Source organism: Plecotus auritus, assembly GCF_963455305.1.
Source record: "Plecotus auritus genome assembly, chromosome: 13".
NCBI lineage: Eukaryota > Metazoa > Chordata > Mammalia > Chiroptera > Vespertilionidae > Plecotus > Plecotus auritus.
Window position 1 is genome coordinate 1,842,400 of NC_137779.1, and position 72,089 is coordinate 1,914,488.

A 72,089-nucleotide genomic window follows, 5' to 3' on the forward strand; every position below is an offset into this window, starting at 1 on the left:
TCTGAAGATGAATTCATGTTTCATCAACTTTCTTCTTAAATCGCCAACCCATTTACACTGAAATACAAAAGTAAGCAGTATCGCACTCACTGTTCTGGTCTTTGAACAGTTTCCCTGGGAAAAACAGTCTCCTGATATTAAGGCTCAATGAACTTGTATTCCTACTCTTTCAGGCACCTTCCTATGTATTTTCCTAGTCATTCATTGTGAATTCAGTGTTTGACTCACTTTTGACCAGTCCTTGAAGCTCATTTACTAGATTTCCAAGGGTTTATACAGCGTTTTGCCAAATATACCAGACTTTAATCCTAAATTCTTACTACTTTGAACACTGGCTTCATTATCAGTGTGATTTCTACGAGTTTGCAATACTTTCAAAATCTTAGATCAGCTCTGTGAAGTTCAATTGATCTTTAATAAACACTCTTCCTAAATCGCCAACCCATTTACACTGAATTACTAAAGTAACCAGTATCCCACTCACTTCTCTGCTCTTAAAACACAGTTTTTCACTGACTAAATAGTGTCCTTCTGATATTAAGGCTCCCTGAACTTGTATTCCTACTCTTTCAGGCACTTTCCTATATATTTCACTAGTGTTTCTTTATGAATACAAAATGGTTGACTTACTTTTGACCAGTGATTGAAGCTCATTCACTAGATTTGCAAGGTTTTATACTGCCTTTTCCCAAACATACCAGACTTTACATCTAAATTCTTGCTACCTTGAACACTAGCTTAACTATCAATGTATTTTCTAAGAGTTTTCAATACATTTATACTGTTATATAAGCTCTATGAAATTGAACTGATCTTTAATCAACTTTCTTCCTAAATCGCCAACCCATTTCCACTTAATTACAAAAGTAACCAGTATTGCACACACTTCTCTGCTCTTTGAACACACTTTCCCTGGAAAAAACAGTGTCCTTCAGATATTAATGCTCAATGAACTTGTATTCCTATTGTTTCAGGCACCTTCCTATATATTTCCTTAGTCCTTCATTGTGAATTCACAGTGTTTGATTTTGACCTGTTTTTGAAGCTCTTTCACTGAATTTCCAAGTATTTATACAGTTTTTCGCCAAATACACTAGACTTTAAATCTAAATTATTACTGCTTTGAACCCTGGCTTGATTATCATTGAATTTTCTAAGAGTTTTCAATTCTTTTATACTGCTATATCACCTCTATTAAGATGACTTCATGTTTCATCAACTTTCTTCCTAAATCGCCAGCCCATTTACACTGAATTACTAAAGTTACCAGTATCGCACTCAATTCTCTGCTCTTTGAACACAGTTTCCCACTGACTAAACAGTGTCCTTCTGATATTAAGGCTCCCTGAACTTGTATTCCTACTCTTTCAGGCACCTCCCTATATATTTGCTTAGTCTTTCATTGTAAATTCACCTTGTTTGACTCACTTTTGATCAGTGATTGAAGCTCATTCACTACATTAGCAAGGTTTTATACTGCGTATTGCTAAACATACCAGACTTTAAATTTAAATTCTTACTACCTTGAACACTGGCTTAACTGTCAATGTATTTTCTAAGAGGTTTCAATACATTTATACTGTTATATAAGCTCTATGAAGATGAATTCATGTTTCATCAGCTTTCTTCTAAGTCGCCAACCCATTTACAATGAATGACAAAAGTAACCAGTATTGCACTCACTTCTCTGCCCTTTGAACACAGTTTCCTGGTGACTAAACAGTGTCCTTCAGATATTAAGGCTCAATGAACTTGTATTGCTATTGTTTCAGGCATTTTCCTATATATTTCCTAGTTTTTCATTGTTTATTCACAGTGTTTGACTCACTTTTGAGCAATGATTGAAGCTCTTTCACTGGATTTCCAAGTATTTATACAGGCTTTTGCCAAATATAACAGACTTTAAATATAATTATTACTACTTTGAACACTGGCTTAACTGTAAATGTATTTTCTAAGGGTTTTCAATACATTTACACTGTTATATCAGTTCTATGAAGATGAATTCATGTTTCATCAACTTTCTTCCTAAATCGCCAACCCATTTACATTGAATTAAAGAAGTATCCAGTGTCGCAGTCAGTTCTCTGCTGTTTGAACACAGTTTCCCTGGAAAAAACAGTGTCCTTCAGATATTAAGGCTCAATGAACATTTACTCCTATTGTTTCAGGCATCTTCCTATATATTTTCCAGTTTTTCATTGTTTATTCACAGTGTTTGACTCACTTTTGACCAGTGATTTAAGCTCTTTCACTGGATTTCCAAGTATTTATACTGGCTTTTGCCAAATATACCAGACTTTTTACCTAAATTAATACTACTTTGAACCCTTGCTTGACTTATCATTGTATTTTCTAAAAGTTTTCAATTCTTTTATACTGCTATATCACCTCTATGAAGATGAATTCATGTTTCATCAACTTTCTTATTAAATCGCCAACCCATTTACACTGAATTACAAAATTAACCAGTATTGCACTCATTTCTCTGCTCTTTGAACACAGTTTCCCTGGAAAAAACAGTGTCCTTCAGATATTAAGGCTCTATGAACTTGTATTGCTATTGTTTCAGGCATTTTCCTATATATTTCCTATTTTTCATTGTTTATTCACAGTGTTTGACTCACTTTTGAGCAATGATTGAAGCTCTTTCACTGGATTTCCAAGTATTTAAAAAGGCTTTTGCCAAATATAACAGACTTTAAATATAATTATTAATCCTTTGAACACTGGCTTAACTGTAAATATATTTTGTAAGGGTTTTCAATACATTTACACTATTATATCAGCTCTACGAAGTTGAATTGATGTTTCATCAACTTTCTTACTAAATCGCCAACCCATTTACACTGAAATACAAAACGAACCAGAATCGCACTAACTTTTCTGGTCTTTCAACAGGGTTTCACTGGGTAAAAACTGTCCCTCTGATATTAAGGCTCCCTGAACTTGTATTCCTACTCTTTCAGGCACCCTCCTATGTATTTTCCTAGTCTTTCATTTTGAATTCACTGTTTTTGACTCAATTTTGAAAAGTGATTGAAGCTCATTCACTAGATTTGCAAGGTTTTATACTGCGTATTGCCAAACATACCAGACTTTAAATTTAAATTCTTACTACCTTGAACACTGGCTTAACTGTCAATGTATTTTCTAAGAGGTTTCAATACATTTATACTGTTATATAAGCTCTATGAAGATGAATTCATGTTTCATCAGCTTTCTTCTAAGTCGCCAACCCATTTACACTGAATGACAAAAGTAACCAGTATCGCACTCACTTCTCTGCCCTTTGAACAAAGTTTCCTAGTGACTAAACAGTGTCCTTCCGATATTAAGGCTCCCTGAACTTGTATTCCTACTCTAGGCACCTTTCTAGGTATTTCCCAAGTCTTTCATTGTGAATTCAGTGTTTGACTCACATTTGATCAGTGATTGAAGCCCATTCAGTAGATATCCAAGGTTTTATACTGTGTTTTGCCAAATATACCAGACTTCAAATCTAAATTGTTACTACATTGAACACTGGCTTGACTATCAGTGTGATTTCTAAGACTTTGCAATACTTTCACACTGTTAGATCAGCTCTATGAAGTTGAATTTATGTTTCATCAACTTTCTTCCTAAATCGCCAACCCATTTACACTGAAATACAAATAAACCAGTATTGCACTCATTTCTCTGCTCTTTGAACACAGTTTCCCTGGAAAAAACAGTGTCCTTCAGATATTAAGGCTCAATGAACTTGTATTGCTATTGTTTCAGGCATCTTCCTATATATTTCCTAGTTTTTCATTGTTTATTCACAGTGTTGGACTCACTTTTGAGCAATGATTGAAGCTCTTTCACTGGATTTCCAAGTATTTATACAGGCTTTTGCCAAATATAACGGACTTTATATATAATTATTACTACTTTGAACACTGGCTTAACTGTAAATGTATTTTGTAAGGGTTTTCAATACATTTACACTATTATATCAGTTCTATGAAGATGAATTCATGTTTCATCAACTTTCTTCCTAAGTCGCCAGCCCATTTACATTGAATTACAAAAGTAACCAGTGTCGCAGTCAGTTCTCAGCTCTTTGAACACAGTTTCCCCGGGCAAAAACAGTGTCCTTCAGATATTAAGGCTCAATGAACTTGTATTGCTATTGTTTCAGGCATCTTCCTATGTATTTTCCAGTTTTTCATTGTTTATTCACAGTGTTTGACTCACTTTTGACCAGTGATTTAAGCTCTTTCACTGGATTTCCAAGTATTTATACTGGCTTTTGCCAAATATACCAGACTTTTTACCTAAATTAATACTACTTTGAACCCTTGCTTGACTTATCATTGTATTTTCTAAAAGTTTTCAATTCTTTTATACTGCTATATCACCTCTATGAAGATGAATTCATGTTTCATCAACTTTCTTATTAAATCGCCAACCCATTTACACTGAATTACAAAATTAACCAGTATTGCACTCATTTCTCTGCTCTTTGAACACAGTTTCCCTGGAAAAAACAGTGTCCTTCAGATATTAAGGCTCTATGAACTTGTATTGCTATTGTTTCAGGCATTTTCCTATATATTTCCTATTTTTCATTGTTTATTCACAGTGTTTGACTCACTTTTGAGCAATGATTGAAGCTCTTTCACTGGATTTCCAAGTATTTAAAAAGGCTTTTGCCAAATATAACAGACTTTAAATATAATTATTAATCCTTTGAACACTGGCTTAACTGTAAATATATTTTGTAAGGGTTTTCAATACATTTACACTATTATATCAGCTCTACGAAGTTGAATTGATGTTTCATCAACTTTCTTACTAAATCGCCAACCCATTTACACTGAAATACAAAACGAACCAGAATCGCACTAACTTTTCTGGTCTTTCAACAGGGTTTCACTGGGTAAAAACTGTCCCTCTGATATTAAGGCTCCCTGAACTTGTATTCCTACTCTTTCAGGCACCCTCCTATGTATTTTCCTAGTCTTTCATTTTGAATTCACTGTTTTTGACTCAATTTTGAAAAGTGATTGAAGCTCATTCACTAGATTTGCAAGGTTTTATACTGCGTATTGCCAAACATACCAGACTTTAAATTTAAATTCTTACTACCTTGAACACTGGCTTAACTGTCAATGTATTTTCTAAGAGGTTTCAATACATTTATACTGTTATATAAGCTCTATGAAGATGAATTCATGTTTCATCAGCTTTCTTCTAAGTCGCCAACCCATTTACACTGAATGACAAAAGTAACCAGTATCGCACTCACTTCTCTGCCCTTTGAACAAAGTTTCCTAGTGACTAAACAGTGTCCTTCCGATATTAAGGCTCCCTGAACTTGTATTCCTACTCTAGGCACCTTTCTAGGTATTTCCCAAGTCTTTCATTGTGAATTCAGTGTTTGACTCACATTTGATCAGTGATTGAAGCCCATTCAGTAGATATCCAAGGTTTTATACTGTGTTTTGCCAAATATACCAGACTTCAAATCTAAATTGTTACTACATTGAACACTGGCTTGACTATCAGTGTGATTTCTAAGACTTTGCAATACTTTCACACTGTTAGATCAGCTCTATGAAGTTGAATTTATGTTTCATCAACTTTCTTCCTAAATCGCCAACCCATTTACACTGAAATACAAATAAACCAGTATTGCACTCATTTCTCTGCTCTTTGAACACAGTTTCCCTGGAAAAAACAGTGTCCTTCAGATATTAAGGCTCAATGAACTTGTATTGCTATTGTTTCAGGCATCTTCCTATATATTTCCTAGTTTTTCATTGTTTATTCACAGTGTTGGACTCACTTTTGAGCAATGATTGAAGCTCTTTCACTGGATTTCCAAGTATTTATACAGGCTTTTGCCAAATATAACGGACTTTATATATAATTATTACTACTTTGAACACTGGCTTAACTGTAAATGTATTTTGTAAGGGTTTTCAATACATTTACACTATTATATCAGTTCTATGAAGATGAATTCATGTTTCATCAACTTTCTTCCTAAGTCGCCAGCCCATTTACATTGAATTACAAAAGTAACCAGTGTCGCAGTCAGTTCTCAGCTCTTTGAACACAGTTTCCCCGGGCAAAAACAGTGTCCTTCAGATATTAAGGCTCAATGAACTTGTATTGCTATTGTTTCAGGCATCTTCCTATGTATTTTCCAGTTTTTCATTGTTTATTCACAGTGTTTGACTCACTTTTGAGCAATGATTGAAGCTCTTTCACTGGATTTCCAAGTATTTAAAAAGGCTTTTGCCAAATATAACAGACTTTAAATATAATTATTAATCCTTTGAACACTGGCTTAACTGTAAATGTATTTTGTAAGGGTTTTCAATACATTTACACTATTATATCAGCTCTCTGAAGATGAATTCATGTTTCATCAACTTTCTTCTTAAATCGCCAACCCATTTACACTGAAATACAAAAGTAAGCAGTATCGCACTCACTGTTCTGGTCTTTGAACAGTTTCCCTGGGAAAAACAGTCTCCTGATATTAAGGCTCAATGAACTTGTATTCCTACTCTTTCAGGCACCTTCCTATGTATTTTCCTAGTCATTCATTGTGAATTCACAGTGTTTGACTCACTTTTGACCAGTCCTTGAAGCTCATTTACTAGATTTCCAAGGGTTTATACAGCGTTTTGCCAAATATACCAGACTTTAATCCTAAATTCTTACTACTTTGAACACTGGCTTCATTATCAGTGTGATTTCTACGAGTTTGCAATACTTTCAAAATCTTAGATCAGCTCTGTGAAGTTCAATTGATCTTTAATAAACACTCTTCCTAAATCGCCAACCCATTTACACTGAATTACTAAAGTAACCAGTATCCCACTCACTTCTCTGCTCTTAAAACACAGTTTTTCACTGACTAAATAGTGTCCTTCTGATATTAAGGCTCCCTGAACTTGTATTCCTACTCTTTCAGGCACTTTCCTATATATTTCACTAGTGTTTCTTTATGAATACAAAATGGTTGACTTACTTTTGACCAGTGATTGAAGCTCATTCACTAGATTTGCAAGGTTTTATACTGCCTTTTCCCAAACATACCAGACTTTACATCTAAATTCTTGCTACCTTGAACACTAGCTTAACTATCAATGTATTTTCTAAGAGTTTTCAATACATTTATACTGTTATATAAGCTCTATGAAATTGAACTGATCTTTAATCAACTTTCTTCCTAAATCGCCAACCCATTTCCACTTAATTACAAAAGTAACCAGTATTGCACACACTTCTCTGCTCTTTGAACACACTTTCCCTGGAAAAAACAGTGTCCTTCAGATATTAATGCTCAATGAACTTGTATTCCTATTGTTTCAGGCACCTTCCTATATATTTCCTTAGTCCTTCATTGTGAATTCACAGTGTTTGATTTTGACCTGTTTTTGAAGCTCTTTCACTGAATTTCCAAGTATTTATACAGTTTTTCGCCAAATACACTAGACTTTAAATCTAAATTATTACTGCTTTGAACCCTGGCTTGATTATCATTGAATTTTCTAAGAGTTTTCAATTCTTTTATACTGCTATATCACCTCTATTAAGATGACTTCATGTTTCATCAACTTTCTTCCTAAATCGCCAGCCCATTTACACTGAATTACTAAAGTTACCAGTATCGCACTCAATTCTCTGCTCTTTGAACACAGTTTCCCACTGACTAAACAGTGTCCTTCTGATATTAAGGCTCCCTGAACTTGTATTCCTACTCTTTCAGGCACCTCCCTATATATTTGCTTAGTCTTTCATTGTAAATTCACCTTGTTTGACTCACTTTTGATCAGTGATTGAAGCTCATTCACTACATTAGCAAGGTTTTATACTGCGTATTGCTAAACATACCAGACTTTAAATTTAAATTCTTACTACCTTGAACACTGGCTTAACTGTCAATGTATTTTCTAAGAGGTTTCAATACATTTATACTGTTATATAAGCTCTATGAAGATGAATTCATGTTTCATCAGCTTTCTTCTAAGTCGCCAACCCATTTACAATGAATGACAAAAGTAACCAGTATTGCACTCACTTCTCTGCCCTTTGAACACAGTTTCCTGGTGACTAAACAGTGTCCTTCAGATATTAAGGCTCAATGAACTTGTATTGCTATTGTTTCAGGCATTTTCCTATATATTTCCTAGTTTTTCATTGTTTATTCACAGTGTTTGACTCACTTTTGAGCAATGATTGAAGCTCTTTCACTGGATTTCCAAGTATTTATACAGGCTTTTGCCAAATATAACAGACTTTAAATATAATTATTACTACTTTGAACACTGGCTTAACTGTAAATGTATTTTCTAAGGGTTTTCAATACATTTACACTGTTATATCAGTTCTATGAAGATGAATTCATGTTTCATCAACTTTCTTCCTAAATCGCCAACCCATTTACATTGAATTAAAGAAGTATCCAGTGTCGCAGTCAGTTCTCTGCTGTTTGAACACAGTTTCCCTGGAAAAAACAGTGTCCTTCAGATATTAAGGCTCAATGAACATTTACTCCTATTGTTTCAGGCATCTTCCTATATATTTTCCAGTTTTTCATTGTTTATTCACAGTGTTTGACTCACTTTTGACCAGTGATTTAAGCTCTTTCACTGGATTTCCAAGTATTTATACTGGCTTTTGCCAAATATACCAGACTTTTTACCTAAATTAATACTACTTTGAACCCTTGCTTGACTTATCATTGTATTTTCTAAAAGTTTTCAATTCTTTTATACTGCTATATCACCTCTATGAAGATGAATTCATGTTTCATCAACTTTCTTATTAAATCGCCAACCCATTTACACTGAATTACAAAATTAACCAGTATTGCACTCATTTCTCTGCTCTTTGAACACAGTTTCCCTGGAAAAAACAGTGTCCTTCAGATATTAAGGCTCTATGAACTTGTATTGCTATTGTTTCAGGCATTTTCCTATATATTTCCTATTTTTCATTGTTTATTCACAGTGTTTGACTCACTTTTGAGCAATGATTGAAGCTCTTTCACTGGATTTCCAAGTATTTAAAAAGGCTTTTGCCAAATATAACAGACTTTAAATATAATTATTAATCCTTTGAACACTGGCTTAACTGTAAATATATTTTGTAAGGGTTTTCAATACATTTACACTATTATATCAGCTCTACGAAGTTGAATTGATGTTTCATCAACTTTCTTACTAAATCGCCAACCCATTTACACTGAAATACAAAACGAACCAGAATCGCACTAACTTTTCTGGTCTTTCAACAGGGTTTCACTGGGTAAAAACTGTCCCTCTGATATTAAGGCTCCCTGAACTTGTATTCCTACTCTTTCAGGCACCCTCCTATGTATTTTCCTAGTCTTTCATTTTGAATTCACTGTTTTTGACTCAATTTTGAAAAGTGATTGAAGCTCATTCACTAGATTTGCAAGGTTTTATACTGCGTATTGCCAAACATACCAGACTTTAAATTTAAATTCTTACTACCTTGAACACTGGCTTAACTGTCAATGTATTTTCTAAGAGGTTTCAATACATTTATACTGTTATATAAGCTCTATGAAGATGAATTCATGTTTCATCAGCTTTCTTCTAAGTCGCCAACCCATTTACACTGAATGACAAAAGTAACCAGTATCGCACTCACTTCTCTGCCCTTTGAACAAAGTTTCCTAGTGACTAAACAGTGTCCTTCCGATATTAAGGCTCCCTGAACTTGTATTCCTACTCTAGGCACCTTTCTAGGTATTTCCCAAGTCTTTCATTGTGAATTCAGTGTTTGACTCACATTTGATCAGTGATTGAAGCCCATTCAGTAGATATCCAAGGTTTTATACTGTGTTTTGCCAAATATACCAGACTTCAAATCTAAATTGTTACTACATTGAACACTGGCTTGACTATCAGTGTGATTTCTAAGACTTTGCAATACTTTCACACTGTTAGATCAGCTCTATGAAGTTGAATTTATGTTTCATCAACTTTCTTCCTAAATCGCCAACCCATTTACACTGAATTACAAAATTAACCAGTATTGCACTCATTTCTCTGCTCTTTGAACACAGTTTCCCTGGAAAAAACAGTGTCCTTCAGATATTAAGGCTCTATGAACTTGTATTGCTATTGTTTCAGGCATTTTCCTATATATTTCCTATTTTTCATTGTTTATTCACAGTGTTTGACTCACTTTTGAGCAATGATTGAAGCTCTTTCACTGGATTTCCAAGTATTTAAAAAGGCTTTTGCCAAATATAACAGACTTTAAATATAATTATTAATCCTTTGAACACTGGCTTAACTGTAAATATATTTTGTAAGGGTTTTCAATACATTTACACTATTATATCAGCTCTACGAAGTTGAATTGATGTTTCATCAACTTTCTTACTAAATCGCCAACCCATTTACACTGAAATACAAAACGAACCAGAATCGCACTAACTTTTCTGGTCTTTCAACAGGGTTTCACTGGGTAAAAACTGTCCCTCTGATATTAAGGCTCCCTGAACTTGTATTCCTACTCTTTCAGGCACCCTCCTATGTATTTTCCTAGTCTTTCATTTTGAATTCACTGTTTTTGACTCAATTTTGAAAAGTGATTGAAGCTCATTCACTAGATTTGCAAGGTTTTATACTGCGTATTGCCAAACATACCAGACTTTAAATTTAAATTCTTACTACCTTGAACACTGGCTTAACTGTCAATGTATTTTCTAAGAGGTTTCAATACATTTATACTGTTATATAAGCTCTATGAAGATGAATTCATGTTTCATCAGCTTTCTTCTAAGTCGCCAACCCATTTACACTGAATGACAAAAGTAACCAGTATCGCACTCACTTCTCTGCCCTTTGAACAAAGTTTCCTAGTGACTAAACAGTGTCCTTCCGATATTAAGGCTCCCTGAACTTGTATTCCTACTCTAGGCACCTTTCTAGGTATTTCCCAAGTCTTTCATTGTGAATTCAGTGTTTGACTCACATTTGATCAGTGATTGAAGCCCATTCAGTAGATATCCAAGGTTTTATACTGTGTTTTGCCAAATATACCAGACTTCAAATCTAAATTGTTACTACATTGAACACTGGCTTGACTATCAGTGTGATTTCTAAGACTTTGCAATACTTTCACACTGTTAGATCAGCTCTATGAAGTTGAATTTATGTTTCATCAACTTTCTTCCTAAATCGCCAACCCATTTACACTGAATTACAAAATTAACCAGTATTGCACTCATTTCTCTGCTCTTTGAACACAGTTTCCCTGGAAAAAACAGTGTCCTTCAGATATTAAGGCTCTATGAACTTGTATTGCTATTGTTTCAGGCATTTTCCTATATATTTCCTATTTTTCATTGTTTATTCACAGTGTTTGACTCACTTTTGAGCAATGATTGAAGCTCTTTCACTGGATTTCCAAGTATTTAAAAAGGCTTTTGCCAAATATAACAGACTTTAAATATAATTATTAATCCTTTGAACACTGGCTTAACTGTAAATATATTTTGTAAGGGTTTTCAATACATTTACACTATTATATCAGCTCTACGAAGTTGAATTGATGTTTCATCAACTTTCTTACTAAATCGCCAACCCATTTACACTGAAATACAAAACGAACCAGAATCGCACTAACTTTTCTGGTCTTTCAACAGGGTTTCACTGGGTAAAAACTGTCCCTCTGATATTAAGGCTCCCTGAACTTGTATTCCTACTCTTTCAGGCACCCTCCTATGTATTTTCCTAGTCTTTCATTTTGAATTCACTGTTTTTGACTCAATTTTGAAAAGTGATTGAAGCTCATTCACTAGATTTGCAAGGTTTTATACTGCGTATTGCCAAACATACCAGACTTTAAATTTAAATTCTTACTACCTTGAACACTGGCTTAACTGTCAATGTATTTTCTAAGAGGTTTCAATACATTTATACTGTTATATAAGCTCTATGAAGATGAATTCATGTTTCATCAGCTTTCTTCTAAGTCGCCAACCCATTTACACTGAATGACAAAAGTAACCAGTATCGCACTCACTTCTCTGCCCTTTGAACAAAGTTTCCTAGTGACTAAACAGTGTCCTTCCGATATTAAGGCTCCCTGAACTTGTATTCCTACTCTAGGCACCTTTCTAGGTATTTCCCAAGTCTTTCATTGTGAATTCAGTGTTTGACTCACATTTGATCAGTGATTGAAGCCCATTCAGTAGATATCCAAGGTTTTATACTGTGTTTTGCCAAATATACCAGACTTCAAATCTAAATTGTTACTACATTGAACACTGGCTTGACTATCAGTGTGATTTCTAAGACTTTGCAATACTTTCACACTGTTAGATCAGCTCTATGAAGTTGAATTTATGTTTCATCAACTTTCTTCCTAAATCGCCAACCCATTTACACTGAAATACAAATAAACCAGTATTGCACTCATTTCTCTGCTCTTTGAACACAGTTTCCCTGGAAAAAACAGTGTCCTTCAGATATTAAGGCTCAATGAACTTGTATTGCTATTGTTTCAGGCATCTTCCTATATATTTCCTAGTTTTTCATTGTTTATTCACAGTGTTTGACTCACTTTTGAGCAATGATTGAAGCTCTTTCACTGGATTTCCAAGTATTTATACAGGCTTTTGCCAAATATAACGGACTTTATATATAATTATTACTACTTTGAACACTGGCTTAACTGTAAATGTATTTTGTAAGGGTTTTCAATACATTTACACTATTATATCAGTTCTATGAAGATGAATTCATGTTTCATCAACTTTCTTCCTAAGTCGCCAGCCCATTTACATTGAATTACAAAAGTAACCAGTGTCGCAGTCAGTTCTCAGCTCTTTGAACACAGTTTCCCCGGGCAAAAACAGTGTCCTTCAGATATTAAGGCTCAATGAACTTGTATTGCTATTGTTTCAGGCATCTTCCTATATATTTTCCAGTTTTTCATTGTTTATTCACAGTGTTTGACTCACTTTTGAGCAATGATTGAAGCTCTTTCACTGGATTTCCAAGTATTTAAAAAGGCTTTTGCCAAATATAACAGACTTTAAATATAATTATTAATCCTTTGAACACTGGCTTAACTGTAAATGTATTTTGTAAGGGTTTTCAATACATTTACACTATTATATCAGCTCTCTGAAGATGAATTCATGTTTCATCAACTTTCTTCTTAAATCGCCAACCCATTTACACTGAAATACAAAAGTAAGCAGTATCGCACTCACTGTTCTGGTCTTTGAACAGTTTCCCTGGGAAAAACAGTCTCCTGATATTAAGGCTCAATGAACTTGTATTCCTACTCTTTCAGGCACCTTCCTATGTATTTTCCTAGTCATTCATTGTGAATTCACAGTGTTTGACTCACTTTTGACCAGTCCTTGAAGCTCATTTACTAGATTTCCAAGGGTTTATACAGCGTTTTGCCAAATATACCAGACTTTAATCCTAAATTCTTACTACTTTGAACACTGGCTTCATTATCAGTGTGATTTCTACGAGTTTGCAATACTTTCAAAATCTTAGATCAGCTCTGTGAAGTTCAATTGATCTTTAATAAACACTCTTCCTAAATCGCCAACCCATTTACACTGAATTACTAAAGTAACCAGTATCCCACTCACTTCTCTGCTCTTAAAACACAGTTTTTCACTGACTAAATAGTGTCCTTCTGATATTAAGGCTCCCTGAACTTGTATTCCTACTCTTTCAGGCACTTTCCTATATATTTCACTAGTGTTTCTTTATGAATACAAAATGGTTGACTTACTTTTGACCAGTGATTGAAGCTCATTCACTAGATTTGCAAGGTTTTATACTGCCTTTTCCCAAACATACCAGACTTTACATCTAAATTCTTGCTACCTTGAACACTAGCTTAACTATCAATGTATTTTCTAAGAGTTTTCAATACATTTATACTGTTATATAAGCTCTATGAAATTGAACTGATCTTTAATCAACTTTCTTCCTAAATCGCCAACCCATTTCCACTTAATTACAAAAGTAACCAGTATTGCACACACTTCTCTGCTCTTTGAACACACTTTCCCTGGAAAAAACAGTGTCCTTCAGATATTAATGCTCAATGAACTTGTATTCCTATTGTTTCAGGCACCTTCCTATATATTTCCTTAGTCCTTCATTGTGAATTCACAGTGTTTGATTTTGACCTGTTTTTGAAGCTCTTTCACTGAATTTCCAAGTATTTATACAGTTTTTCGCCAAATACACTAGACTTTAAATCTAAATTATTACTGCTTTGAACCCTGGCTTGATTATCATTGAATTTTCTAAGAGTTTTCAATTCTTTTATACTGCTATATCACCTCTATTAAGATGACTTCATGTTTCATCAACTTTCTTCCTAAATCGCCAGCCCATTTACACTGAATTACTAAAGTTACCAGTATCGCACTCAATTCTCTGCTCTTTGAACACAGTTTCCCACTGACTAAACAGTGTCCTTCTGATATTAAGGCTCCCTGAACTTGTATTCCTACTCTTTCAGGCACCTCCCTATATATTTGCTTAGTCTTTCATTGTAAATTCACCTTGTTTGACTCACTTTTGATCAGTGATTGAAGCTCATTCACTACATTAGCAAGGTTTTATACTGCGTATTGCTAAACATACCAGACTTTAAATTTAAATTCTTACTACCTTGAACACTGGCTTAACTGTCAATGTATTTTCTAAGAGGTTTCAATACATTTATACTGTTATATAAGCTCTATGAAGATGAATTCATGTTTCATCAGCTTTCTTCTAAGTCGCCAACCCATTTACACTGAATGACAAAAGTAACCAGTATTGCACTCACTTCTCTGCCCTTTGAACACAGTTTCCTGGTGACTAAACAGTGTCCTTCAGATATTAAGGCTCAATGAACTTGTATTGCTATTGTTTCAGGCATTTTCCTATATATTTCCTAGTTTTTCATTGTTTATTCACAGTGTTTGACTCACTTTTGAGCAATGATTGAAGCTCTTTCACTGGATTTCCAAGTATTTATACAGGCTTTTGCCAAATATAACAGACTTTAAATATAATTATTACTACTTTGAACACTGGCTTAACTGTAAATGTATTTTCTAAGGGTTTTCAATACATTTACACTGTTATATCAGTTCTATGAAGATGAATTCATGTTTCATCAACTTTCTTCCTAAATCGCCAACCCATTTACATTGAATTAAAGAAGTATCCAGTGTCGCAGTCAGTTCTCTGCTGTTTGAACACAGTTTCCCTGGAAAAAACAGTGTCCTTCAGATATTAAGGCTCAATGAACATTTACTCCTATTGTTTCAGGCATCTTCCTATATATTTTCCAGTTTTTCATTGTTTATTCACAGTGTTTGACTCACTTTTGACCAGTGATTTAAGCTCTTTCACTGGATTTCCAAGTATTTATACTGGCTTTTGCCAAATATACCAGACTTTTTACCTAAATTAATACTACTTTGAACCCTTGCTTGACTTATCATTGTATTTTCTAAAAGTTTTCAATTCTTTTATACTGCTATATCACCTCTATGAAGATGAATTCATGTTTCATCAACTTTCTTATTAAATCGCCAACCCATTTACACTGAATTACAAAATTAACCAGTATTGCACTCATTTCTCTGCTCTTTGAACACAGTTTCCCTGGAAAAAACAGTGTCCTTCAGATATTAAGGCTCTATGAACTTGTATTGCTATTGTTTCAGGCATTTTCCTATATATTTCCTATTTTTCATTGTTTATTCACAGTGTTTGACTCACTTTTGAGCAATGATTGAAGCTCTTTCACTGGATTTCCAAGTATTTAAAAAGGCTTTTGCCAAATATAACAGACTTTAAATATAATTATTAATCCTTTGAACACTGGCTTAACTGTAAATATATTTTGTAAGGGTTTTCAATACATTTACACTATTATATCAGCTCTACGAAGTTGAATTGATGTTTCATCAACTTTCTTACTAAATCGCCAACCCATTTACACTGAAATACAAAACGAACCAGAATCGCACTAACTTTTCTGGTCTTTCAACAGGGTTTCACTGGGTAAAAACTGTCCCTCTGATATTAAGGCTCCCTGAACTTGTATTCCTACTCTTTCAGGCACCCTCCTATGTATTTTCCTAGTCTTTCATTTTGAATTCACTGTTTTTGACTCAATTTTGAAAAGTGATTGAAGCTCATTCACTAGATTTGCAAGGTTTTATACTGCGTATTGCCAAACATACCAGACTTTAAATTTAAATTCTTACTACCTTGAACACTGGCTTAACTGTCAATGTATTTTCTAAGAGGTTTCAATACATTTATACTGTTATATAAGCTCTATGAAGATGAATTCATGTTTCATCAGCTTTCTTCTAAGTCGCCAACCCATTTACACTGAATGACAAAAGTAACCAGTATCGCACTCACTTCTCTGCCCTTTGAACAAAGTTTCCTAGTGACTAAACAGTGTCCTTCCGATATTAAGGCTCCCTGAACTTGTATTCCTACTCTAGGCACCTTTCTAGGTATTTCCCAAGTCTTTCATTGTGAATTCAGTGTTTGACTCACATTTGATCAGTGATTGAAGCCCATTCAGTAGATATCCAAGGTTTTATACTGTGTTTTGCCAAATATACCAGACTTCAAATCTAAATTGTTACTACATTGAACACTGGCTTGACTATCAGTGTGATTTCTAAGACTTTGCAATACTTTCACACTGTTAGATCAGCTCTATGAAGTTGAATTTATGTTTCATCAACTTTCTTCCTAAATCGCCAACCCATTTACACTGAAATACAAATAAACCAATATTGCACTCATTTCTCTGCTCTTTGAACACAGTTTCCCTGGAAAAAACAGTGTCCTTCAGATATTAAGGCTCAATGAACTTGTATTGCTATTGTTTCAGGCATCTTCCTATATATTTCCTAGTTTTTCATTGTTTATTCACAGTGTTGGACTCACTTTTGAGCAATGATTGAAGCTCTTTCACTGGATTTCCAAGTATTTATACAGGCTTTTGCCAAATATAACGGACTTTATATATAATTATTACTACTTTGAACACTGGCTTAACTGTAAATGTATTTTGTAAGGGTTTTCAATACATTTACACTATTATATCAGTTCTATGAAGATGAATTCATGTTTCATCAACTTTCTTCCTAAGTCGCCAGCCCATTTACATTGAATTACAAAAGTAACCAGTGTCGCAGTCAGTTCTCAGCTCTTTGAACACAGTTTCCCCGGGCAAAAACAGTGTCCTTCAGATATTAAGGCTCAATGAACTTGTATTGCTATTGTTTCAGGCATCTTCCTATATATTTTCCAGTTTTTCATTGTTTATTCACAGTGTTTGACTCACTTTTGAGCAATGATTGAAGCTCTTTCACTGGATTTCCAAGTATTTAAAAAGGCTTTTGCCAAATATAACAGACTTTAAATATAATTATTAATCCTTTGAACACTGGCTTAACTGTAAATGTATTTTGTAAGGGTTTTCAATACATTTACACTATTATATCAGCTCTCTGAAGATGAATTCATGTTTCATCAACTTTCTTCTTAAATCGCCAACCCATTTACACTGAAATAAAAAAGTAAGCAGTATCGCACTCACTGTTCTGGTCTTTGAACAGTTTCCCTGGGAAAAACAGTCTCCTGATATTAAGGCTCAATGAACTTGTATTCCTACTCTTTCAGGCACCTTCCTATGTATTTTCCTAGTCATTCATTGTGAATTCACAGTGTTTGACTCACTTTTGACCAGTCCTTGAAGCTCATTTACTAGATTTCCAAGGGTTTATACAGCGTTTTGCCAAATATACCAGACTTTAATCCTAAATTCTTACTACTTTGAACACTGGCTTCATTATCAGTGTGATTTCTACGAGTTTGCAATACTTTCAAAATCTTAGATCAGCTCTGTGAAGTTCAATTGATCTTTAATAAACACTCTTCCTAAATCGCCAACCCATTTACACTGAATTACTAAAGTAACCAGTATCCCACTCACTTCTCTGCTCTTAAAACACAGTTTTTCACTGACTAAATAGTGTCCTTCTGATATTAAGGCTCCCTGAACTTGTATTCCTACTCTTTCAGGCACTTTCCTATATATTTCACTAGTGTTTCTTTATGAATACAAAATGGTTGACTTACTTTTGAACAGTGATTGAAGCTCATTCACTAGATTTGCAAGGTTTTATACTGCCTTTTCCCAAACATACCAGACTTTACATCTAAATTCTTGCTACCTTGAACACTAGCTTAACTATCAATGTATTTTCTAAGAGTTTTCAATACATTTATACTGTTATATAAGCTCTATGAAATTGAACTGATCTTTAATCAACTTTCTTCCTAAATCGCCAACCCATTTCCACTTAATTACAAAAGTAACCAGTATTGCACACACTTCTCTGCTCTTTGAACACACTTTCCCTGGAAAAAACAGTGTCCTTCAGATATTAATGCTCAATGAACTTGTATTCCTATTGTTTCAGGCACCTTCCTATATATTTCCTTAGTCCTTCATTGTGAATTCACAGTGTTTGATTTTGACCTGTTTTTGAAGCTCTTTCACTGAATTTCCAAGTATTTATACAGTTTTTCGCCAAATACACTAGACTTTAAATCTAAATTATTACTGCTTTGAACCCTGGCTTGATTATCATTGAATTTTCTAAGAGTTTTCAATTCTTTTATACTGCTATATCACCTCTATTAAGATGACTTCATGTTTCATCAACTTTCTTCCTAAATCGCCAGCCCATTTACACTGAATTACTAAAGTTACCAGTATCGCACTCAATTCTCTGCTCTTTGAACACAGTTTCCCACTGACTAAACAGTGTCCTTCTGATATTAAGGCTCCCTGAACTTGTATTCCTACTCTTTCAGGCACCTCCCTATATATTTGCTTAGTCTTTCATTGTAAATTCACCTTGTTTGACTCACTTTTGATCAGTGATTGAAGCTCATTCACTACATTAGCAAGGTTTTATACTGCGTATTGCTAAACATACCAGACTTTAAATTTAAATTCTTACTACCTTGAACACTGGCTTAACTGTCAATGTATTTTCTAAGAGGTTTCAATACATTTATACTGTTATATAAGCTCTATGAAGATGAATTCATGTTTCATCAGCTTTCTTCTAAGTCGCCAACCCATTTACAATGAATGACAAAAGTAACCAGTATTGCACTCACTTCCCTGCCCTTTGAACACAGTTTCCTGGTGACTAAACAGTGTCCTTCAGATATTAAGGCTCAATGAACTTGTATTGCTATTGTTTCAGGCATTTTCCTATATATTTCCTAGTTTTTCATTGTTTATTCACAGTGTTTGACTCACTTTTGAGCAATGATTGAAGCTCTTTCACTGGATTTCCAAGTATTTATACAGGCTTTTGCCAAATATAACAGACTTTAAATATAATTATTACTACTTTGAACACTGGCTTAACTGTAAATGTATTTTCTAAGGGTTTTCAATACATTTACACTGTTATATCAGTTCTATGAAGATGAATTCATGTTTCATCAACTTTCTTCCTAAATCGCCAACCCATTTACATTGAATTAAAGAAGTATCCAGTGTCGCAGTCAGTTCTCTGCTGTTTGAACACAGTTTCCCTGGAAAAAACAGTGTCCTTCAGATATTAAGGCTCAATGAACATTTACTCCTATTGTTTCAGGCATCTTCCTATATATTTTCCAGTTTTTCATTGTTTATTCACAGTGTTTGACTCACTTTTGACCAGTGATTTAAGCTCTTTCACTGGATTTCCAAGTATTTATACTGGCTTTTGCCAAATATACCAGACTTTTTACCTAAATTAATACTACTTTGAACCCTTGCTTGACTTATCATTGTATTTTCTAAAAGTTTTCAATTCTTTTATACTGCTATATCACCTCTATGAAGATGAATTCATGTTTCATCAACTTTCTTATTAAATCGCCAACCCATTTACACTGAATTACAAAATTAACCAGTATTGCACTCATTTCTCTGCTCTTTGAACACAGTTTCCCTGGAAAAAACAGTGTCCTTCAGATATTAAGGCTCTATGAACTTGTATTGCTATTGTTTCAGGCATTTTCCTATATATTTCCTATTTTTCATTGTTTATTCACAGTGTTTGACTCACTTTTGAGCAATGATTGAAGCTCTTTCACTGGATTTCCAAGTATTTAAAAAGGCTTTTGCCAAATATAACAGACTTTAAATATAATTATTAATCCTTTGAACACTGGCTTAACTGTAAATATATTTTGTAAGGGTTTTCAATACATTTACACTATTATATCAGCTCTACGAAGTTGAATTGATGTTTCATCAACTTTCTTACTAAATCGCCAACCCATTTACACTGAAATACAAAACGAACCAGAATCGCACTAACTTTTCTGGTCTTTCAACAGGGTTTCACTGGGTAAAAACTGTCCCTCTGATATTAAGGCTCCCTGAACTTGTATTCCTACTCTTCCAGGCACCCTCCTATGTATTTTCCTAGTCTTTCATTTTGAATTCACTGTTTTTGACTCAATTTTGAAAAGTGATTGAAGCTCATTCACTAGATTTGCAAGGTTTTATACTGCGTATTGCCAAACATACCAGACTTTAAATTTAAATTCTTACTACCTTGAACACTGGTTTAACTGTCAATGTATTTTCTAAGAGGTTTCAATACATTTATACTGTTATATAAGCTCTATGAAGATGAATTCATGTTTCATCAGCTTTCTTCTAAGTCGCCAACCCATTTACACTGAATGACAAAAGTAACCAGTATTGCACTCACTTCTCTGCCCTTTGAACACAGTTTCCTGGTGACTAAACAGTGTCCTTCAGATATTAAGGCTCAATGAACTTGTATTGCTATTGTTTCAGGCATTTTCCTATATATTTCCTAGTTTTTCATTGTTTATTCACAGTGTTTGACTCACTTTTGAGCAATGATTGAAGCTCTTTCACTGGATTTCCAAGTATTTATACAGGCTTTTGCCAAATATAACAGACTTTAAATATAATTATTACTACTTTGAACACTGGCTTAACTGTAAATGTATTTTCTAAGGGTTTTCAATACATTTACACTGTTATATCAGTTCTATGAAGATGAATTCATGTTTCATCAACTTTCTTCCTAAATCGCCAACCCATTTACATTGAATTAAAGAAGTATCCAGTGTCGCAGTCAGTTCTCTGCTGTTTGAACACAGTTTCCCTGGAAAAAACAGTGTCCTTCAGATATTAAGGCTCAATGAACATTTACTCCTATTGTTTCAGGCATCTTCCTATATATTTTCCAGTTTTTCATTGTTTATTCACAGTGTTTGACTCACTTTTGACCAGTGATTTAAGCTCTTTCACTGGATTTCCAAGTATTTATACTGGCTTTTGCCAAATATACCAGACTTTTTACCTAAATTAATACTACTTTGAACCCTTGCTTGACTTATCATTGTATTTTCTAAAAGTTTTCAATTCTTTTATACTGCTATATCACCTCTATGAAGATGAATTCATGTTTCATCAGCTTTCTTCTAAGTCGCCAACCCATTTACACTGAATGACAAAAGTAACCAGTATCGCACTCACTTCTCTGCCCTTTGAACAAAGTTTCCTAGTGACTAAACAGTGTCCTTCCGATATTAAGGCTCCCTGAACTTGTATTCCTACTCTAGGCACCTTTCTAGGTATTTCCCAAGTCTTTCATTGTGAATTCAGTGTTTGACTCACATTTGATCAGTGATTGAAGCCCATTCAGTAGATATCCAAGGTTTTATACTGTGTTTTGCCAAATATACCAGACTTCAAATCTAAATTGTTACTACATTGAACACTGGCTTGACTATCAGTGTGATTTCTAAGACTTTGCAATACTTTCACACTGTTAGATCAGCTCTATGAAGTTGAATTTATGTTTCATCAACTTTCTTCCTAAATCGCCAACCCATTTACACTGAAATACAAATAAACCAATATTGCACTCATTTCTCTGCTCTTTGAACACAGTTTCCCTGGAAAAAACAGTGTCCTTCAGATATTAAGGCTCAATGAACTTGTATTGCTATTGTTTCAGGCATCTTCCTATATATTTCCTAGTTTTTCATTGTTTATTCACAGTGTTGGACTCACTTTTGAGCAATGATTGAAGCTCTTTCACTGGATTTCCAAGTATTTATACAGGCTTTTGCCAAATATAACGGACTTTATATATAATTATTACTACTTTGAACACTGGCTTAACTGTAAATGTATTTTGTAAGGGTTTTCAATACATTTACACTATTATATCAGTTCTATGAAGATGAATTCATGTTTCATCAACTTTCTTCCTAAGTCGCCAGCCCATTTACATTGAATTACAAAAGTAACCAGTGTCGCAGTCAGTTCTCAGCTCTTTGAACACAGTTTCCCCGGGCAAAAACAGTGTCCTTCAGATATTAAGGCTCAATGAACTTGTATTGCTATTGTTTCAGGCATCTTCCTATATATTTTCCAGTTTTTCATTGTTTATTCACAGTGTTTGACTCACTTTTGAGCAATGATTGAAGCTCTTTCACTGGATTTCCAAGTATTTAAAAAGGCTTTTGCCAAATATAACAGACTTTAAATATAATTATTAATCCTTTGAACACTGGCTTAACTGTAAATGTATTTTGTAAGGGTTTTCAATACATTTACACTATTATATCAGCTCTCTGAAGATGAATTCATGTTTCATCAACTTTCTTCTTAAATCGCCAACCCATTTACACTGAAATAAAAAAGTAAGCAGTATCGCACTCACTGTTCTGGTCTTTGAACAGTTTCCCTGGGAAAAACAGTCTCCTGATATTAAGGCTCAATGAACTTGTATTCCTACTCTTTCAGGCACCTTCCTATGTATTTTCCTAGTCATTCATTGTGAATTCACAGTGTTTGACTCACTTTTGACCAGTCCTTGAAGCTCATTTACTAGATTTCCAAGGGTTTATACAGCGTTTTGCCAAATATACCAGACTTTAATCCTAAATTCTTACTACTTTGAACACTGGCTTCATTATCAGTGTGATTTCTACGAGTTTGCAATACTTTCAAAATCTTAGATCAGCTCTGTGAAGTTCAATTGATCTTTAATAAACACTCTTCCTAAATCGCCAACCCATTTACACTGAATTACTAAAGTAACCAGTATCCCACTCACTTCTCTGCTCTTAAAACACAGTTTTTCACTGACTAAATAGTGTCCTTCTGATATTAAGGCTCCCTGAACTTGTATTCCTACTCTTTCAGGCACTTTCCTATATATTTCACTAGTGTTTCTTTATGAATACAAAATGGTTGACTTACTTTTGAACAGTGATTGAAGCTCATTCACTAGATTTGCAAGGTTTTATACTGCCTTTTCCCAAACATACCAGACTTTACATCTAAATTCTTGCTACCTTGAACACTAGCTTAACTATCAATGTATTTTCTAAGAGTTTTCAATACATTTATACTGTTATATAAGCTCTATGAAATTGAACTGATCTTTAATCAACTTTCTTCCTAAATCGCCAACCCATTTCCACTTAATTACAAAAGTAACCAGTATTGCACACACTTCTCTGCTCTTTGAACACACTTTCCCTGGAAAAAACAGTGTCCTTCAGATATTAATGCTCAATGAACTTGTATTCCTATTGTTTCAGGCACCTTCCTATATATTTCCTTAGTCCTTCATTGTGAATTCACAGTGTTTGATTTTGACCTGTTTTTGAAGCTCTTTCACTGAATTTCCAAGTATTTATACAGTTTTTCGCCAAATACACTAGACTTTAAATCTAAATTATTACTGCTTTGAACCCTGGCTTGATTATCATTGAATTTTCTAAGAGTTTTCAATTCTTTTATACTGCTATATCACCTCTATTAAGATGACTTCATGTTTCATCAACTTTCTTCCTAAATCGCCAGCCCATTTACACTGAATTACTAAAGTTACCAGTATCGCACTCAATTCTCTGCTCTTTGAACACAGTTTCCCACTGACTAAACAGTGTCCTTCTGATATTAAGGCTCCCTGAACTTGTATTCCTACTCTTTCAGGCACCTCCCTATATATTTGCTTAGTCTTTCATTGTAAATTCACCTTGTTTGACTCACTTTTGATCAGTGATTGAAGCTCATTCACTACATTAGCAAGGTTTTATACTGCGTATTGCTAAACATACCAGACTTTAAATTTAAATTCTTACTACCTTGAACACTGGCTTAACTGTCAATGTATTTTCTAAGAGGTTTCAATACATTTATACTGTTATATAAGCTCTATGAAGATGAATTCATGTTTCATCAGCTTTCTTCTAAGTCGCCAACCCATTTACAATGAATGACAAAAGTAACCAGTATTGCACTCACTTCCCTGCCCTTTGAACACAGTTTCCTGGTGACTAAACAGTGTCCTTCAGATATTAAGGCTCAATGAACTTGTATTGCTATTGTTTCAGGCATTTTCCTATATATTTCCTAGTTTTTCATTGTTTATTCACAGTGTTTGACTCACTTTTGAGCAATGATTGAAGCTCTTTCACTGGATTTCCAAGTATTTATACAGGCTTTTGCCAAATATAACAGACTTTAAATATAATTATTACTACTTTGAACACTGGCTTAACTGTAAATGTATTTTCTAAGGGTTTTCAATACATTTACACTGTTATATCAGTTCTATGAAGATGAATTCATGTTTCATCAACTTTCTTCCTAAATCGCCAACCCATTTACATTGAATTAAAGAAGTATCCAGTGTCGCAGTCAGTTCTCTGCTGTTTGAACACAGTTTCCCTGGAAAAAACAGTGTCCTTCAGATATTAAGGCTCAATGAACATTTACTCCTATTGTTTCAGGCATCTTCCTATATATTTTCCAGTTTTTCATTGTTTATTCACAGTGTTTGACTCACTTTTGACCAGTGATTTAAGCTCTTTCACTGGATTTCCAAGTATTTATACTGGCTTTTGCCAAATATACCAGACTTTTTACCTAAATTAATACTACTTTGAACCCTTGCTTGACTTATCATTGTATTTTCTAAAAGTTTTCAATTCTTTTATACTGCTATATCACCTCTATGAAGATGAATTCATGTTTCATCAACTTTCTTATTAAATCGCCAACCCATTTACACTGAATTACAAAATTAACCAGTATTGCACTCATTTCTCTGCTCTTTGAACACAGTTTCCCTGGAAAAAACAGTGTCCTTCAGATATTAAGGCTCTATGAACTTGTATTGCTATTGTTTCAGGCATTTTCCTATATATTTCCTATTTTTCATTGTTTATTCACAGTGTTTGACTCACTTTTGAGCAATGATTGAAGCTCTTTCACTGGATTTCCAAGTATTTAAAAAGGCTTTTGCCAAATATAACAGACTTTAAATATAATTATTAATCCTTTGAACACTGGCTTAACTGTAAATATATTTTGTAAGGGTTTTCAATACATTTACACTATTATATCAGCTCTACGAAGTTGAATTGATGTTTCATCAACTTTCTTACTAAATCGCCAACCCATTTACACTGAAATACAAAACGAACCAGAATCGCACTAACTTTTCTGGTCTTTCAACAGGGTTTCACTGGGTAAAAACTGTCCCTCTGATATTAAGGCTCCCTGAACTTGTATTCCTACTCTTCCAGGCACCCTCCTATGTATTTTCCTAGTCTTTCATTTTGAATTCACTGTTTTTGACTCAATTTTGAAAAGTGATTGAAGCTCATTCACTAGATTTGCAAGGTTTTATACTGCGTATTGCCAAACATACCAGACTTTAAATTTAAATTCTTACTACCTTGAACACTGGTTTAACTGTCAATGTATTTTCTAAGAGGTTTCAATACATTTATACTGTTATATAAGCTCTATGAAGATGAATTCATGTTTCATCAGCTTTCTTCTAAGTCGCCAACCCATTTACACTGAATGACAAAAGTAACCAGTATTGCACTCACTTCTCTGCCCTTTGAACACAGTTTCCTGGTGACTAAACAGTGTCCTTCAGATATTAAGGCTCAATGAACTTGTATTGCTATTGTTTCAGGCATTTTCCTATATATTTCCTAGTTTTTCATTGTTTATTCACAGTGTTTGACTCACTTTTGAGCAATGATTGAAGCTCTTTCACTGGATTTCCAAGTATTTATACAGGCTTTTGCCAAATATAACAGACTTTAAATATAATTATTACTACTTTGAACACTGGCTTAACTGTAAATGTATTTTCTAAGGGTTTTCAATACATTTACACTGTTATATCAGTTCTATGAAGATGAATTCATGTTTCATCAACTTTCTTCCTAAATCGCCAACCCATTTACATTGAATTAAAGAAGTATCCAGTGTCGCAGTCAGTTCTCTGCTGTTTGAACACAGTTTCCCTGGAAAAAACAGTGTCCTTCAGATATTAAGGCTCAATGAACATTTACTCCTATTGTTTCAGGCATCTTCCTATATATTTTCCAGTTTTTCATTGTTTATTCACAGTGTTTGACTCACTTTTGACCAGTGATTTAAGCTCTTTCACTGGATTTCCAAGTATTTATACTGGCTTTTGCCAAATATACCAGACTTTTTACCTAAATTAATACTACTTTGAACCCTTGCTTGACTTATCATTGTATTTTCTAAAAGTTTTCAATTCTTTTATACTGCTATATCACCTCTATGAAGATGAATTCATGTTTCATCAGCTTTCTTCTAAGTCGCCAACCCATTTACACTGAATGACAAAAGTAACCAGTATCGCACTCACTTCTCTGCCCTTTGAACAAAGTTTCCTAGTGACTAAACAGTGTCCTTCCGATATTAAGGCTCCCTGAACTTGTATTCCTACTCTAGGCACCTTTCTAGGTATTTCCCAAGTCTTTCATTGTGAATTCAGTGTTTGACTCACATTTGATCAGTGATTGAAGCCCATTCAGTAGATATCCAAGGTTTTATACTGTGTTTTGCCAAATATACCAGACTTCAAATCTAAATTGTTACTACATTGAACACTGGCTTGACTATCAGTGTGATTTCTAAGACTTTGCAATACTTTCACACTGTTAGATCAGCTCTATGAAGTTGAATTTATGTTTCATCAACTTTCTTCCTAAATCGCCAACCCATTTACACTGAAATACAAATAAACCAGTATTGCACTCATTTCTCTGCTCTTTGAACACAGTTTCCCTGGAAAAAACAGTGTCCTTCAGATATTAAGGCTCAATGAACTTGTATTGCTATTGTTTCAGGCATCTTCCTATATATTTCCTAGTTTTTCATTGTTTATTCACAGTGTTGGACTCACTTTTGAGCAATGATTGAAGCTCTTTCACTGGATTTCCAAGTATTTATACAGGCTTTTGCCAAATATAACGGACTTTATATATAATTATTACTACTTTGAACACTGGCTTAACTGTAAATGTATTTTGTAAGGGTTTTCAATACATTTACACTATTATATCAGTTCTATGAAGATGAATTCATGTTTCATCAACTTTCTTCCTAAGTCGCCAGCCCATTTACATTGAATTACAAAAGTAACCAGTGTCGCAGTCAGTTCTCAGCTCTTTGAACACAGTTTCCCCGGGCAAAAACAGTGTCCTTCAGATATTAAGGCTCAATGAACTTGTATTGCTATTGTTTCAGGCATCTTCCTATATATTTTCCAGTTTTTCATTGTTTATTCACAGTGTTTGACTCACTTTTGAGCAATGATTGAAGCTCTTTCACTGGATTTCCAAGTATTTAAAAAGGCTTTTGCCAAATATAACAGACTTTAAATATAATTATTAATCCTTTGAACACTGGCTTAACTGTAAATGTATTTTGTAAGGGTTTTCAATACATTTACACTATTATATCAGCTCTCTGAAGATGAATTCATGTTTCATCAACTTTCTTCTTAAATCGCCAACCCATTTACACTGAAATACAAAAGTAAGCAGTATCGCACTCACTGTTCTGGTCTTTGAACAGTTTCCCTGGGAAAAACAGTCTCCTGATATTAAGGCTCAATGAACTTGTATTCCTACTCTTTCAGGCACCTTCCTATGTATTTTCCTAGTCATTCATTGTGAATTCACAGTGTTTGACTCACTTTTGACCAGTCCTTGAAGCTCATTTACTAGATTTCCAAGGGTTTATACAGCGTTTTGCCAAATATACCAGACTTCAATCCTAAATTCTTACTACTTTGAACACTGGCTTCATTATCAGTGTGATTTCTACGAGTTTGCAATACTTTCAAAATCTTAGATCAGCTCTGTGAAGTTCAATTGATCTTTAATAAACACTCTTCCTAAATCGCCAACCCATTTACACTGAATTACTAAAGTAACCAGTATCCCACTCACTTCTCTGCTCTTAAAACACAGTTTTTCACTGACTAAATAGTGTCCTTCTGATATTAAGGCTCCCTGAACTTGTATTCCTACTCTTTCAGGCACTTTCCTATATATTTCACTAGTGTTTCTTTATGAATACAAAATGGTTGACTTACTTTTGACCAGTGATTGAAGCTCATTCACTAGATTTGCAAGGTTTTATACTGCCTTTTCCCAAACATACCAGACTTTACATCTAAATTCTTGCTACCTTGAACACTAGCTTAACTATCAATGTATTTTCTAAGAGTTTTCAATACATTTATACTGTTATATAAGCTCTATGAAATTGAACTGATCTTTAATCAACTTTCTTCCTAAATCGCCAACCCATTTCCACTTAATTACAAAAGTAACCAGTATTGCACACACTTCTCTGCTCTTTGAACACACTTTCCCTGGAAAAAACAGTGTCCTTCAGATATTAATGCTCAATGAACTTGTATTCCTATTGTTTCAGGCACCTTCCTATATATTTCCTTAGTCCTTCATTGTGAATTCACAGTGTTTGATTTTGACCTGTTTTTGAAGCTCTTTCACTGAATTTCCAAGTATTTATACAGTTTTTCGCCAAATACACTAGACTTTAAATCTAAATTATTACTGCTTTGAACCCTGGCTTGATTATCATTGAATTTTCTAAGAGTTTTCAATTCTTTTATACTGCTATATCACCTCTATTAAGATGACTTCATGTTTCATCAACTTTCTTCCTAAATCGCCAGCCCATTTACACTGAATTACTAAAGTTACCAGTATCGCACTCAATTCTCTGCTCTTTGAACACAGTTTCCCACTGACTAAACAGTGTCCTTCTGATATTAAGGCTCCCTGAACTTGTATTCCTACTCTTTCAGGCACCTCCCTATATATTTGCTTAGTCTTTCATTGTAAATTCACCTTGTTTGACTCACTTTTGATCAGTGATTGAAGCTCATTCACTACATTAGCAAGGTTTTATACTGCGTATTGCTAAACATACCAGACTTTAAATTTAAATTCTTACTACCTTGAACACTGGCTTAACTGTCAATGTATTTTCTAAGAGGTTTCAATACATTTATACTGTTATATAAGCTCTATGAAGATGAATTCATGTTTCATCAGCTTTCTTCTAAGTCGCCAACCCATTTACACTGAATGACAAAAGTAACCAGTATTGCACTCACTTCTCTGCCCTTTGAACACAGTTTCCTGGTGACTAAACAGTGTCCTTCAGATATTAAGGCTCAATGAACTTGTATTGCTATTGTTTCAGGCATTTTCCTATATATTTCCTAGTTTTTCATTGTTTATTCACAGTGTTTGACTCACTTTTGAGCAATGATTGAAGCTCTTTCACTGGATTTCCAAGTATTTATACAGGCTTTTGCCAAATATAACAGACTTTAAATATAATTATTACTACTTTGAACACTGGCTTAACTGTAAATGTATTTTCTAAGGGTTTTCAATACATTTACACTGTTATATCAGTTCTATGAAGATGAATTCATGTTTCATCAACTTTCTTCCTAAATCGCCAACCCATTTACATTGAATTAAAGAAGTATCCAGTGTCGCAGTCAGTTCTCTGCTGTTTGAACACAGTTTCCCTGGAAAAAACAGTGTCCTTCAGATATTAAGGCTCAATGAACATTTACTCCTATTGTTTCAGGCATCTTCCTATATATTTTCCAGTTTTTCATTGTTTATTCACAGTGTTTGACTCACTTTTGACCAGTGATTTAAGCTCTTTCACTGGATTTCCAAGTATTTATACTGGCTTTTGCCAAATATACCAGACTTTTTACCTAAATTAATACTACTTTGAACCCTTGCTTGACTTATCATTGTATTTTCTAAAAGTTTTCAATTCTTTTATACTGCTATATCACCTCTATGAAGATGAATTCATGTTTCATCAACTTTCTTATTAAATCGCCAACCCATTTACACTGAATTACAAAATTAACCAGTATTGCACTCATTTCTCTGCTCTTTGAACACAGTTTCCCTGGAAAAAACAGTGTCCTTCAGATATTAAGGCTCTATGAACTTGTATTGCTATTGTTTCAGGCATTTTCCTATATATTTCCTATTTTTCATTGTTTATTCACAGTGTTTGACTCACTTTTGAGCAATGATTGAAGCTCTTTCACTGGATTTCCAAGTATTTAAAAAGGCTTTTGCCAAATATAACAGACTTTAAATATAATTATTAATCCTTTGAACACTGGCTTAACTGTAAATATATTTTGTAAGGGTTTTCAATACATTTACACTATTATATCAGCTCTACGAAGTTGAATTGATGTTTCATCAACTTTCTTACTAAATCGCCAACCCATTTACACTGAAATACAAAACGAACCAGAATCGCACTAACTTTTCTGGTCTTTCAACAGGGTTTCACTGGGTAAAAACTGTCCCTCTGATATTAAGGCTCCCTGAACTTGTATTCCTACTCTTTCAGGCACCCTCCTATGTATTTTCCTAGTCTTTCATTTTGAATTCACTGTTTTTGACTCAATTTTGAAAAGTGATTGAAGCTCATTCACTAGATTTGCAAGGTTTTATACTGCGTATTGCCAAACATACCAGACTTTAAATTTAAATTCTTACTACCTTGAACACTGGTTTAACTGTCAATGTATTTTCTAAGAGGTTTCAATACATTTATACTGTTATATAAGCTCTATGAAGATGAATTCATGTTTCATCAGCTTTCTTCTAAGTCGCCAACCCATTTACAATGAATGACAAAAGTAACCAGTATTGCACTCACTTCCCTGCCCTTTGAACACAGTTTCCTGGTGACTAAACAGTGTCCTTCAGATATTAAGGCTCAATGAACTTGTATTGCTATTGTTTCAGGCATTTTCCTATATATTTCCTAGTTTTTCATTGTTTATTCACAGTGTTTGACTCACTTTTGAGCAATGATTGAAGCTCTTTCACTGGATTTCCAAGTATTTATACAGGCTTTTGCCAAATATAACAGACTTTAAATATAATTATTACTACTTTGAACACTGGCTTAACTGTAAATGTATTTTCTAAGGGTTTTCAATACATTTACACTGTTATATCAGTTCTATGAAGATGAATTCATGTTTCATCAACTTTCTTCCTAAATCGCCAACCCATTTACATTGAATTAAAGAAGTATCCAGTGTCGCAGTCAGTTCTCTGCTGTTTGAACACAGTTTCCCTGGAAAAAACAGTGTCCTTCAGATATTAAGGCTCAATGAACATTTACTCCTATTGTTTCAGGCATCTTCCTATATATTTTCCAGTTTTTCATTGTTTATTCACAGTGTTTGACTCACTTTTGACCAGTGATTTAAGCTCTTTCACTGGATTTCCAAGTATTTATACTGGCTTTTGCCAAATATACCAGACTTTTTACCTAAATTAATACTACTTTGAACCCTTGCTTGACTTATCATTGTATTTTCTAAAAGTTTTCAATTCTTTTATACTGCTATATCACCTCTATGAAGATGAATTCATGTTTCATCAACTTTCTTATTAAATCGCCAACCCATTTACACTGAATTACAAAATTAACCAGTATTGCACTCATTTCTCTGCTCTTTGAACACAGTTTCCCTGGAAAAAACAGTGTCCTTCAGATATTAAGGCTCTATGAACTTGTATTGCTATTGTTTCAGGCATTTTCCTATATATTTCCTATTTTTCATTGTTTATTCACAGTGTTTGACTCACTTTTGAGCAATGATTGAAGCTCTTTCACTGGATTTCCAAGTATTTAAAAAGGCTTTTGCCAAATATAACAGACTTTAAATATAATTATTAATCCTTTGAACACTGGCTTAACTGTAAATATATTTTGTAAGGGTTTTCAATACATTTACACTATTATATCAGCTCTACGAAGTTGAATTGATGTTTCATCAACTTTCTTACTAAATCGCCAACCCATTTACACTGAAATACAAAACGAACCAGAATCGCACTAACTTTTCTGGTCTTTCAACAGGGTTTCACTGGGTAAAAACTGTCCCTCTGATATTAAGGCTCCCTGAACTTGTATTCCTACTCTTCCAGGCACCCTCCTATGTATTTTCCTAGTCTTTCATTTTGAATTCACTGTTTTTGACTCAATTTTGAAAAGTGATTGAAGCTCATTCACTAGATTTGCAAGGTTTTATACTGCGTATTGCCAAACATACCAGACTTTAAATTTAAATTCTTACTACCTTGAACACTGGTTTAACTGTCAATGTATTTTCTAAGAGGTTTCAATACATTTATACTGTTATATAAGCTCTATGAAGATGAATTCATGTTTCATCAGCTTTCTTCTAAGTCGCCAACCCATTTACACTGAATGACAAAAGTAACCAGTATTGCACTCACTTCTCTGCCCTTTGAACACAGTTTCCTGGTGACTAAACAGTGTCCTTCAGATATTAAGGCTCAATGAACTTGTATTGCTATTGTTTCAGGCATTTTCCTATATATTTCCTAGTTTTTCATTGTTTATTCACAGTGTTTGACTCACTTTTGAGCAATGATTGAAGCTCTTTCACTGGATTTCCAAGTATTTATACAGGCTTTTGCCAAATATAACAGACTTTAAATATAATTATTACTACTTTGAACACTGGCTTAACTGTAAATGTATTTTCTAAGGGTTTTCAATACATTTACACTGTTATATCAGTTCTATGAAGATGAATTCATGTTTCATCAACTTTCTTCCTAAATCGCCAACCCATTTACATTGAATTAAAGAAGTATCCAGTGTCGCAGTCAGTTCTCTGCTGTTTGAACACAGTTTCCCTGGAAAAAACAGTGTCCTTCAGATATTAAGGCTCAATGAACATTTACTCCTATTGTTTCAGGCATCTTCCTATATATTTTCCAGTTTTTCATTGTTTATTCACAGTGTTTGACTCACTTTTGACCAGTGATTTAAGCTCTTTCACTGGATTTCCAAGTATTTATACTGGCTTTTGCCAAATATACCAGACTTTTTACCTAAATTAATACTACTTTGAACCCTTGCTTGACTTATCATTGTATTTTCTAAAAGTTTTCAATTCTTTTATACTGCTATATCACCTCTATGAAGATGAATTCATGTTTCATCAGCTTTCTTCTAAGTCGCCAACCCATTTACACTGAATGACAAAAGTAACCAGTATCGCACTCACTTCTCTGCCCTTTGAACAAAGTTTCCTAGTGACTAAACAGTGTCCTTCCGATATTAAGGCTCCCTGAACTTGTATTCCTACTCTAGGCACCTTTCTAGGTATTTCCCAAGTCTTTCATTGTGAATTCAGTGTTTGACTCACATTTGATCAGTGATTGAAGCCCATTCAGTAGATATCCAAGGTTTTATACTGTGTTTTGCCAAATATACCAGACTTCAAATCTAAATTGTTACTACATTGAACACTGGCTTGACTATCAGTGTGATTTCTAAGACTTTGCAATACTTTCACACTGTTAGATCAGCTCTATGAAGTTGAATTTATGTTTCATCAACTTTCTTCCTAAATCGCCAACCCATTTACACTGAAATACAAATAAACCAGTATTGCACTCATTTCTCTGCTCTTTGAACACAGTTTCCCTGGAAAAAACAGTGTCCTTCAGATATTAAGGCTCAATGAACTTGTATTGCTATTGTTTCAGGCATCTTCCTATATATTTCCTAGTTTTTCATTGTTTATTCACAGTGTTGGACTCACTTTTGAGCAATGATTGAAGCTCTTTCACTGGATTTCCAAGTATTTATACAGGCTTTTGCCAAATATAACGGACTTTATATATAATTATTACTACTTTGAACACTGGCTTAACTGTAAATGTATTTTGTAAGGGTTTTCAATACATTTACACTATTATATCAGTTCTATGAAGATGAATTCATGTTTCATCAACTTTCTTCCTAAGTCGCCAGCCCATTTACATTGAATTACAAAAGTAACCAGTGTCGCAGTCAGTTCTCAGCTCTTTGAACACAGTTTCCCCGGGCAAAAACAGTGTCCTTCAGATATTAAGGCTCAATGAACTTGTATTGCTATTGTTTCAGGCATCTTCCTATATATTTTCCAGTTTTTCATTGTTTATTCACAGTGTTTGACTCACTTTTGAGCAATGATTGAAGCTCTTTCACTGGATTTCCAAGTATTTAAAAAGGCTTTTGCCAAATATAACAGACTTTAAATATAATTATTAATCCTTTGAACACTGGCTTAACTGTAAATGTATTTTGTAAGGGTTTTCAATACATTTACACTATTATATCAGCTCTCTGAAGATGAATTCATGTTTCATCAACTTTCTTCTTAAATCGCCAACCCATTTACACTGAAATACAAAAGTAAGCAGTATCGCACTCACTGTTCTGGTCTTTGAACAGTTTCCCTGGGAAAAACAGTCTCCTGATATTAAGGCTCAATGAACTTGTATTCCTACTCTTTCAGGCACCTTCCTATGTATTTTCCTAGTCATTCATTGTGAATTCACAGTGTTTGACTCACTTTTGACCAGTCCTTGAAGCTCATTTACTAGATTTCCAAGGGTTTATACAGCGTTTTGCCAAATATACCAGACTTTAATCCTAAATTCTTACTACTTTGAACACTGGCTTCATTATCAGTGTGATTTCTACGAGTTTGCAATACTTTCAAAATCTTAGATCAGCTCTGTGAAGTTCAATTGATCTTTAATAAACACTCTTCCTAAATCGCCAACCCATTTACACTGAATTACTAAAGTAACCAGTATCCCACTCACTTCTCTGCTCTTAAAACACAGTTTTTCACTGACTAAATAGTGTCCTTCTGATATTAAGGCTCCCTGAACTTGTATTCCTACTCTTTCAGGCACTTTCCTATATATTTCACTAGTGTTTCTTTATGAATACAAAATGGTTGACTTACTTTTGACCAGTGATTGAAGCTCATTCACTAGATTTGCAAGGTTTTATACTGCCTTTTCCCAAACATACCAGACTTTACATCTAAATTCTTGCTACCTTGAACACTAGCTTAACTATCAATGTATTTTCTAAGAGTTTTCAATACATTTATACTGTTATATAAGCTCTATGAAATTGAACTGATCTTTAATCAACTTTCTTCCTAAATCGCCAACCCATTTCCACTTAATTACAAAAGTAACCAGTATTGCACACACTTCTCTGCTCTTTGAACACACTTTCCCTGGAAAAAACAGTGTCCTTCAGATATTAATGCTCAATGAACTTGTATTCCTATTGTTTCAGGCACCTTCCTATATATTTCCTTAGTCCTTCATTGTGAATTCACAGTGTTTGATTTTGACCTGTTTTTGAAGCTCTTTCACTGAATTTCCAAGTATTTATACAGTTTTTCGCCAAATACACTAGACTTTAAATCTAAATTATTACTGCTTTGAACCCTGGCTTGATTATCATTGAATTTTCTAAGAGTTTTCAATTCTTTTATACTGCTATATCACCTCTATTAAGATGACTTCATGTTTCATCAACTTTCTTCCTAAATCGCCAGCCCATTTACACTGAATTACTAAAGTTACCAGTATCGCACTCAATTCTCTGCTCTTTGAACACAGTTTCCCACTGACTAAACAGTGTCCTTCTGATATTAAGGCTCCCTGAACTTGTATTCCTACTCTTTCAGGCACCTCCCTATATATTTGCTTAGTCTTTCATTGTAAATTCACCTTGTTTGACTCACTTTTGATCAGTGATTGAAGCTCATTCACTACATTAGCAAGGTTTTATACTGCGTATTGCTAAACATACCAGACTTTAAATTTAAATTCTTACTACCTTGAACACTGGCTTAACTGTCAATGTATTTTCTAAGAGGTTTCAATACATTTATACTGTTATATAAGCTCTATGAAGATGAATTCATGTTTCATCAGCTTTCTTCTAAGTCGCCAACCCATTTACACTGAATGACAAAAGTAACCAGTATTGCACTCACTTCTCTGCCCTTTGAACACAGTTTCCTGGTGACTAAACAGTGTCCTTCAGATATTAAGGCTCAATGAACTTGTATTGCTATTGTTTCAGGCATTTTCCTATATATTTCCTAGTTTTTCATTGTTTATTCACAGTGTTTGACTCACTTTTGAGCAATGATTGAAGCTCTTTCACTGGATTTCCAAGTATTTATACAGGCTTTTGCCAAATATAACAGACTTTAAATATAATTATTACTACTTTGAACACTGGCTTAACTGTAAATGTATTTTCTAAGGGTTTTCAATACATTTACACTGTTATATCAGTTCTATGAAGATGAATTCATGTTTCATCAACTTTCTTCCTAAATCGCCAACCCATTTACATTGAATTAAAGAAGTATCCAGTGTCGCAGTCAGTTCTCTGCTGTTTGAACACAGTTTCCCTGGAAAAAACAGTGTCCTTCAGATATTAAGGCTCAATGAACATTTACTCCTATTGTTTCAGGCATCTTCCTATATATTTTCCAGTTTTTCATTGTTTATTCACAGTGTTTGACTCACTTTTGACCAGTGATTTAAGCTCTTTCACTGGATTTCCAAGTATTTATACTGGCTTTTGCCAAATATACCAGACTTTTTACCTAAATTAATACTACTTTGAACCCTTGCTTGACTTATCATTGTATTTTCTAAAAGTTTTCAATTCTTTTATACTGCTATATCACCTCTATGAAGATGAATTCATGTTTCATCAACTTTCTTATTAAATCGCCAACCCATTTACACTGAATTACAAAATTAACCAGTATTGCACTCATTTCTCTGCTCTTTGAACACAGTTTCCCTGGAAAAAACAGTGTCCTTCAGATATTAAGGCTCTATGAACTTGTATTGCTATTGTTTCAGGCATTTTCCTATATATTTCCTATTTTTCATTGTTTATTCACAGTGTTTGACTCACTTTTGAGCAATGATTGAAGCTCTTTCACTGGATTTCCAAGTATTTAAAAAGGCTTTTGCCAAATATAACAGACTTTAAATATAATTATTAATCCTTTGAACACTGGCTTAACTGTAAATATATTTTGTAAGGGTTTTCAATACATTTACACTATTATATCAGCTCTACGAAGTTGAATTGATGTTTCATCAACTTTCTTACTAAATCGCCAACCCATTTACACTGAAATACAAAACGAACCAGAATCGCACTAACTTTTCTGGTCTTTCAACAGGGTTTCACTGGGTAAAAACTGTCCCTCTGATATTAAGGCTCCCTGAACTTGTATTCCTACTCTTTCAGGCACCCTCCTATGTATTTTCCTAGTCTTTCATTTTGAATTCACTGTTTTTGACTCAATTTTGAAAAGTGATTGAAGCTCATTCACTAGATTTGCAAGGTTTTATACTGCGTATTGCCAAACATACCAGACTTTAAATTTAAATTCTTACTACCTTGAACACTGGCTTAACTGTCAATGTATTTTCTAAGAGGTTTCAATACATTTATACTGTTATATAAGCTCTATGAAGATGAATTCATGTTTCATCAGCTTTCTTCTAAGTCGCCAACCCATTTACACTGAATGACAAAAGTAACCAGTATCGCACTCACTTCTCTGCCCTTTGAACAAAGTTTCCTAGTGACTAAACAGTGTCCTTCCGATATTAAGGCTCCCTGAACTTGTATTCCTACTCTAGGCACCTTTCTAGGTATTTCCCAAGTCTTTCATTGTGAATTCAGTGTTTGACTCACATTTGATCAGTGATTGAAGCCCATTCAGTAGATATCCAAGGTTTTATACTGTGTTTTGCCAAATATACCAGACTTCAAATCTAAATTGTTACTACATTGAACACTGGCTTGACTATCAGTGTGATTTCTAAGACTTTGCAATACTTTCACACTGTTAGATCAGCTCTATGAAGTTGAATTTATGTTTCATCAACTTTCTTCCTAAATCGCCAACCCATTTACACTGAAATACAAATAAACCAATATTGCACTCATTTCTCTGCTCTTTGAACACAGTTTCCCTGGAAAAAACAGTGTCCTTCAGATATTAAGGCTCAATGAACTTGTATTGCTATTGTTTCAGGCATCTTCCTATATATTTCCTAGTTTTTCATTGTTTATTCACAGTGTTGGACTCACTTTTGAGCAATGATTGAAGCTCTTTCACTGGATTTCCAAGTATTTATACAGGCTTTTGCCAAATATAACGGACTTTATATATAATTATTACTACTTTGAACACTGGCTTAACTGTAAATGTATTTTGTAAGGGTTTTCAATACATTTACACTATTATATCAGTTCTATGAAGATGAATTCATGTTTCATCAACTTTCTTCCTAAGTCGCCAGCCCATTTACATTGAATTACAAAAGTAACCAGTGTCGCAGTCAGTTCTCAGCTCTTTGAACACAGTTTCCCCGGGCAAAAACAGTGTCCTTCAGATATTAAGGCTCAATGAACTTGTATTGCTATTGTTTCAGGCATCTTCCTATATATTTTCCAGTTTTTCATTGTTTATTCACAGTGTTTGACTCACTTTTGAGCAATGATTGAAGCTCTTTCACTGGATTTCCAAGTATTTAAAAAGGCTTTTGCCAAATATAACAGACTTTAAATATAATTATTAATCCTTTGAACACTGGCTTAACTGTAAATGTATTTTGTAAGGGTTTTCAATACATTTACACTATTATATCAGCTCTCTGAAGATGAATTCATGTTTCATCAACTTTCTTCTTAAATCGCCAACCCATTTACACTGAAATAAAAAAGTAAGCAGTATCGCACTCACTGTTCTGGTCTTTGAACAGTTTCCCTGGGAAAAACAGTCTCCTGATATTAAGGCTCAATGAACTTGTATTCCTACTCTTTCAGGCACCTTCCTATGTATTTTCCTAGTCATTCATTGTGAATTCACAGTGTTTGACTCACTTTTGACCAGTCCTTGAAGCTCATTTACTAGATTTCCAAGGGTTTATACAGCGTTTTGCCAAATATACCAGACTTTAATCCTAAATTCTTACTACTTTGAACACTGGCTTCATTATCAGTGTGATTTCTACGAGTTTGCAATACTTTCAAAATCTTAGATCAGCTCTGTGAAGTTCAATTGATCTTTAATAAACACTCTTCCTAAATCGCCAACCCATTTACACTGAATTACTAAAGTAACCAGTATCCCACTCACTTCTCTGCTCTTAAAACACAGTTTTTCACTGACTAAATAGTGTCCTTCTGATATTAAGGCTCCCTGAACTTGTATTCCTACTCTTTCAGGCACTTTCCTATATATTTCACTAGTGTTTCTTTATGAATACAAAATGGTTGACTTACTTTTGACCAGTGATTGAAGCTCATTCACTAGATTTGCAAGGTTTTATACTGCCTTTTCCCAAACATACCAGACTTTACATTTAAATTCTTGCTACCTTGAACACTAGCTTAACTATCAATGTATTTTCTAAGAGTTTTCAATACATTTATACTGTTATATAAGCTCTATGAAATTGAACTGATCTTTAATCAACTTTCTTCCTAAATCGCCAACCCATTTCCACTTAATTACAAAAGTAACCAGTATTGCACACACTTCTCTGCTCTTTGAACACACTTTCCCTGGAAAAAACAGTGTCCTTCAGATATTAATGCTCAATGAACTTGTATTCCTATTGTTTCAGGCACCTTCCTATATATTTCCTTAGTCCTTCATTGTGAATTCACAGTGTTTGATTTTGACCTGTTTTTGAAGCTCTTTCACTGAATTTCCAAGTATTTATACAGTTTTTCGCCAAATACACTAGACTTTAAATCTAAATTATTACTGCTTTGAACCCTGGCTTGATTATCATTGAATTTTCTAAGAGTTTTCAATTCTTTTATACTGCTATATCACCTCTATTAAGATGACTTCATGTTTCATCAACTTTCTTCCTAAATCGCCAGCCCATTTACACTGAATTACTAAAGTTACCAGTATCGCACTCAATTCTCTGCTCTTTGAACACAGTTTCCCACTGACTAAACAGTGTCCTTCTGATATTAAGGCTCCCTGAACTTGTATTCCTACTCTTTCAGGCACCTCCCTATATATTTGCTTAGTCTTTCATTGTAAATTCACCTTGTTTGACTCACTTTTGATCAGTGATTGAAGCTCATTCACTACATTAGCAAGGTTTTATACTGCGTATTGCTAAACATACCAGACTTTAAATTTAAATTCTTACTACCTTGAACACTGGCTTAACTGTCAATGTATTTTCTAAGAGGTTTCAATACATTTATACTGTTATATAAGCTCTATGAAGATGAATTCATGTTTCATCAGCTTTCTTCTAAGTCGCCAACCCATTTACAATGAATGACAAAAGTAACCAGTATTGCACTCACTTCCCTGCCCTTTGAACACAGTTTCCTGGTGACTAAACAGTGTCCTTCAGATATTAAGGCTCAATGAACTTGTATTGCTATTGTTTCAGGCATTTTCCTATATATTTCCTAGTTTTTCATTGTTTATTCACAGTGTTTGACTCACTTTTGAGCAATGATTGAAGCTCTTTCACTGGATTTCCAAGTATTTATACAGGCTTTTGCCAAATATAACAGACTTTAAATATAATTATTACTACTTTGAACACTGGCTTAACTGTAAATGTATTTTCTAAGGGTTTTCAATACATTTACACTGTTATATCAGTTCTATGAAGATGAATTCATGTTTCATCAACTTTCTTCCTAAATCGCCAACCCATTTACATTGAATTAAAGAAGTATCCAGTGTCGCAGTCAGTTCTCTGCTGTTTGAACACAGTTTCCCTGGAAAAAACAGTGTCCTTCAGATATTAAGGCTCAATGAACATTTACTCCTATTGTTTCAGGCATCTTCCTATATATTTTCCAGTTTTTCATTGTTTATTCACAGTGTTTGACTCACTTTTGACCAGTGATTTAAGCTCTTTCACTGGATTTCCAAGTATTTATACTGGCTTTTGCCAAATATACCAGACTTTTTACCTAAATTAATACTACTTTGAACCCTTGCTTGACTTATCATTGTATTTTCTAAAAGTTTTCAATTCTTTTATACTGCTATATCACCTCTATGAAGATGAATTCATGTTTCATCAACTTTCTTATTAAATCGCCAACCCATTTACACTGAATTACAAAATTAACCAGTATTGCACTCATTTCTCTGCTCTTTGAACACAGTTTCCCTGGAAAAAACAGTGTCCTTCAGATATTAAGGCTCTATGAACTTGTATTGCTATTGTTTCAGGCATTTTCCTATATATTTCCTATTTTTCATTGTTTATTCACAGTGTTTGACTCACTTTTGAGCAATGATTGAAGCTCTTTCACTGGATTTCCAAGTATTTAAAAAGGCTTTTGCCAAATATAACAGACTTTAAATATAATTATTAATCCTTTGAACACTGGCTTAACTGTAAATATATTTTGTAAGGGTTTTCAATACATTTACACTATTATATCAGCTCTACGAAGTTGAATTGATGTTTCATCAACTTTCTTACTAAATCGCCAACCCATTTACACTGAAATACAAAACGAACCAGAATCGCACTAACTTTTCTGGTCTTTCAACAGGGTTTCACTGGGTAAAAACTGTCCCTCTGATATTAAGGCTCCCTGAACTTGTATTCCTACTCTTTCAGGCACCCTCCTATGTATTTTCCTAGTCTTTCATTTTGAATTCACTGTTTTTGACTCAATTTTGAAAAGTGATTGAAGCTCATTCACTAGATTTGCAAGGTTTTATACTGCGTATTGCCAAACATACCAGACTTTAAATTTAAATTCTTACTACCTTGAACACTGGTTTAACTGTCAATGTATTTTCTAAGAGGTTTCAATACATTTATACTGTTATATAAGCTCTATGAAGATGAATTCATGTTTCATCAGCTTTCTTCTAAGTCGCCAACCCATTTACACTGAATGACAAAAGTAACCAGTATCGCACTCACTTCTCTGCCCTTTGAACAAAGTTTCCTAGTGACTAAACAGTGTCCTTCCGATATTAAGGCTCCCTGAACTTGTATTCCTACTCTAGGCACCTTTCTAGGTATTTCCCAAGTCTTTCATTGTGAATTCAGTGTTTGACTCACATTTGATCAGTGATTGAAGCCCATTCAGTAGATATCCAAGGTTTTATACTGTGTTTTGCCAAATATACCAGACTTCAAATCTAAATTGTTACTACATTGAACACTGGCTTGACTATCAGTGTGATTTCTAAGACTTTGCAATACTTTCACACTGTTAGATCAGCTCTATGAAGTTGAATTTATGTTTCATCAACTTTCTTCCTAAATCGCCAACCCATTTACACTGAAATACAAATAAACCAATATTGCACTCATTTCTCTGCTCTTTGAACACAGTTTCCCTGGAAAAAACAGTGTCCTTCAGATATTAAGGCTCAATGAACTTGTATTGCTATTGTTTCAGGCATCTTCCTATATATTTCCTAGTTTTTCATTGTTTATTCACAGTGTTGGACTCACTTTTGAGCAATGATTGAAGCTCTTTCACTGGATTTCCAAGTATTTATACAGGCTTTTGCCAAATATAACGGACTTTATATATAATTATTACTACTTTGAACACTGGCTTAACTGTAAATGTATTTTGTAAGGGTTTTCAATACATTTACACTATTATATCAGTTCTATGAAGATGAATTCATGTTTCATCAACTTTCTTCCTAAGTCGCCAGCCCATTTACATTGAATTACAAAAGTAACCAGTGTCGCAGTCAGTTCTCAGCTCTTTGAACACAGTTTCCCCGGGCAAAAACAGTGTCCTTCAGATATTAAGGCTCAATGAACTTGTATTGCTATTGTTTCAGGCATCTTCCTATATATTTTCCAGTTTTTCATTGTTTATTCACAGTGTTTGACTCACTTTTGAGCAATGATTGAAGCTCTTTCACTGGATTTCCAAGTATTTAAAAAGGCTTTTGCCAAATATAACAGACTTTAAATATAATTATTAATCCTTTGAACACTGGCTTAACTGTAAATGTATTTTGTAAGGGTTTTCAATACATTTACACTATTATATCAGCTCTCTGAAGATGAATTCATGTTTCATCAACTTTCTTCTTAAATCGCCAACCCATTTACACTGAAATAAAAAAGTAAGCAGTATCGCACTCACTGTTCTGGTCTTTGAACAGTTTCCCTGGGAAAAACAGTCTCCTGATATTAAGGCTCAATGAACTTGTATTCCTACTCTTTCAGGCACCTTCCTATGTATTTTCCTAGTCATTCATTGTGAATTCACAGTGTTTGACTCACTTTTGACCAGTCCTTGAAGCTCATTTACTAGATTTCCAAGGGTTTATACAGCGTTTTGCCAAATATACCAGACTTTAATCCTAAATTCTTACTACTTTGAACACTGGCTTCATTATCAGTGTGATTTCTACGAGTTTGCAATACTTTCAAAATCTTAGATCAGCTCTGTGAAGTTCAATTGATCTTTAATAAACACTCTTCCTAAATCGCCAACCCATTTACACTGAATTACTAAAGTAACCAGTATCCCACTCACTTCTCTGCTCTTAAAACACAGTTTTTCACTGACTAAATAGTGTCCTTCTGATATTAAGGCTCCCTGAACTTGTATTCCTACTCTTTCAGGCACTTTCCTATATATTTCACTAGTGTTTCTTTATGAATACAAAATGGTTGACTTACTTTTGAACAGTGATTGAAGCTCATTCACTAGATTTGCAAGGTTTTATACTGCCTTTTCCCAAACATACCAGACTTTACATCTAAATTCTTGCTACCTTGAACACTAGCTTAACTATCAATGTATTTTCTAAGAGTTTTCAATACATTTATACTGTTATATAAGCTCTATGAAATTGAACTGATCTTTAATCAACTTTCTTCCTAAATCGCCAACCCATTTCCACTTAATTACAAAAGTAACCAGTATTGCACACACTTCTCTGCTCTTTGAACACACTTTCCCTGGAAAAAACAGTGTCCTTCAGATATTAATGCTCAATGAACTTGTATTCCTATTGTTTCAGGCACCTTCCTATATATTTCCTTAGTCCTTCATTGTGAATTCACAGTGTTTGATTTTGACCTGTTTTTGAAGCTCTTTCACTGAATTTCCAAGTATTTATACAGTTTTTCGCCAAATACACTAGACTTTAAATCTAAATTATTACTGCTTTGAACCCTGGCTTGATTATCATTGAATTTTCTAAGAGTTTTCAATTCTTTTATACTGCTATATCACCTCTATTAAGATGACTTCATGTTTCATCAACTTTCTTCCTAAATCGCCAGCCCATTTACACTGAATTACTAAAGTTACCAGTATCGCACTCAATTCTCTGCTCTTTGAACACAGTTTCCCACTGACTAAACAGTGTCCTTCTGATATTAAGGCTCCCTGAACTTGTATTCCTACTCTTTCAGGCACCTCCCTATATATTTGCTTAGTCTTTCATTGTAAATTCACCTTGTTTGACTCACTTTTGATCAGTGATTGAAGCTCATTCACTACATTAGCAAGGTTTTATACTGCGTATTGCTAAACATACCAGACTTTAAATTTAAATTCTTACTACCTTGAACACTGGCTTAACTGTCAATGTATTTTCTAAGAGGTTTCAATACATTTATACTGTTATATAAGCTCTATGAAGATGAATTCATGTTTCATCAGCTTTCTTCTAAGTCGCCAACCCATTTACAATGAATGACAAAAGTAACCAGTATTGCACTCACTTCCCTGCCCTTTGAACACAGTTTCCTGGTGACTAAACAGTGTCCTTCAGATATTAAGGCTCAATGAACTTGTATTGCTATTGTTTCAGGCATTTTCCTATATATTTCCTAGTTTTTCATTGTTTATTCACAGTGTTTGACTCACTTTTGAGCAATGATTGAAGCTCTTTCACTGGATTTCCAAGTATTTATACAGGCTTTTGCCAAATATAACAGACTTTAAATATAATTATTACTACTTTGAACACTGGCTTAACTGTAAATGTATTTTCTAAGGGTTTTCAATACATTTACACTGTTATATCAGTTCTATGAAGATGAATTCATGTTTCATCAACTTTCTTCCTAAATCGCCAACCCATTTACATTGAATTAAAGAAGTATCCAGTGTCGCAGTCAGTTCTCTGCTGTTTGAACACAGTTTCCCTGGAAAAAACAGTGTCCTTCAGATATTAAGGCTCAATGAACATTTACTCCTATTGTTTCAGGCATCTTCCTATATATTTTCCAGTTTTTCATTGTTTATTCACAGTGTTTGACTCACTTTTGACCAGTGATTTAAGCTCTTTCACTGGATTTCCAAGTATTTATACTGGCTTTTGCCAAATATACCAGACTTTTTACCTAAATTAATACTACTTTGAACCCTTGCTTGACTTATCATTGTATTTTCTAAAAGTTTTCAATTCTTTTATACTGCTATATCACCTCTATGAAGATGAATTCATGTTTCATCAACTTTCTTATTAAATCGCCAACCCATTTACACTGAATTACAAAATTAACCAGTATTGCACTCATTTCTCTGCTCTTTGAACACAGTTTCCCTGGAAAAAACAGTGTCCTTCAGATATTAAGGCTCTATGAACTTGTATTGCTATTGTTTCAGGCATTTTCCTATATATTTCCTATTTTTCATTGTTTATTCACAGTGTTTGACTCACTTTTGAGCAATGATTGAAGCTCTTTCACTGGATTTCCAAGTATTTAAAAAGGCTTTTGCCAAATATAACAGACTTTAAATATAATTATTAATCCTTTGAACACTGGCTTAACTGTAAATATATTTTGTAAGGGTTTTCAATACATTTACACTATTATATCAGCTCTACGAAGTTGAATTGATGTTTCATCAACTTTCTTACTAAATCGCCAACCCATTTACACTGAAATACAAAACGAACCAGAATCGCACTAACTTTTCTGGTCTTTCAACAGGGTTTCACTGGGTAAAAACTGTCCCTCTGATATTAAGGCTCCCTGAACTTGTATTCCTACTCTTTCAGGCACCCTCCTATGTATTTTCCTAGTCTTTCATTTTGAATTCACTGTTTTTGACTCAATTTTGAAAAGTGATTGAAGCTCATTCACTAGATTTGCAAGGTTTTATACTGCGTATTGCCAAACATACCAGACTTTAAATTTAAATTCTTACTACCTTGAACACTGGCTTAACTGTCAATGTATTTTCTAAGAGGTTTCAATACATTTATACTGTTATATAAGCTCTATGAAGATGAATTCATGTTTCATCAGCTTTCTTCTAAGTCGCCAACCCATTTACACTGAATGACAAAAGTAACCAGTATCGCACTCACTTCTCTGCCCTTTGAACAAAGTTTCCTAGTGACTAAACAGTGTCCTTCCGATATTAAGGCTCCCTGAACTTGTATTCCTACTCTAGGCACCTTTCTAGGTATTTCCCAAGTCTTTCATTGTGAATTCAGTGTTTGACTCACATTTGATCAGTGATTGAAGCCCATTCAGTAGATATCCAAGGTTTTATACTGTGTTTTGCCAAATATACCAGACTTCAAATCTAAATTGTTACTACATTGAACACTGGCTTGACTATCAGTGTGATTTCTAAGACTTTGCAATACTTTCACACTGTTAGATCAGCTCTATGAAGTTGAATTTATGTTTCATCAACTTTCTTCCTAAATCGCCAACCCATTTACACTGAAATACAAATAAACCAGTATTGCACTCATTTCTCTGCTCTTTGAACACAGTTTCCCTGGAAAAAACAGTGTCCTTCAGATATTAAGGCTCAATGAACTTGTATTGCTATTGTTTCAGGCATCTTCCTATATATTTCCTAGTTTTTCATTGTTTATTCACAGTGTTGGACTCACTTTTGAGCAATGATTGAAGCTCTTTCACTGGATTTCCAAGTATTTATACAGGCTTTTGCCAAATATAACGGACTTTATATATAATTATTACTACTTTGAACACTGGCTTAACTGTAAATGTATTTTGTAAGGGTTTTCAATACATTTACACTATTATATCAGTTCTATGAAGATGAATTCATGTTTCATCAACTTTCTTCCTAAGTCGCCAGCCCATTTACATTGAATTACAAAAGTAACCAGTGTCGCAGTCAGTTCTCAGCTCTTTGAACACAGTTTCCCCGGGCAAAAACAGTGTCCTTCAGATATTAAGGCTCAATGAACTTGTATTGCTATTGTTTCAGGCATCTTCCTATATATTTTCCAGTTTTTCATTGTTTATTCACAGTGTTTGACTCACTTTTGAGCAATGATTGAAGCTCTTTCACTGGATTTCCAAGTATTTAAAAAGGCTTTTGCCAAATATAACAGACTTTAAATATAATTATTAATCCTTTGAACACTGGCTTAACTGTAAATGTATTTTGTAAGGGTTTTCAATACATTTACACTATTATATCAGCTCTCTGAAGATGAATTCATGTTTCATCAACTTTCTTCTTAAATCGCCAACCCATTTACACTGAAATACAAAAGTAAGCAGTATCGCACTCACTGTTCTGGTCTTTGAACAGTTTCCCTGGGAAAAACAGTCTCCTGATATTAAGGCTCAATGAACTTGTATTCCTACTCTTTCAGGCACCTTCCTATGTATTTTCCTAGTCATTCATTGTGAATTCACAGTGTTTGACTCACTTTTGACCAGTCCTTGAAGCTCATTTACTAGATTTCCAAGGGTTTATACAGCGTTTTGCCAAATATACCAGACTTTAATCCTAAATTCTTACTACTTTGAACACTGGCTTCATTATCAGTGTGATTTCTACGAGTTTGCAATACTTTCAAAATCTTAGATCAGCTCTGTGAAGTTCAATTGATCTTTAATAAACACTCTTCCTAAATCGCCAACCCATTTACACTGAATTACTAAAGTAACCAGTATCCCACTCACTTCTCTGCTCTTAAAACACAGTTTTTCACTGACTAAATAGTGTCCTTCTGATATTAAGGCTCCCTGAACTTGTATTCCTACTCTTTCAGGCACTTTCCTATATATTTCACTAGTGTTTCTTTATGAATACAAAATGGTTGACTTACTTTTGAACAGTGATTGAAGCTCATTCACTAGATTTGCAAGGTTTTATACTGCCTTTTCCCAAACATACCAGACTTTACATCTAAATTCTTGCTACCTTGAACACTAGCTTAACTATCAATGTATTTTCTAAGAGTTTTCAATACATTTATACTGTTATATAAGCTCTATGAAATTGAACTGATCTTTAATCAACTTTCTTCCTAAATCGCCAACCCATTTCCACTTAATTACAAAAGTAACCAGTATTGCACACACTTCTCTGCTCTTTGAACACACTTTCCCTGGAAAAAACAGTGTCCTTCAGATATTAATGCTCAATGAACTTGTATTCCTATTGTTTCAGGCACCTTCCTATATATTTCCTTAGTCCTTCATTGTGAATTCACAGTGTTTGATTTTGACCTGTTTTTGAAGCTCTTTCACTGAATTTCCAAGTATTTATACAGTTTTTCGCCAAATACACTAGACTTTAAATCTAAATTATTACTGCTTTGAACCCTGGCTTGATTATCATTGAATTTTCTAAGAGTTTTCAATTCTTTTATACTGCTATATCACCTCTATTAAGATGACTTCATGTTTCATCAACTTTCTTCCTAAATCGCCAGCCCATTTACACTGAATTACTAAAGTTACCAGTATCGCACTCAATTCTCTGCTCTTTGAACACAGTTTCCCACTGACTAAACAGTGTCCTTCTGATATTAAGGCTCCCTGAACTTGTATTCCTACTCTTTCAGGCACCTCCCTATATATTTGCTTAGTCTTTCATTGTAAATTCACCTTGTTTGACTCACTTTTGATCAGTGATTGAAGCTCATTCACTACATTAGCAAGGTTTTATACTGCGTATTGCTAAACATACCAGACTTTAAATTTAAATTCTTACTACCTTGAACACTGGCTTAACTGTCAATGTATTTTCTAAGAGGTTTCAATACATTTATACTGTTATATAAGCTCTATGAAGATGAATTCATGTTTCATCAGCTTTCTTCTAAGTCGCCAACCCATTTACACTGAATGACAAAAGTAACCAGTATTGCACTCACTTCTCTGCCCTTTGAACACAGTTTCCTGGTGACTAAACAGTGTCCTTCAGATATTAAGGCTCAATGAACTTGTATTGCTATTGTTTCAGGCATTTTCCTATATATTTCCTAGTTTTTCATTGTTTATTCACAGTGTTTGACTCACTTTTGAGCAATGATTGAAGCTCTTTCACTGGATTTCCAAGTATTTATACAGGCTTTTGCCAAATATAACAGACTTTAAATATAATTATTACTACTTTGAACACTGGCTTAACTGTAAATGTATTTTCTAAGGGTTTTCAATACATTTACACTGTTATATCAGTTCTATGAAGATGAATTCATGTTTCATCAACTTTCTTCCTAAATCGCCAACCCATTTACATTGAATTAAAGAAGTATCCAGTGTCGCAGTCAGTTCTCTGCTGTTTGAACACAGGCTCAATGAACATTTACTCCTATTGTTTCAGGCATCTTCCTATATATTTTCCAGTTTTTCATTGTTTATTCACAGTGTTTGACTCACTTTTGACCAGTGATTTAAGCTCTTTCACTGGATTTCCAAGTATTTATACTGGCTTTTGCCAAATATACCAGACTTTTTACCTAAATTAATACTACTTTGAACCCTTGCTTGACTTATCATTGTATTTTCTAAAAGTTTTCAATTCTTTTATACTGCTATATCACCTCTATGAAGATGAATTCATGTTTCATCAACTTTCTTATTAAATCGCCAACCCATTTACACTGAATTACAAAATTAACCAGTATTGCACTCATTTCTCTGCTCTTTGAACACAGTTTCCCTGGAAAAAACAGTGTCCTTCAGATATTAAGGCTCTATGAACTTGTATTGCTATTGTTTCAGGCATTTTCCTATATATTTCCTATTTTTCATTGTTTATTCACAGTGTTTGACTCACTTTTGAGCAATGATTGAAGCTCTTTCACTGGATTTCCAAGTATTTAAAAAGGCTTTTGCCAAATATAACAGACTTTAAATATAATTATTAATCCTTTGAACACTGGCTTAACTGTAAATATATTTTGTAAGGGTTTTCAATACATTTACACTATTATATCAGCTCTACGAAGTTGAATTGATGTTTCATCAACTTTCTTACTAAATCGCCAACCCATTTACACTGAAATACAAAACGAACCAGAATCGCACTAACTTTTCTGGTCTTTCAACAGGGTTTCACTGGGTAAAAACTGTCCCTCTGGTATTAAGGCTCCCTGAACTTGTATTCCTACTCTTTCAGGCACCCTCCTATGTATTTTCCTAGTCTTTCATTTTGAATTCACTGTTTTTGACTCAATTTTGAAAAGTGATTGAAGCTCATTCACTAGATTTGCAAGGTTTTATACTGCGTATTGCCAAACATACCAGACTTTAAATTTAAATTCTTACTACCTTGAACACTGGTTTAACTGTCAATGTATTTTCTAAGAGGTTTCAATACATTTATACTGTTATATAAGCTCTATGAAGATGAATTCATGTTTCATCAGCTTTCTTCTAAGTCGCCAACCCATTTACACTGAATGACAAAAGTAACCAGTATCGCACTCACTTCTCTGCCCTTTGAACAAAGTTTCCTAGTGACTAAACAGTGTCCTTCCGATATTAAGGCTCCCTGAACTTGTATTCCTACTCTAGGCACCTTTCTAGGTATTTCCCAAGTCTTTCATTGTGAATTCAGTGTTTGACTCACATTTGATCAGTGATTGAAGCCCATTCAGTAGATATCCAAGGTTTTATACTGTGTTTTGCCAAATATACCAGACTTCAAATCTAAATTGTTACTACATTGAACACTGGCTTGACTATCAGTGTGATTTCTAAGACTTTGCAATACTTTCACACTGTTAGATCAGCTCTATGAAGTTGAATTTATGTTTCATCAACTTTCTTCCTAAATCGCCAACCCATTTACACTGAAATACAAATAAACCAGTATTGCACTCATTTCTCTGCTCTTTGAACACAGTTTCCCTGGAAAAAACAGTGTCCTTCAGATATTAAGGCTCAATGAACTTGTATTGCTATTGTTTCAGGCATCTTCCTATATATTTCCTAGTTTTTCATTGTTTATTCACAGTGTTGGACTCACTTTTGAGCAATGATTGAAGCTCTTTCACTGGATTTCCAAGTATTTATACAGGCTTTTGCCAAATATAACGGACTTTATATATAATTATTACTACTTTGAACACTGGCTTAACTGTAAATGTATTTTGTAAGGGTTTTCAATACATTTACACTATTATATCAGTTCTATGAAGATGAATTCATGTTTCATCAACTTTCTTCCTAAGTCGCCAGCCCATTTACATTGAATTACAAAAGTAACCAGTGTCGCAGTCAGTTCTCAGCTCTTTGAACACAGTTTCCCCGGGCAAAAACAGTGTCCTTCAGATATTAAGGCTCAATGAACTTGTATTGCTATTGTTTCAGGCATTTTCCTATATATTTCCTAGTTTTTCATTGTTTATTCACAGTGTTTGACTCACTTTTGAGCAATGATTGAAGCTCTTTCACTGGATTTCCAAGTATTTATACAGGTTTTTGCCAAATATAACAGACTTTAAATATAATTATTACTACTTTGAACACTGGCTTAACTGTAAATGTATTTTCTAAGGGTTTTCAATACATTTACACTGTTATATCAGTTCTATGAAGATGAATTCATGTTTCATCAACTTTCTTCCTAAATCGCCAACCCATTTACATTGAATTAAAGAAGTATCCAGTGTCGCAGTCAGTTCTCTGCTGTTTGAACACAGTTTCCCTGGAAAAAACAGTGTCCTTCAGATATTAAGGCTCAATGAACATTTACTCCTATTGTTTCAGGCATCTTCCTATATATTTTCCAGTTTTTCATTGTTTATTCACAGTGTTTGACTCACTTTTGACCAGTGATTTAAGCTCTTTCACTGGATTTCCAAGTATTTATACTGGCTTTTGCCAAATATACCAGACTTTTTACCTAAATTAATACTACTTTGAACCCTTGCTTGACTTATCATTGTATTTTCTAAAAGTTTTCAATTCTTTTATACTGCTATATCACCTCTATGAAGATGAATTCATGTTTCATCAACTTTCTTATTAAATCGCCAACCCATTTACACTGAATTACAAAATTAACCAGTATTGCACTCATTTCTCTGCTCTTTGAACACAGTTTCCCTGGAAAAAACAGTGTCCTTCAGATATTAAGGCTCTATGAACTTGTATTGCTATTGTTTCAGACATTTTCCTATATATTTCCTATTTTTCATTGTTTATTCACAGTGTTTGACTCACTTTTGAGCAATGATTGAAGCTCTTTCACTGGATTTCCAAGTATTTAAAAAGGCTTTTGCCAAATATAACAGACTTTAAATATAATTATTAATCCTTTGAACACTGGCTTAACTGTAAATATATTTTGTAAGGGTTTTCAATACATTTACACTATTATATCAGCTCTACGAAGTTGAATTGATGTTTCATCAACTTTCTTACTAAATCGCCAACCCATTTACACTGAAATACAAAACGAACCAGAATCGCACTAACTTTTCTGGACTTTCAACAGGGTTTCACTGGGTAAAAACTGTCCCTCTGATATTAAGGCTCCCTGAACTTGTATTCCTACTCTTTCAGGCACCCTCCTATGTATTTTCCTAGTCTTTCATTTTGAATTCACTGTTTTTGACTCAATTTTGAAAAGTGATTGAAGCTCATTCACTAGATTTGCAAGGTTTTATACTGCGTATTGCCAAACATACCAGACTTTAAATTTAAATTCTTACTACCTTGAACACTGGTTTAACTGTCAATGTATTTTCTAAGAGGTTTCAATACATTTATACTGTTATATAAGCTCTATGAAGATGAATTCATGTTTCATCAGCTTTCTTCTAAGTCGCCAACCCATTTACACTGAATGACAAAAGTAACCAGTATCGCACTCACTTCTCTGCCCTTTGAACAAAGTTTCCTAGTGACTAAACAGTGTCCTTCCGATATTAAGGCTCCCTGAACTTGTATTCCTACTCTAGGCACCTTTCTAGGTATTTCCCAAGTCTTTCATTGTGAATTCAGTGTTTGACTCACATTTGATCAGTGATTGAAGCCCATTCAGTAGATATCCAAGGTTTTATACTGTGTTTTGCCAAATATACCAGACTTCAAATCTAAATTGTTACTACATTGAACACTGGCTTGACTATCAGTGTGATTTCTAAGACTTTGCAATACTTTCACACTGTTAGATCAGCTCTATGAAGTTGAATTTATGTTTCATCAACTTTCTTCCTAAATCGCCAACCCATTTACACTGAAATACAAATAAACCAGTATTGCACTCATTTCTCTGCTCTTTGAACACAGTTTCCCTGGAAAAAACAGTGTCCTTCAGATATTAAGGCTCAATGAACTTGTATTGCTATTGTTTCAGGCATCTTCCTATATATTTCCTAGTTTTTCATTGTTTATTCACAGTGTTGGACTCACTTTTGAGCAATGATTGAAGCTCTTTCACTGGATTTCCAAGTATTTATACAGGCTTTTGCCAAATATAACGGACTTTATATATAATTATTACTACTTTGAACACTGGCTTAACTGTAAATGTATTTTGTAAGGGTTTTCAATACATTTACACTATTATATCAGTTCTATGAAGATGAATTCATGTTTCATCAACTTTCTTCCTAAGTCGCCAGCCCATTTACATTGAATTACAAAAGTAACCAGTGTCGCAGTCAGTTCTCAGCTCTTTGAACACAGTTTCCCCGGGCAAAAACAGTGTCCTTCAGATATTAAGGCTCAATGAACTTGTATTGCTATTGTTTCAGGCATCTTCCTATATATTTTCCAGTTTTTCATTGTTTATTCACAGTGTTTGACTCACTTTTGAGCAATGATTGAAGCTCTTTCACTGGATTTCCAAGTATTTAAAAAGGCTTTTGCCAAATATAACAGACTTTAAATATAATTATTAATCCTTTGAACACTGGCTTAACTGTAAATGTATTTTGTAAGGGTTTTCAATACATTTACACTATTATATCAGCTCTCTGAAGATGAATTCATGTTTCATCAACTTTCTTCTTAAATCGCCAACCCATTTACACTGAAATACAAAAGTAAGCAGTATCGCACTCACTGTTCTGGTCTTTGAACAGTTTCCCTGGGAAAAACAGTCTCCTGATATTAAGGCTCAATGAACTTGTATTCCTACTCTTTCAGGCACCTTCCTATGTATTTTCCTAGTCATTCATTGTGAATTCACAGTGTTTGACTCACTTTTGACCAGTCCTTGAAGCTCATTTACTAGATTTCCAAGGGTTTATACAGCGTTTTGCCAAATATACCAGACTTTAATCCTAAATTCTTACTACTTTGAACACTGGCTTCATTATCAGTGTGATTTCTACGAGTTTGCAATACTTTCAAAATCTTAGATCAGCTCTGTGAAGTTCAATTGATCTTTAATAAACACTCTTCCTAAATCGCCAACCCATTTACACTGAATTACTAAAGTAACCAGTATCCCACTCACTTCTCTGCTCTTAAAACACAGTTTTTCACTGACTAAATAGTGTCCTTCTGATATTAAGGCTCCCTGAACTTGTATTCCTACTCTTTCAGGCACTTTCCTATATATTTCACTAGTGTTTCTTTATGAATACAAAATGGTTGACTTACTTTTGACCAGTGATTGAAGCTCATTCACTAGATTTGCAAGGTTTTATACTGCCTTTTCCCAAACATACCAGACTTTACATCTAAATTCTTGCTACCTTGAACACTAGCTTAACTATCAATGTATTTTCTAAGAGTTTTCAATACATTTATACTGTTATATAAGCTCTATGAAATTGAACTGATCTTTAATCAACTTTCTTCCTAAATCGCCAACCCATTTCCACTTAATTACAAAAGTAACCAGTATTGCACACACTTCTCTGCTCTTTGAACACACTTTCCCTGGAAAAAACAGTGTCCTTCAGATATTAATGCTCAATGAACTTGTATTCCTATTGTTTCAGGCACCTTCCTATATATTTCCTTAGTCCTTCATTGTGAATTCACAGTGTTTGATTTTGACCTGTTTTTGAAGCTCTTTCACTGAATTTCCAAGTATTTATACAGTTTTTCGCCAAATACACTAGACTTTAAATCTAAATTATTACTGCTTTGAACCCTGGCTTGATTATCATTGAATTTTCTAAGAGTTTTCAATTCTTTTATACTGCTATATCACCTCTATTAAGATGACTTCATGTTTCATCAACTTTCTTCCTAAATCGCCAGCCCATTTACACTGAATTACTAAAGTTACCAGTATCGCACTCAATTCTCTGCTCTTTGAACACAGTTTCCCACTGACTAAACAGTGTCCTTCTGATATTAAGGCTCCCTGAACTTGTATTCCTACTCTTTCAGGCACCTCCCTATATATTTGCTTAGTCTTTCATTGTAAATTCACCTTGTTTGACTCACCTTTGATCAGTGATTGAAGCTCATTCACTACATTAGCAAGGTTTTATACTGCGTATTGCCAAACATACCAGACTTTAAATTTAAATTCTTACTACCTTGAACACTGGCTTAACTGTCAATGTATTTTCTAAGAGGTTTCAATACATTTATACTGTTATATAAGCTCTATGAAGATGAATTCATGTTTCATCAGCTTTCTTCTAAGTCGCCAACCCATTTACACTGAATGACAAAAGTAACCAGTATTGCACTCACTTCTCTGCCCTTTGAACACAGTTTCCTGGTGACTAAACAGTGTCCTTCAGATATTAAGGCTCAATGAACTTGTATTGCTATTGTTTCAGGCATTTTCCTATATATTTCCTAGTTTTTCATTGTTTATTCACAGTGTTTGACTCACTTTTGAGCAATGATTGAAGCTCTTTCACTGGATTTCCAAGTATTTATACAGGCTTTTGCCAAATATAACAGACTTTAAATATAATTATTACTACTTTGAACACTGGCTTAACTGTAAATGTATTTTCTAAGGGTTTTCAATACATTTACACTGTTATATCAGTTCTATGAAGATGAATTCATGTTTCATCAACTTTCTTCCTAAATCGCCAACCCATTTACATTGAATTAAAGAAGTATCCAGTGTCGCAGTCAGTTCTCTGCTGTTTGAACACAGTTTCCCTGGAAAAAACAGTGTCCTTCAGATATTAAGGCTCAATGAACATTTACTCCTATTGTTTCAGGCATCTTCCTATATATTTTCCAGTTTTTCATTGTTTATTCACAGTGTTTGACTCACTTTTGACCAGTGATTTAAGCTCTTTCACTGGATTTCCAAGTATTTATACTGGCTTTTGCCAAATATACCAGACTTTTTACCTAAATTAATACTACTTTGAACCCTTGCTTGACTTATCATTGTATTTTCTAAAAGTTTTCAATTCTTTTATACTGCTATATCACCTCTATGAAGATGAATTCATGTTTCATCAACTTTCTTATTAAATCGCCAACCCATTTACACTGAATTACAAAATTAACCAGTATTGCACTCATTTCTCTGCTCTTTGAACACAGTTTCCCTGGAAAAAACAGTGTCCTTCAGATATTAAGGCTCTATGAACTTGTATTGCTATTGTTTCAGGCATTTTCCTATATATTTCCTATTTTTCATTGTTTATTCACAGTGTTTGACTCACTTTTGAGCAATGATTGAAGCTCTTTCACTGGATTTCCAAGTATTTAAAAAGGCTTTTGCCAAATATAACAGACTTTAAATATAATTATTAATCCTTTGAACACTGGCTTAACTGTAAATATATTTTGTAAGGGTTTTCAATACATTTACACTATTATATCAGCTCTACGAAGTTGAATTGATGTTTCATCAACTTTCTTACTAAATCGCCAACCCATTTACACTGAAATACAAAACGAACCAGAATCGCACTAACTTTTCTGGTCTTTCAACAGGGTTTCACTGGGTAAAAACTGTCCCTCTGATATTAAGGCTCCCTGAACTTGTATTCCTACTCTTTCAGGCACCCTCCTATGTATTTTCCTAGTCTTTCATTTTGAATTCACTGTTTTTGACTCAATTTTGAAAAGTGATTGAAGCTCATTCACTAGATTTGCAAGGTTTTATACTGCGTATTGCCAAACATACCAGACTTTAAATTTAAATTCTTACTACCTTGAACACTGGCTTAACTGTCAATGTATTTTCTAAGAGGTTTCAATACATTTATACTGTTATATAAGCTCTATGAAGATGAATTCATGTTTCATCAGCTTTCTTCTAAGTCGCCAACCCATTTACACTGAATGACAAAAGTAACCAGTATCGCACTCACTTCTCTGCCCTTTGAACAAAGTTTCCTAGTGACTAAACAGTGTCCTTCCGATATTAAGGCTCCCTGAACTTGTATTCCTACTCTAGGCACCTTTCTAGGTATTTCCCAAGTCTTTCATTGTGAATTCAGTGTTTGACTCACATTTGATCAGTGATTGAAGCCCATTCAGTAGATATCCAAGGTTTTATACTGTGTTTTGCCAAATATACCAGACTTCAAATCTAAATTGTTACTACATTGAACACTGGCTTGACTATCAGTGTGATTTCTAAGACTTTGCAATACTTTCACACTGTTAGATCAGCTCTATGAAGTTGAATTTATGTTTCATCAACTTTCTTCCTAAATCGCCAACCCATTTACACTGAAATACAAATAAACCAGTATTGCACTCATTTCTCTGCTCTTTGAACACAGTTTCCCTGGAAAAAACAGTGTCCTTCAGATATTAAGGCTCAATGAACTTGTATTGCTATTGTTTCAGGCATCTTCCTATATATTTCCTAGTTTTTCATTGTTTATTCACAGTGTTGGACTCACTTTTGAGCAATGATTGAAGCTCTTTCACTGGATTTCCAAGTATTTATACAGGCTTTTGCCAAATATAACGGACTTTATATATAATTATTACTACTTTGAACACTGGCTTAACTGTAAATGTATTTTGTAAGGGTTTTCAATACATTTACACTATTATATCAGTTCTATGAAGATGAATTCATGTTTCATCAACTTTCTTCCTAAGTCGCCAGCCCATTTACATTGAATTACAAAAGTAACCAGTGTCGCAGTCAGTTCTCAGCTCTTTGAACACAGTTTCCCCGGGCAAAAACAGTGTCCTTCAGATATTAAGGCTCAATGAACTTGTATTGCTATTGTTTCAGGCATCTTCCTATATATTTTCCAGTTTTTCATTGTTTATTCACAGTGTTTGACTCACTTTTGAGCAATGATTGAAGCTCTTTCACTGGATTTCCAAGTATTTAAAAAGGCTTTTGCCAAATATAACAGACTTTAAATATAATTATTAATCCTTTGAACACTGGCTTAACTGTAAATGTATTTTGTAAGGGTTTTCAATACATTTACACTATTATATCAGCTCTCTGAAGATGAATTCATGTTTCATCAACTTTCTTCTTAAATCGCCAACCCATTTACACTGAAATACAAAAGTAAGCAGTATCGCACTCACTGTTCTGGTCTTTGAACAGTTTCCCTGGGAAAAACAGTCTCCTGATATTAAGGCTCAATGAACTTGTATTCCTACTCTTTCAGGCACCTTCCTATGTATTTTCCTAGTCATTCATTGTGAATTCACAGTGTTTGACTCACTTTTGACCAGTCCTTGAAGCTCATTTACTAGATTTCCAAGGGTTTATACAGCGTTTTGCCAAATATACCAGACTTTAATCCTAAATTCTTACTACTTTGAACACTGGCTTCATTATCAGTGTGATTTCTACGAGTTTGCAATACTTTCAAAATCTTAGATCAGCTCTGTGAAGTTCAATTGATCTTTAATAAACACTCTTCCTAAATCGCCAACCCATTTACACTGAATTACTAAAGTAACCAGTATCCCACTCACTTCTCTGCTCTTAAAACACAGTTTTTCACTGACTAAATAGTGTCCTTCTGATATTAAGGCTCCCTGAACTTGTATTCCTACTCTTTCAGGCACTTTCCTATATATTTCACTAGTGTTTCTTTATGAATACAAAATGGTTGACTTACTTTTGACCAGTGATTGAAGCTCATTCACTAGATTTGCAAGGTTTTATACTGCCTTTTCCCAAACATACCAGACTTTACATCTAAATTCTTGCTACCTTGAACACTAGCTTAACTATCAATGTATTTTCTAAGAGTTTTCAATACATTTATACTGTTATATAAGCTCTATGAAATTGAACTGATCTTTAATCAACTTTCTTCCTAAATCGCCAACCCATTTCCACTTAATTACAAAAGTAACCAGTATTGCACACACTTCTCTGCTCTTTGAACACACTTTCCCTGGAAAAAACAGTGTCCTTCAGATATTAATGCTCAATGAACTTGTATTCCTATTGTTTCAGGCACCTTCCTATATATTTCCTTAGTCCTTCATTGTGAATTCACAGTGTTTGATTTTGACCTGTTTTTGAAGCTCTTTCACTGAATTTCCAAGTATTTATACAGTTTTTCGCCAAATACACTAGACTTTAAATCTAAATTATTACTGCTTTGAACCCTGGCTTGATTATCATTGAATTTTCTAAGAGTTTTCAATTCTTTTATACTGCTATATCACCTCTATTAAGATGACTTCATGTTTCATCAACTTTCTTCCTAAATCGCCAGCCCATTTACACTGAATTACTAAAGTTACCAGTATCGCACTCAATTCTCTGCTCTTTGAACACAGTTTCCCACTGACTAAACAGTGTCCTTCTGATATTAAGGCTCCCTGAACTTGTATTCCTACTCTTTCAGGCACCTCCCTATATATTTGCTTAGTCTTTCATTGTAAATTCACCTTGTTTGACTCACTTTTGATCAGTGATTGAAGCTCATTCACTACATTAGCAAGGTTTTATACTGCGTATTGCTAAACATACCAGACTTTAAATTTAAATTCTTACTACCTTGAACACTGGCTTAACTGTCAATGTATTTTCTAAGAGGTTTCAATACATTTATACTGTTATATAAGCTCTATGAAGATGAATTCATGTTTCATCAGCTTTCTTCTAAGTCGCCAACCCATTTACAATGAATGACAAAAGTAACCAGTATTGCACTCACTTCTCTGCCCTTTGAACACAGTTTCCTGGTGACTAAACAGTGTCCTTCAGATATTAAGGCTCAATGAACTTGTATTGCTATTGTTTCAGGCATTTTCCTATATATTTCCTAGTTTTTCATTGTTTATTCACAGTGTTTGACTCACTTTTGAGCAATGATTGAAGCTCTTTCACTGGATTTCCAAGTATTTATACAGGCTTTTGCCAAATATAACAGACTTTAAATATAATTATTACTACTTTGAACACTGGCTTAACTGTAAATGTATTTTCTAAGGGTTTTCAATACATTTACACTGTTATATCAGTTCTATGAAGATGAATTCATGTTTCATCAACTTTCTTCCTAAATCGCCAACCCATTTACATTGAATTAAAGAAGTATCCAGTGTCGCAGTCAGTTCTCTGCTGTTTGAACACAGTTTCCCTGGAAAAAACAGTGTCCTTCAGATATTAAGGCTCAATGAACATTTACTCCTATTGTTTCAGGCATCTTCCTATATATTTTCCAGTTTTTCATTGTTTATTCACAGTGTTTGACTCACTTTTGACCAGTGATTTAAGCTCTTTCACTGGATTTCCAAGTATTTATACTGGCTTTTGCCAAATATACCAGACTTTTTACCTAAATTAATACTACTTTGAACCCTTGCTTGACTTATCATTGTATTTTCTAAAAGTTTTCAATTCTTTTATACTGCTATATCACCTCTATGAAGATGAATTCATGTTTCATCAACTTTCTTATTAAATCGCCAACCCATTTACACTGAATTACAAAATTAACCAGTATTGCACTCATTTCTCTGCTCTTTGAACACAGTTTCCCTGGAAAAAACAGTGTCCTTCAGATATTAAGGCTCTATGAACTTGTATTGCTATTGTTTCAGGCATTTTCCTATATTTTTCCTAGTTTTTCATTGTTTATTCACAGTGTTTGACTCACTTTTGAGCAATGATTGAAGCTCTTTCACTGGATTTCCAAGTATTTAAAAAGGCTTTTGCCAAATATAACAGACTTTAAATATAATTATTAATCCTTTGAACACTGGCTTAACTGTAAATATATTTTGTAAGGGTTTTCAATACATTTACACTATTATATCAGCTCTACGAAGTTGAATTGATGTTTCATCAACTTTCTTACTAAATCGCCAACCCATTTACACTGAAATACAAAACGAACCAGAATCGCACTAACTTTTCTGGTCTTTCAACAGGGTTTCACTGGGTAAAAACTGTCCCTCTGATATTAAGGCTCCCTGAACTTGTATTCCTACTCTTTCAGGCACCCTCCTATGTATTTTCCTAGTCTTTCATTTTGAATTCACTGTTTTTGACTCAATTTTGAAAAGTGATTGAAGCTCATTCACTAGATTTGCAAGGTTTTATACTGCGTATTGCCAAACATACCAGACTTTAAATTTAAATTCTTACTACCTTGAACACTGGCTTAACTGTCAATGTATTTTCTAAGAGGTTTCAATACATTTATACTGTTATATAAGCTCTATGAAGATGAATTCATGTTTCATCAGCTTTCTTCTAAGTCGCCAACCCATTTACACTGAATGACAAAAGTAACCAGTATCGCACTCACTTCTCTGCCCTTTGAACAAAGTTTCCTAGTGACTAAACAGTGTCCTTCCGATATTAAGGCTCCCTGAACTTGTATTCCTACTCTAGGCACCTTTCTAGGTATTTCCCAAGTCTTTCATTGTGAATTCAGTGTTTGACTCACATTTGATCAGTGATTGAAGCCCATTCAGTAGATATCCAAGGTTTTATACTGTGTTTTGCCAAATATACCAGACTTCAAATCTAAATTGTTACTACATTGAACACTGGCTTGACTATCAGTGTGATTTCTAAGACTTTGCAATACTTTCACACTGTTAGATCAGCTCTATGAAGTTGAATTTATGTTTCATCAACTTTCTTCCTAAATCGCCAACCCATTTACACTGAAATACAAATAAACCAGTATTGCACTCATTTCTCTGCTCTTTGAACACAGTTTCCCTGGAAAAAACAGTGTCCTTCAGATATTAAGGCTCAATGAACTTGTATTGCTATTGTTTCAGGCATCTTCCTATATATTTCCTAGTTTTTCATTGTTTATTCACAGTGTTGGACTCACTTTTGAGCAATGATTGAAGCTCTTTCACTGGATTTCCAAGTATTTATACAGGCTTTTGCCAAATATAACGGACTTTATATATAATTATTACTACTTTGAACACTGGCTTAACTGTAAATGTATTTTGTAAGGGTTTTCAATACATTTACACTATTATATCAGTTCTATGAAGATGAATTCATGTTTCATCAACTTTCTTCCTAAGTCGCCAGCCCATTTACATTGAATTACAAAAGTAACCAGTGTCGCAGTCAGTTCTCAGCTCTTTGAACACAGTTTCCCCGGGCAAAAACAGTGTCCTTCAGATATTAAGGCTCAATGAACTTGTATTGCTATTGTTTCAGGCATCTTCCTATATATTTTCCAGTTTTTCATTGTTTATTCACAGTGTTTGACTCACTTTTGAGCAATGATTGAAGCTCTTTCACTGGATTTCCAAGTATTTAAAAAGGCTTTTGCCAAATATAACAGACTTTAAATATAATTATTAATCCTTTGAACACTGGCTTAACTGTAAATGTATTTTGTAAGGGTTTTCAATACATTTACACTATTATATCAGCTCTCTGAAGATGAATTCATGTTTCATCAACTTTCTTCTTAAATCGCCAACCCATTTACACTGAAATACAAAAGTAAGCAGTATCGCACTTACTTTTCTGGTCTTTGAACAGTTTCCCTGGGAAAAACAGTCTCCTGATATTAAGGCTCAATGAACTTGTATTCCTACTCTTTCAGGCACCTTCCTATGTATTTTCCTAGTCATTCATTGTGAATTCACAGTGTTTGACTCACTTTTGACCAGTCCTTGAAGCTCATTTACTAGATTTCCAAGGGTTTATACAGCGTTTTGCCAAATATACCAGACTTTAATCCTAAATTCTTACTACTTTGAACACTGGCTTCATTATCAGTGTGATTTCTACGAGTTTGCAATACTTTCAAAATCTTAGATCAGCTCTGTGAAGTTCAATTGATCTTTAATAAACACTCTTCCTAAATCGCCAACCCATTTACACTGAATTACTAAAGTAACCAGTATCCCACTCACTTCTCTGCTCTTAAAACACAGTTTTTCACTGACTAAATAGTGTCCTTCTGATATTAAGGCTCCCTGAACTTGTATTCCTACTCTTTCAGGCACTTTCCTATATATTTCACTAGTGTTTCTTTATGAATACAAAATGGTTGACTTACTTTTGACCAGTGATTGAAGCTCATTCACTAGATTTGCAAGGTTTTATACTGCCTTTTCCCAAACATACCAGACTTTACATCTAAATTCTTGCTACCTTGAACACTAGCTTAACTATCAATGTATTTTCTAAGAGTTTTCAATACATTTATACTGTTATATAAGCTCTATGAAATTGAACTGATCTTTAATCAACTTTCTTCCTAAATCGCCAACCCATTTCCACTTAATTACAAAAGTAACCAGTATTGCACACACTTCTCTGCTCTTTGAACACACTTTCCCTGGAAAAAACAGTGTCCTTCAGATATTAATGCTCAATGAACTTGTATTCCTATTGTTTCAGGCACCTTCCTATATATTTCCTTAGTCCTTCATTGTGAATTCACAGTGTTTGATTTTGACCTGTTTTTGAAGCTCTTTCACTGAATTTCCAAGTATTTATACAGTTTTTCGCCAAATACACTAGACTTTAAATCTAAATTATTACTGCTTTGAACCCTGGCTTGATTATCATTGAATTTTCTAAGAGTTTTCAATTCTTTTATACTGCTATATCACCTCTATTAAGATGACTTCATGTTTCATCAACTTTCTTCCTAAATCGCCAGCCCATTTACACTGAATTACTAAAGTTACCAGTATCGCACTCAATTCTCTGCTCTTTGAACACAGTTTCCCACTGACTAAACAGTGTCCTTCTGATATTAAGGCTCCCTGAACTTGTATTCCTACTCTTTCAGGCACCTCCCTATATATTTGCTTAGTCTTTCATTGTAAATTCACCTTGTTTGACTCACTTTTGATCAGTGATTGAAGCTCATTCACTACATTAGCAAGGTTTTATACTGCGTATTGCTAAACATACCAGACTTTAAATTTAAATTCTTACTACCTTGAACACTGGCTTAACTGTCAATGTATTTTCTAAGAGGTTTCAATACATTTATACTGTTATATAAGCTCTATGAAGATGAATTCATGTTTCATCAGCTTTCTTCTAAGTCGCCAACCCATTTACACTGAATGACAAAAGTAACCAGTATTGCACTCACTTCTCTGCCCTTTGAACACAGTTTCCTGGTGACTAAACAGTGTCCTTCAGATATTAAGGCTCAATGAACTTGTATTGCTATTGTTTCAGGCATTTTCCTATATATTTCCTAGTTTTTCATTGTTTATTCACAGTGTTTGACTCACTTTTGAGCAATGATTGAAGCTCTTTCACTGGATTTCCAAGTATTTATACAGGCTTTTGCCAAATATAACAGACTTTAAATATAATTATTACTACTTTGAACACTGGCTTAACTGTAAATGTATTTTCTAAGGGTTTTCAATACATTTACACTGTTATATCAGTTCTATGAAGATGAATTCATGTTTCATCAACTTTCTTCCTAAATCGCCAACCCATTTACATTGAATTAAAGAAGTATCCAGTGTCGCAGTCAGTTCTCTGCTGTTTGAACACAGTTTCCCTGGAAAAAACAGTGTCCTTCAGATATTAAGGCTCAATGAACATTTACTCGTATTGTTTCAGGCATCTTCCTATATATTTTCCAGTTTTTCATTGTTTATTCACAGTGTTTGACTCACTTTTGACCAGTGATTTAAGCTCTTTCACTGGATTTCCAAGTATTTATACTGGCTTTTGCCAAATATACCAGACTTTTTACCTAAATTAATACTACTTTGAACCCTTGCTTGACTTATCATTGTATTTTCTAAAAGTTTTCAATTCTTTTATACTGCTATATCACCTCTATGAAGATGAATTCATGTTTCATCAACTTTCTTATTAAATCGCCAACCCATTTACACTGAATTACAAAATTAACCAGTATTGCACTCATTTCTCTGCTCTTTGAACACAGTTTCCCTGGAAAAAACAGTGTCCTTCAGATATTAAGGCTCTATGAACTTGTATTGCTATTGTTTCAGGCATTTTCCTATATTTTTCCTAGTTTTTCATTGTTTATTCACAGTGTTTGACTCACTTTTGAGCAATGATTGAAGCTCTTTCACTGGATTTCCAAGTATTTAAAAAGGCTTTTGCCAAATATAACAGACTTTAAATATAATTATTAATCCTTTGAACACTGGCTTAACTGTAAATATATTTTGTAAGGGTTTTCAATACATTTACACTATTATATCAGCTCTACGAAGTTGAATTGATGTTTCATCAACTTTCTTACTAAATCGCCAACCCATTTACACTGAAATACAAAACGAACCAGAATCGCACTAACTTTTCTGGTCTTTCAACAGGGTTTCACTGGGTAAAAACTGTCCCTCTGATATTAAGGCTCCCTGAACTTGTATTCCTACTCTTTCAGGCACCCTCCTATGTATTTTCCTAGTCTTTCATTTTGAATTCACTGTTTTTGACTCAATTTTGAAAAGTGATTGAAGCTCATTCACTAGATTTGCAAGGTTTTATACTGCGTATTGCCAAACATACCAGACTTTAAATTTAAATTCTTACTACCTTGAACACTGGCTTAACTGTCAATGTATTTTCTAAGAGGTTTCAATACATTTATACTGTTATATAAGCTCTATGAAGATGAATTCATGTTTCATCAGCTTTCTTCTAAGTCGCCAACCCATTTACACTGAATGACAAAAGTAACCAGTATCGCACTCACTTCTCTGCCCTTTGAACAAAGTTTCCTAGTGACTAAACAGTGTCCTTCCGATATTAAGGCTCCCTGAACTTGTATTCCTACTCTAGGCACCTTTCTAGGTATTTCCCAAGTCTTTCATTGTGAATTCAGTGTTTGACTCACATTTGATCAGTGATTGAAGCCCATTCAGTAGATATCCAAGGTTTTATACTGTGTTTTGCCAAATATACCAGACTTCAAATCTAAATTGTTACTACATTGAACACTGGCTTGACTATCAGTGTGATTTCTAAGACTTTGCAATACTTTCACACTGTTAGATCAGCTCTATGAAGTTGAATTTATGTTTCATCAACTTTCTTCCTAAATCGCCAACCCATTTACACTGAAATACAAATAAACCAGTATTGCACTCATTTCTCTGCTCTTTGAACACAGTTTCCCTGGAAAAAACAGTGTCCTTCAGATATTAAGGCTCAATGAACTTGTATTGCTATTGTTTCAGGCATCTTCCTATATATTTCCTAGTTTTTCATTGTTTATTCACAGTGTTGGACTCACTTTTGAGCAATGATTGAAGCTCTTTCACTGGATTTCCAAGTATTTATACAGGCTTTTGCCAAATATAACGGACTTTATATATAATTATTACTACTTTGAACACTGGCTTAACTGTAAATGTATTTTGTAAGGGTTTTCAATACATTTACACTATTATATCAGTTCTATGAAGATGAATTCATGTTTCATCAACTTTCTTCCTAAGTCGCCAGCCCATTTACATTGAATTACAAAAGTAACCAGTGTCGCAGTCAGTTCTCAGCTCTTTGAACACAGTTTCCCCGGGCAAAAACAGTGTCCTTCAGATATTAAGGCTCAATGAACTTGTATTGCTATTGTTTCAGGCATCTTCCTATATATTTTCCAGTTTTTCATTGTTTATTCACAGTGTTTGACTCACTTTTGAGCAATGATTGAAGCTCTTTCACTGGATTTCCAAGTATTTAAAAAGGCTTTTGCCAAATATAACAGACTTTAAATATAATTATTAATCCTTTGAACACTGGCTTAACTGTAAATGTATTTTGTAAGGGTTTTCAATACATTTACACTATTATATCAGCTCTCTGAAGATGAATTCATGTTTCATCAACTTTCTTCTTAAATCGCCAACCCATTTACACTGAAATACAAAAGTAAGCAGTATCGCACTCACTGTTCTGGTCTTTGAACAGTTTCCCTGGGAAAAACAGTCTCCTGATATTAAGGCTCAATGAACTTGTATTCCTACTCTTTCAGGCACCTTCCTATGTATTTTCCTAGTCATTCATTGTGAATTCACAGTGTTTGACTCACTTTTGACCAGTCCTTGAAGCTCATTTACTAGATTTCCAAGGGTTTATACAGCGTTTTGCCAAATATACCAGACTTTAATCCTAAATTCTTACTACTTTGAACACTGGCTTCATTATCAGTGTGATTTCTACGAGTTTGCAATACTTTCAAAATCTTAGATCAGCTCTGTGAAGTTCAATTGATCTTTAATAAACACTCTTCCTAAATCGCCAACCCATTTACACTGAATTACTAAAGTAACCAGTATCCCACTCACTTCTCTGCTCTTAAAACACAGTTTTTCACTGACTAAATAGTGTCCTTCTGATATTAAGGCTCCCTGAACTTGTATTCCTACTCTTTCAGGCACTTTCCTATATATTTCACTAGTGTTTCTTTATGAATACAAAATGGTTGACTTACTTTTGACCAGTGATTGAAGCTCATTCACTAGATTTGCAAGGTTTTATACTGCCTTTTCCCAAACATACCAGACTTTACATCTAAATTCTTGCTACCTTGAACACTAGCTTAACTATCAATGTATTTTCTAAGAGTTTTCAATACATTTATACTGTTATATAAGCTCTATGAAATTGAACTGATCTTTAATCAACTTTCTTCCTAAATCGCCAACCCATTTCCACTTAATTACAAAAGTAACCAGTATTGCACACACTTCTCTGCTCTTTGAACACACTTTCCCTGGAAAAAACAGTGTCCTTCAGATATTAATGCTCAATGAACTTGTATTCCTATTGTTTCAGGCACCTTCCTATATATTTCCTTAGTCCTTCATTGTGAATTCACAGTGTTTGATTTTGACCTGTTTTTGAAGCTCTTTCACTGAATTTCCAAGTATTTATACAGTTTTTCGCCAAATACACTAGACTTTAAATCTAAATTATTACTGCTTTGAACCCTGGCTTGATTATCATTGAATTTTCTAAGAGTTTTCAATTCTTTTATACTGCTATATCACCTCTATTAAGATGACTTCATGTTTCATCAACTTTCTTCCTAAATCGCCAGCCCATTTACACTGAATTACTAAAGTTACCAGTATCGCACTCAATTCTCTGCTCTTTGAACACAGTTTCCCACTGACTAAACAGTGTCCTTCTGATATTAAGGCTCCCTGAACTTGTATTCCTACTCTTTCAGGCACCTCCCTATATATTTGCTTAGTCTTTCATTGTAAATTCACCTTGTTTGACTCACTTTTGATCAGTGATTGAAGCTCATTCACTACATTAGCAAGGTTTTATACTGCGTATTGCTAAACATACCAGACTTTAAATTTAAATTCTTACTACCTTGAACACTGGCTTAACTGTCAATGTATTTTCTAAGAGGTTTCAATACATTTATACTGTTATATAAGCTCTATGAAGATGAATTCATGTTTCATCAGCTTTCTTCTAAGTCGCCAACCCATTTACAATGAATGACAAAAGTAACCAGTATTGCACTCACTTCTCTGCCCTTTGAACACAGTTTCCTGGTGACTAAACAGTGTCCTTCAGATATTAAGGCTCAATGAACTTGTATTGCTATTGTTTCAGGCATTTTCCTATATATTTCCTAGTTTTTCATTGTTTATTCACAGTGTTTGACTCACTTTTGAGCAATGATTGAAGCTCTTTCACTGGATTTCCAAGTATTTATACAGGCTTTTGCCAAATATAACAGACTTTAAATATAATTATTACTACTTTGAACACTGGCTTAACTGTAAATGTATTTTCTAAGGGTTTTCAATACATTTACACTGTTATATCAGTTCTATGAAGATGAATTCATGTTTCATCAACTTTCTTCCTAAATCGCCAACCCATTTACATTGAATTAAAGAAGTATCCAGTGTCGCAGTCAGTTCTCTGCTGTTTGAACACAGTTTCCCTGGAAAAAACAGTGTCCTTCAGATATTAAGGCTCAATGAACATTTACTCCTATTGTTTCAGGCATCTTCCTATATATTTTCCAGTTTTTCATTGTTTATTCACAGTGTTTGACTCACTTTTGACCAGTGATTTAAGCTCTTTCACTGGATTTCCAAGTATTTATACTGGCTTTTGCCAAATATACCAGACTTTTTACCTAAATTAATACTACTTTGAACCCTTGCTTGACTTATCATTGTATTTTCTAAAAGTTTTCAATTCTTTTATACTGCTATATCACCTCTATGAAGATGAATTCATGTTTCATCAACTTTCTTATTAAATCGCCAACCCATTTACACTGAATTACAAAATTAACCAGTATTGCACTCATTTCTCTGCTCTTTGAACACAGTTTCCCTGGAAAAAACAGTGTCCTTCAGATATTAAGGCTCTATGAACTTGTATTGCTATTGTTTCAGGCATTTTCCTATATTTTTCCTAGTTTTTCATTGTTTATTCACAGTGTTTGACTCACTTTTGAGCAATGATTGAAGCTCTTTCACTGGATTTCCAAGTATTTAAAAAGGCTTTTGCCAAATATAACAGACTTTAAATATAATTATTAATCCTTTGAACACTGGCTTAACTGTAAATGTATTTTGTAAGGGTTTTCAATACATTTACACTATTATATCAGCTCTCTGAAGATGAATTCATGTTTCATCAACTTTCTTCTTAAATCGCCAACCCATTTACACTGAAATACAAAAGTAAGCATAATCGCACTCACTGTTCTGGTCTTTGAACAGTTTCCCTGGGAAAAACAGTCTCCTGATATTAAGGCTCAATGAACTTGTATTCCTACTCTTTCAGGCACCTTCCTATGTATTTTCCTAGTCATTCATTGTGAATTCACAGTGTTTGACTCACTTTTGACCAGTCCTTGAAGCTCATTTACTAGATTTCCAAGGGTTTATACAGCGTTTTGCCAAATATACCAGACTTTAATCCTAAATTCTTACTACTTTGAACACTGGCTTCATTATCAGTGTGATTTCTACGAGTTTGCAATACTTTCAAAATCTTAGATCAGCTCTGTGAAGTTCAATTGATCTTTAATAAACACTCTTCCTAAATCGCCAACCCATTTACACTGAATTACTAAAGTAACCAGTATCCCACTCACTTCTCTGCTCTTAAAACACAGTTTTTCACTGACTAAATAGTGTCCTTCTGATATTAAGGCTCCCTGAACTTGTATTCCTACTCTTTCAGGCACTTTCCTATATATTTCACTAGTGTTTCTTTATGAATACAAAATGGTTGACTTACTTTTGACCAGTGATTGAAGCTCATTCACTAGATTTGCAAGGTTTTATACTGCCTTTTCCCAAACATACCAGACTTTACATCTAAATTCTTGCTACCTTGAACACTAGCTTAACTATCAATGTATTTTCTAAGAGTTTTCAATACATTTATACTGTTATATAAGCTCTATGAAATTGAACTGATCTTTAATCAACTTTCTTCCTAAATCGCCAACCCATTTCCACTTAATTACAAAAGTAACCAGTATTGCACACACTTCTCTGCTCTTTGAACACACTTTCCCTGGAAAAAACAGTGTCCTTCAGATATTAATGCTCAATGAACTTGTATTCCTATTGTTTCAGGCACCTTCCTATATATTTCCTTAGTCCTTCATTGTGAATTCACAGTGTTTGATTTTGACCTGTTTTTGAAGCTCTTTCACTGAATTTCCAAGTATTTATACAGTTTTTCGCCAAATACACTAGACTTTAAATCTAAATTATTACTGCTTTGAACCCTGGCTTGATTATCATTGAATTTTCTAAGAGTTTTCAATTCTTTTATACTGCTATATCACCTCTATTAAGATGACTTCATGTTTCATCAACTTTCTTCCTAAATCGCCAGCCCATTTACACTGAATTACTAAAGTTACCAGTATCGCACTCAATTCTCTGCTCTTTGAACACAGTTTCCCACTGACTAAACAGTGTCCTTCTGATATTAAGGCTCCCTGAACTTGTATTCCTACTCTTTCAGGCACCTCCCTATATATTTGCTTAGTCTTTCATTGTAAATTCACCTTGTTTGACTCACTTTTGATCAGTGATTGAAGCTCATTCACTACATTAGCAAGGTTTTATACTGCGTATTGCTAAACATACCAGACTTTAAATTTA